Source organism: Mercenaria mercenaria, unplaced genomic scaffold (genome assembly GCF_021730395.1).
Source record: "Mercenaria mercenaria strain notata unplaced genomic scaffold, MADL_Memer_1 contig_3162, whole genome shotgun sequence".
NCBI lineage: Eukaryota > Metazoa > Mollusca > Bivalvia > Venerida > Veneridae > Mercenaria > Mercenaria mercenaria.
The window spans coordinates 1-67,662 of record NW_026461277.1 but is presented as its reverse complement, the minus strand read 5'-3'; the positions used below and the strand labels follow the sequence as shown (position 1 = coordinate 67,662).

Here is a 67,662-nt window from a genome sequence, read left to right as displayed (position 1 = left end):
CTAGGTAATATTTAGAAATTGAAACATAAAATTTTCAGTTAGAAATCGCACCAAAGGCTGTATCAAGGGTCTACATTTTCAAAATTTCCTTGTGGTGATTAACCCCAACCCTACTTGCAGGAGGGGGTATCCTCCACACACCTCCCCCCATATTGCCACTTTACAGTTTGATACATTTGCCCTTTTACCACTGCCACAATGGCCCATTTCAAAATCTGACTGCAGTTCAAAGCGGGAAGGAACACCCCTCCCCACACCCACCCTGCTACCGACCACGTAAAATGGCTCAAACATTTTTTCAGCCCAGTCTGGGCCTGTCTGTCTACATGAATCAAAACGGATAATTGAAAGTACATAGACTTGGGGACTACTGACATGGTTTGAAGGGGTTAACAGGTCTGAAATAGAATAAATGATGGTTTTAAATAAAAAAAACTGCATTTATTAATAGTGGTTATTCTTTTCCGAAATTGGTAGCTAGTCCGAGTAACTTCTCTTAGTTTCCAATTTTCCTGTCAGTGTAAACATTCATGACACTATATATTGACACTCAGCAACATTTACATATCTTTAAACGCAAAAGTAAGTATACTTTAAATTCACATCCCTTATAATATGATTGAACAATACCTAGCGTGTGACACGGTTATTGCCAGGCCCCTTATCTGTAAAATACTGACAGTCTTTCGTCCATCCGTTACAATTGTATGTGGCAATCCGCGCTATAAATTTCAATATATAAATTTTCATATTCAAATTTTATCATGTGCAAATATATACCAGCCGATAATTGCCTGTTTTGGTAATGCCGGAGGCAAATGTTTACTGGAAAAATACTTATAGTCATGGGCAGTATCTTAGTGTCACCTGTCAAATTGTAGTTTGTACTTTCAACATTTTTATTTTTGCGAACCACTCTTCAATTTTAGAGAAATATATTGAGTTTAAATACTTGTATAATGTCAATCAAAGTTTTACTAGGCATCGATTGAATGTCCATTTCATCTATTGTAACAAAATCTCTGTTCAGTTGGGGAAAAAAAACTAAAACCAAACTGAAACTGGTAGACTATACTACCAGTACATCAATCATTAGCCGACTCTCAGGCCCTTCAGGCCTTTGATTTAAACATACGTTTTCAACTGTATTTCAGGTTATATTAAGATAGTGGACCCGTAACGGTAATGTTTAACAAATGCATTAATTGATACAGTCCTGAAGTTAACATTGTTTCGCATTGTGTTGCATCTTTAAACGACTCTTACCGTGTCGTTGTTGTTTGATTGTTTTTTATTTGTTAATCTTGTATAGATTATGTTTTTTCCTCCAGCTGAAATAGAGACAAATTTCAAAGTGATAGCCATTGCGCAAAACGATCGCAGAGAAGTCATTTTACCTCATATTTTTCTAAATGAAACCTCAAAGTATTGCGTAACAATTATAAAACACAAAATAAAATTGTCGGTAACAATTTTTCTTGGGAGTCTCGAGTAAGAGAATTTAATCGGACAGAAATTAAGCTCCAACTCCTAAGAATTATAGCCTTGCTGTCTGCATTCAAAAAGAACCATAGGGCAGAAGTAAAACCTACCTACTTTTCTTCCAAACTTTGTAAACTAAAAAAAAAGAAATGCAAAATCAAGAACTTTTACAAAATGTAACCAAGTATTTTCAAAGATGTCTAAACATTCACCCTTCAGGTTAGATTCATTTTAAACAGCAAGAAATGGCTAATCAAATGAAAAATTTCCGCTTTTGTACGACAAATCAATGATAATAAATATTGAAAAAAACAACGGTTAATCTTACTTGAAAATAGAAATATATGAACAAAGTTTGATCCTAGTGGGGCTTGAACCTACGCCTTACTGAAAAATTAGTTAAAGAAGTCTTATGGTAGGAATGGAATACTCTTCAAAAAATGGAGGTACACTATTACGGTTCCGTCAATTTTCCTAATCATCGTATTTAGGAAGGACTAGACCATAATCATTAACAGTCCGGTTTGTAGCGGGTTTCCCTCATACCGACAAGAAAATCACGATCGAAAAACTAGAATTAACAATCGATAAAGTAGGTTTTTCGAACGTAAAACCAAGTTTTTCGAATACTTACCCATATTTTCGAGCGAAACATAAGATAACGGGCGTTGACCATAGTTTACGCCAGTGAATCCAGGTTTAAACTGGTTTTTATTTCAGCTGAACTATGAATTTCGGTCGTTAATCTAAGTTCACGAGTGTGAACCTATGTTTACGGGCGTAATCCAGGGTTCACGAGTGTAAACCATAGTTTACGAACGTGAAACATATGTTAACGATCGAGAACTAAAGTTTACGACCGTGAAAATGGGTTTACGACCGTAAACATAGGTTCACGCTCGTGAACATAGGATTACGACCAAAAATCATAGTTTTGTTCGAGGAACCAATCTTATTGAACGTAAACCTAGGTTCACGTTCGTAAACTATGGTTCATATCGTAAACCAAAGTTCATGGTCGTAAACATAGGTTCACGCCCGTAAACAATGGTTCGCGGCAATCCAATAATCCAGTAATTACATTCTTGGTCGAAAAACTAGGATTATCGAATACTAACATATATTTTCGAGCGAAACGTAGGACAACGGGCGTAAACCATAGTTTACGCTCTTGAACCCATGTTTACGTTCGATAATCTAGGTTTCTCGATTGAACTTTAACTTGGGCTTACAAACATGGACCTATGTTTACGAGTGTGAACTATGGTTTACGACGTTATCCCTTGTTTTCACTCGAAAGAATAGGTTTACATGCTTTTTATTTTGAAAAACCTAGTTTATCCGTCGTTAATCCTAGTTTTTCGACTTTGAACCTGGATTCATGTAATTATTGGGCGATTTCCATACATGTCATGTCTGTAAACTATGGTTCAAGATATAGACCTAGGCTCACGTTCGTATACAGGGGTTCAAGATTCGTAAACGCAGGTTCACACCTGAAATTCATGGTTGATTAATAATATCTGTCATGTGTTTACGAATCGGATAGAAATATCCGTCCCGAGGGCACCTGCGCATTTGGCGGTAATGAGGCTTGCCGAATTACCGCCCATGCGCAGGTGGCCGAGGGACGGATATTTCCATCCGATTCGTAAACACATGACTGATATTTTTTCTTGCATATCGTCTACATGTTAGCATTTTATTCTGGCAGATTATTTTTCTTGCATACCGTATTTTACAAATAACAGGTAGAAATATTTTCTTTGTAGCACTCTTTCTTATAGTAGAGCGCGGGAAAATAACGTCCCTAAGCAGAAGTGACGTCATGATGTTTTGCGTTACGCACAATAACAAAGTTCCACTTAAGTTTTATCGTTTGTAGCGTAACGTTATGTTCTTATGGTAAACTAACGTATTTTGAATCGAGAAATATACTATAAGGAACGGAGAGAAACTATCAAGGTACATGCTTTTTTTCTTATTTTTACATAAACAATATATTATCAGTGCATGAACCACTAGTTGTCATTAACAGCACGAGTGTCATCTGGCATGGGGGTGCCAGATAGGTTTTGCCGGCATGGGTAAAATCACCGGAAACGCCAGTCCGGTGTGCAAGAATTTTTAATCCTAATATATCGACCGTAAACCATTGTTTACATTTGATAAACTACGTTTCTCGAATAAACTATGAATTTCGTTCATTATCCTATGTGGTGTGATTGGATTACGTTCTCAGAACCTGACTTTTTTGTAAGATATTAATTTTTGTGGTTCCAGATTCCCAAGTGAGCATTATGTGCTGTTTGTCTCACTAATTATATTATTCCCAGTGAAGCAAACACAATGTATTTTTTTCACCATCTGTAGTCTGTAATATCCTTATACTACCTTCACAACTTTATCAAGATGGTTCATCACATCAATACCCTATGCTTGCTTTAGTTTGATATGGAAAACCTATAATATCTAAGATTTTGCAAACATCTTTCCCGCATAGATTTCATCCAGTGTTTTGTGGTAGCCAACCTTTCTGTACTTTTAGTACTTTGATTGATAATATATGTCATTGATTTAAAAAGTTGGCCTCATTTATGTGTCTTCTGTGTACATAGAATTTCGGAGTTAAATAAGTAAGGCAGATAAACATTTTGCCAACATTTTATCATCTACATTTAAAAAGGTAATCGGTTGCCCTTTTTGTACAGTCTTTCACGCTTACCGTCTTATACTTTATTGTGAATGACAATGCTTTTTCTTTCGAAAATTTTGTCCACAAGTGCAAGTTCTTTAAAATTGTATTTAATTATAAACCAAAATGACTTGTACTATTCTGCCGGAAGATCGACTGTATCGTTGTTAAGTTCAAAAGTAGCATTTTCTGATGTTTTATCTAAAGTAAGTAGTGTACTTTATTTGGAAAGGTTATCTATATATGATTGTTAAACAGAGACAGAGGCACAGCAAGTTTTCAACTAACTGCAACAAAAATAAAAATATAGTTTTTTGTTAATTTTGTATATTTTTCACAGTCTGAAGCAGAGGTTACGCCAACTCCTGCTTCATCAAACGTAGTGGAGACAATCCCCTGATATTGGCATGTTCTTACTCAGGCAGTCGAACTGTGAAGACTTAAACAATGATTGTATCGTCCGCTCGGACTTCAGTGGGATACTTGTTAGCAGACTACTCTGTATTTGCTTAACAACCAGATCCTACACTGTATGATTATGCAAGCTCTACAAACAAACATCTAGCATCGACTATCAAGAAAGTGTCCAGAGCTAATGAAGGTGATACTTGGTGATGCTTTTTTTTACTATAAACGTACAAGTCCAACAGAAAGTGTCATAACAGTACAAGAGAACACAGAGACTGTATTTGTATGCCGTACATGAGGTGGTCTACAAGCAGCTACTGTACGATGGTATAGGGATCAAACAACTTCAAATATCACAGACGACAGAGAAATAACGACCTAAGACCTAAGATACAAGATGGGACATTTAATAAGAATACATATTTTTTATTATCCACAGGTAACGTTTTAAGTTTCAGTCTTGCAAAATTTCATACTTTTCTATGACAAACTTTGTTCTATCACACGTACATCAATAATGGACAGTCGTTAGAAAATCGGAGCTGGAATCGGCTTGCAGGTTTTGAGTCAGGCTTGATTGATTTACTTAGTCATTTGGACAGGATTTTAAAGTTTTACTTCGGAACAAAGGTCAGACTTTGTATTTACAAAAGATAAAGGTTACATTCATGAATGAAGCAATTCGTGCTCACTTTCCAGTCACCATAGTGTTACAAATGAATGTATTTGAAACGCAAGAACTTACTAGGGTTTAAGACAGTTAGACCAGTTAAACCTTTGTAAATTGAATGAAATCATACTTGTTTAAATGACCTATTGAAGCTAAAGTATATAAGTCGATTCAAGGATAATACTTTTGTTTCAAAGAGAAGATATATCTAAATATGTAACTGATATCTTTCACTTGAAGTCAGATTATGATATCATCGTTCAAACTGAATTTGGATTGGTGTGTAAGATATGATAATTATTGAAATAGTTAATGCGATCAAGGTAAGACTAGGTTATTTATTTACTACTGAATGTCAAATCTGTATCATACTAGAGTTTGCTCTTAAACTGAACGATATTTCGCCTGATACAAACAGGTGTTCGCCTTTTGACGCCTTTTAACCATAAATTAAAGAAATTTAGCGACCAGAGGAGACATATATTAGCCGTCAACATTTTTAAGTTAAATACAAGTCTTTTAAACACTGACTTTGGCTTAAAGGTGTTTTTCACAATTATTTCTAGCGGACAGAATTTTTTGTTACTTTGCATATTTATAGATTGATGTATGACAAGTTAAAATAAAAAATAAAACTAATAGGTACCCGTGCTTCTTTTTTCAATATTCAAAGTTTATTAAGAACACCAAATCGGTATTTTTGTCTGAAGAAACAGTACATACATGTTATAATAAAACTACTGCAAACAATTATCTATTCGAAGTTTCATTCTGATGTTACTTTTTATGCATCCGAATTAATAACACCACTATAACTATGCATAAAATGTCAACATATAGATATAATAACTCAGAAAAATTACTCTTGACAGATGTCGAAAGTATCTGAAACTGAGAAAAACACGAAGTATTTCTTAATGATATGAAAAATCTAGCGGACAGATTTTTTCCAAATTTTATATTATGTAAGCTAGAACTAAGACAAAAAAATCTAAACCAAAAAAATAATATCAACCCGTGCTTGTTTTCAAGAAAAATTAAAAAATATTCACTCCACCCACAAAAGTATTTTTTCATTACCCCACCCACCTAAAAATTATAAACATTTTTTTTTCTTACAAAACAAATTGCACAATGTTATTACCAGTTCCTTAACCAGTATTCTTACTCACATGCGGAATAATGCTCCTTTAAGGTTGCAAGCCTCTAGATCAAATACTTTTTGAGATACGTGCTACACAAGCTTTCACATCCCATTTACGTATATATTTGACCACGTCAAGGGACATAAATCTGTTTTTATTGAGTGAAACCTCAAATAAAAGCACTGGTGCACAATTTCGCATTCTGAATTTAATTCTTGTGTGGTTTCATGACTCTTGGCGCATATAATTTTGAGGTACATGCGACACAAATGTTTATACCCTTTATGTACAATTTGACTATCAGGGGCCATAAACTCTGGTCTTACTACGTGAAATTCGGGATGGGCACAAAAAGTATAACAACATTTTTAGGAAGTCACATTTGAACTTGAAGGAGATATATCTACTTTAAGATTTTCTGGAATTTTATTTGACTTGGAGTCGGCTGCATCATTACTGGACGAAATAGTTTACTTTCAAATTGGCTGTCCACAATGTATTCGATTCGAGCACTTCCTACAACTACTCCTCCAATAAAACACCATCACTTTTAAAGGTAAAATATGGATGCACGACCTATATTGTCAGTACATACGATATATTTTGCGCGAGTGCCCTCATATCCGACAATTATGCACTTTCGGCGGCGAATTCTGAACTTTACAGTGGATATCGCTTGCTGCGCGATTGAGCTGCGCACAAAATATTGTGATGAACTCCTTTAAACTGCGCCCTTATTTCTGAAAGAGGTTTATTTTGTTGAATTTTAGATACCCTGTACCAAGGAAACATTACGTAGTGCGGTACATAAAGTAAAACTGGGTACACTGGGTACACTGGGTGTCCGTGCAGCGGCAAAAAATTACGTCGTACCAATGATGACTTTGCCCGACAACACGTCGGGTAAAGTTCAGTTAGGGACTTAGTGGGGTAAGGCAACATTGCTACATGTAGCAAAGGAAATAGAGTTCATAGAGTATGCTATAAAGAGAGCTGAACTTAGAATTGGCTTTCCAAAACAGTTTTTCTTGCGTTTTGCTGGTAAATTTATTTACAGAGTCAGAAGGCGTGTCTTTAAAGGTGGTGTTGCGACGGAAAAGTGGTGGAGAGGTCTGAAGAGCAGACATCCAGAATTTTGTTTGAGGACACCGGAAAAAACTGCTTCAGGAAGGCATTTGGCCATGACAAGGATTGCCATCATTTGGTAATTAAAAAAACTTGGCCGTTATAGCGCTTTTGTGTGACAATCAAATAAATTCTGTATTTCACTGTTAAAATAAAGACAGTAAACGAAATAGAGATATTAATAAAGTGGCTTGTTCCTAGATTTTGTATTCGTATTGAGAGGATTTTGCTGGGTCAGTAATTTACTTAGGCATTGAAAGCAATGAAGCTTGGGAAATCTACGAAAACCGAATGCGATATCCAGGAACACGCTAAGTACTATGATATATCCAGTACTTACTGTCTAAATCACGCGTTTCTGAATCTAAAAACATAAAGAAATTGGCGTCGCACACATCTCTTAACATTCATTCCAGATTAATGTTGGTTTGATGAACTATCGGCTCTTATATATAAACACTGTTGAAAGACCTTAAAGTAAATGTGCCACATTTCGAGTCCATTATCATTACATGTATTGCTTTCCTATTAGAATCCTTTACTTATTTTTATATGTTTAGATATTTTGTTGAAACTGAAAATGAATAATTTTTATACAATGATATATTCAATGCCGTTGTATATAATAATAATAGTTATTATAACAATATTAATAATGACAATAATAATAATAGCGGCCTTATTGTAATAAACAGTCATGACTGCACCCCTCCCCTTGAGGTCATATTTTACCCCTATTGCTAATACCAGTGCTTAAAGCAACTGGTACACCCAGACAAACTGCATATAGAGGTTCAACACCCCCGCCCCCGTTAATGGTGCCATCATATACTATTTAAGAAAGAAATACTACACACTACCCTACACATAGAGACCTACCAACAAGTGCGTTTATTAAACAAAACATGGAGATATAAATGTTGAAATGTAAAACCTTTTACAAAATCTTAAGAACTATCACATCACCTGCTGTATTCGCATGATAAACAGTTATCAAAAATTTAAAACAATGCCGTGAAATCTCTGAAATAAAGTGTCTTTTAAAGATTTTTTTTTGAATGTGTCAATTGATTTACTTTTGCGTAGTTCTAACGGCAGTTCATTCCAAAGTTTTGGACCAATAGTACAGAAACTTCTATCATTGAATGTTTAGCACTTGTTGTATGGAACAATATAACGCCATACAGAATTTTCAGACGACCTCAAACCTTGTCTGCTAGGAATGTACACTGTAAGCAATTCTGTTAAGTACAGAGGTGCAAAGAAGGGAAGCAAAATGGTAAATGCGAACTCCTGCAATAGAAGAGAAACATTTACACTTATAGCATGCAGAAATGCTGCAGGGACTGTAATACCATCCCACGTCAATGTACCAAGAAAAACTAAAAGATCTTTAAATGACTACTGAAAATGCCTCTTGAGGTAAGATTTGCTGAAAACATACGTTATTTATAAATGTCCGAAGCTAGTGTGGTTGAAGAAGTGAGTTCGTTTAGTCTTCTTTTATAAGAGTTAGAAAACAGTGAACGACCTACATGGCATGAAAATGACTGAACATTTTACCATTGGTAATCGTGTTTAATAATAATAATAATTATAATATTTTATTTTATGTTTTTCGGTGGTTTATCGAAATATAATGGTGAATTATATCCTGATAAACTCACTGGCCACTCAGACAGCGGTTGGACAAAGAAAGGAATCAGTGAGCTGTGGTTTGTCGAAACATTACTTGCAAACATTGGCCGGGACAGACCACAGTTCCTGATAATGGATGGACATGACCCATCATGTGGAAATGATTGATATTGCAAGACGTGAAACATCATATTTGTAGAACTTCCCAGTAAAACGTCTGCCTTTTGACAGGTTGGATCCGTTTTTCAGTTAAACAACAGGGTACGTAAAGACACAGCAATTCGTATCGTTTAACTTTTATACAAAACCCTTCGAATATATAAATGTTGTTTAAGACACAAATGGCTGTTACTCGGTAGAAGAGTCGTGTTTTAGGTCAATGAAACAAGCATGGGAAAGAGCAATGACTAAATAACATAAAGGCTGGTTTGGAGGCCAGCGGGCTTTGTCCATACAAACCAGGACTAATCCCAGACGAAGCTTACGCCCCGGCTGAGTTGTACGCTGCAACTGCCACTTCCTCTGTAGCGCGTGATTCAGATTATACAGCAGTGCCTGTAGGTCATACGTCATCAATGCCCACCTGTAGTTCAGTAGATGCTGAAATGTCATGTATTAACGTACTATCTTCTGAGTGTGTAGATGCTGACCTGGAATCTGTCGGTGCAATTATTGTTGATAAGCTCGATATACATGGCGACGACGGGGTTGTGGACCTAGCTGAACAAGGTATGCTTAAACTGCTAGAAGAACAGGTTGGCCCACAAGCTGTGCCTGAGCCATTTGTATCTGGTGATAACAACACCGCAAATAACCAGAACAGCATAGTCACAGAGTTAAATTTTACTTCGGCACTGTCTGTATTAGAAACAGCTATTACGGACGTACAAAAAACGCCTATTTAATGAAGCCTATACAAATGGTACACCTCTTATATATAACTGGTCGTTGTACTAGAGCCAAACCCAAAATAAAGTCTCTGTTAGCACCACCCCATCCCTTTCTTGTATTGTCTAGAAAATAGTTCACAAAGTTAAAAAAATGCTTTTAGGGTGAAAATGCAACAAAAGGCGGGCAAGCGAAAGAAAATTGCTGAGGCCGAGCAGAAAAAAAAGCAGAAAGAGGAGAAAAGGGAACAGAAGACGAGAGCTTTGCAAGAAAAAGTAGACAAAAGAAAGGCTAAATGTACTAAAAATAGATAATTGAATATAGAAAAAAAAGTACAATATAGTAGTTTGAACTTTATTACATTTGTTAAGTACATGTGCAAGTGGTAAATAAAATCTGTAAAAAGATCCTTTGAAAGCAAAGAATGCAACCAAAAAGAATAATAGCAGACTCGGTTTGATTGAGTCTGTTCATGAGAGGTAATGAAATGTGCAACACCTCTCACGCCCCCTAGCACCGGCTTAAGCGGAACTCTATTACACATATGTTGAATGGACTCCATGATCCCAAAGGACCAGAAAATATAACAACACTGAATCCAAGTACGGGGAGACCTTTTACAGCCGCCACACGGCACTTAAAGATTGCTGATTAAAGTATCTTAAACAATTTGTTTAGTGTTTTACATACATGTATGTAGTGTTGCATGTTAATTCGTGTTTGTCTTATTTCATCAACAAGCATGTTTAGTTGATCTAGTTCACTGTTGCTCAGATGTCCACTCAAAGTTTTAACAAGAAACACATGACTGGAAGGGACAGTCTTTCCAGTCTCAAATTCTTCCATTTTCCAATTGTATATCTGATCAATTATAGAAGTTCTGATTTTGGGACATTTTGCAGCCAAAGTTTTGATGCAAATTGTACATCTAATCGTGGTCAAAACCCCGTTGATGATCAAAAATTTCTTCCAGCATGCGATATGCCATCCATGTACTTTCCTTCCCGTACTTGTACCCATGTTACTCTAGGTTGGAAATCATCTTAGTGATATTGCCCATGCCTACGTCCTGTATTAAGGATACATAAATACTGAACAATACTAAAGGTAAGTAAGAATGAAAGGTCCCAAAACCATCCTTAAGTTCACTTTTATATGAAATGAATGGCTTTTCTTTTGTTTGTTTGTTTTGGGTTTAACGGCGTTTTTCAACAGTATTTTAGTCATGTAACGAAGGGCAGTTAACCTAACCAGTGTTCCTGGATTCTGTACAAACCTGTTTTCCGCAAGTAACTGCCAACTTCCCCACATGAATTATCAAAGGCGGAGGACGAATGATTTCAGACACAATGTCTTTTTTCAAATCGCCACGGGGAACATACGCGCCGCTTTGGGATCGAACTCGCGATTCGTTCCGTATACCAACGCTCTCCCTACTGAGCTAAGTTGGCAGGCGAAATGATTGTCTTTACAGGCTTTGGTAGTGTATTGATTTAGATGCCGGCCTATAGATATATATCTGATAAAATGTTCCAAAATAATTTGTTTAATCACATTTTGTACAACCATTATTCATACACTTGCATTCGTATGTCATGAATACGATATTATATGTTAAAAATTTCGAGCGTAGACAGTTTCCCGCAAATGTGATGCTTCTTTTGCGCAGGTGTAATGAAGTATTTCGACCCCCATAGAATAATGACCCCCCGGTCATTATTCTATAGAAAAAGTGACCCCCCGGTCATAGTATTATGACCTCCAGATCATAGTACTATGACTCCCCCACGTGAAGTAAACTGAACCTCACGAAGAATATTGACTCCCATAAAAAAAACGACCCCCGGTCATTTGGTCAAATTTAGTGATAACTCATGTATCTAAGGCCTAATTGCTGCATTTTATGCCCCCACTCGGGGGAGGGGGGCATATAGATTTGCCCTTGTCCGTCCGTCCGTCCTTCCGTTTGACCATTAGCCCCAGATACCATCACTTGACACAGAAATCAGAGCATTCCGCAACGGGAAAAGGGATTCTATTTCTAGACGCTGTATCTTGGTGTATACATTTTTTTCAGGAAAATAACAATTCACAATACGTTCACAAAACACACCAGTGTCAATAATTCCTGCAAACTTCGGTATGAAGTAATTCTTCAGAAGAAAACTGCACAAGAAACTGCTAGCATAGAACTTAGTATTAATAGAAGTTGCAATACTTATCAGTGGCAGTAAAGTACGGTAGCGGCAACAATAGAAAGTAGTAGCAGCAGCAGCAGAGGAATAAGTGACAGCAACAACAGCAGCAGGAGAAGAAGAGGTAGATGTACCAGACGTATTAGTGGAAGCAGGTATAGTAGTATCAGTAGTAGCAGTTATAGAAGTAGTAGCAGAAGTAGTAGTAGTAGTAGAAGAAGAAGAAGAAGAAGAAGTACATGTAGTAATAGCAATAGAAGTAGCGGCACCAGTAGTAGTAGTACAATCAAAATGTTAACTATTGGCAATGGTGGGTATTAGAGTTGTAGATCTAGTAAAATTGTCCGTTAGGTTTGGTGGGGATCACTTTTTAATAGATATTATCGTCGAAAGTCTTTTTAGGAGCCGGTGTTTTACACGGAAAGAGTAACTTTTTTAAATAGAATAATGTCCGGGAATCGATATAGTATGAGAGTTCGAATGTAGTAATTTCGGCAGTGAGTATTTTACATGGAAGGAGTCACTTTTTCTATAGAATAATAACCGGGGTCGTTATTCTATGAGATTCGAAGGGAGTCATCTTTAGGGAGTCAGTATTTTACTTGGAGGGGTCAGTTTTTCTATAGAATAAGGACCGGGGGGTCGTTATTCTATAGAGTTTTCAAAGGGTGTCAGTTTTTTATAAGGGGAGTCAATATTTTACAGGAAAGGAGTCACATTTTCTATAGAATAATGACCGGGGGTCGTTATTCTATGGGGGTCGAAATACTTCATTACACCTGCCCTACATGCACCCGTTCAATAATATAAAATCCAAAACAAACAAATAATGCAAACTTCTATGTATATATACTCACATTTATTAACACACATATAATAAATCACGCTGTTCTCAGTTAGGATCAAGCGGCAACGAATATTTTCTGTTAAAATCCTCATTCGATATTTGCTGTAGTTTGTTTAGACTTTCAAACATACAGAATAATACTCACCAAGTAATAGGAAAAAAGCTTTACTTTGTTTTACTTTCAACAAAGAAGAAGAATCTATACTGAGAGCGAAATCAATCAAACGAACTCCAAACAACTTATTTTTCAACAAACCTATATAGTAAATGAATTAGACTGAATGGGAAAATCAGTGCCCATTTCTCTGTCATCAAATAAAATCTATTTGCACAAACTAGTATGCATTTTCTATGGAATGTGTATCTTATTTTATAAAAGGGACTCAACATAGGGTTATGCTTTGTTAAAGTAACCGAAATACAACTATATCAGCTTTCATCACTTGTCTAATCAAGCTGGTGCGACTGTCATTTACTGCCTGTAATAACTTTGGTACAAAACTATCGTGAATGTATTTATTTTCCACCTGTCATTTCCGAACGCAGTTTCAAATTTTCGTATGTCTGGTTAACATTTTTGATCTGTTTGCCTGTAATAAAAATTATGTTTGTATGAAGTTTTCTCAGTTTGTCAGCTTCGAATCTCATTTCATTCTAATTGCAATCTTTTGCCAAATTAAGAAAAGGTTGACAAGATCATGATATATGGAAAAAAGCTCTCAACTACATGAAATCTGAAGATTTATGAAACATAATGCTAAATACCTGTTGAAATGTTTATATATTGAGGAGATGTAGAAACTGTCTGTGGAAGGTTTGCATATTGGTTCTTGCTGAAATAGAAAGTTGTCACTTTTAAATATGAATGCTGAATGATGTTGATTAACATTAAGAAAGCCATTTCGGCATACATGTACAGCTAATGATTATGTAATTGAAAGCAAATGTAATATTGTATAGTCTTAGACATCTTATTAGTTTCAGTTTTAGCTGCTTAGAAAGATATGGTATGCTGCAACTAACCTGATTCCTGTGGCTTCGACTGAAAATAATACAGTAAATATATAGCTTATTAAGAATGTATCTTTAACATTTGCTATATAAAATATTGTTTACCTATAAACATAATTTATTTATCACAAGGAACACAGCACAATATACATTGTATTTATCACAAACAACACATGCGTTTACTGTCTGTATACATTTTAGGCCTAATTGTGAATAGTGTACTGTATAGCAGATAGAATGATTTCTTAAAATTGGCGAAAATTTCGTAAAATTGAAGATGATTTCCTAAAATTGGCATTATGCCGTATCATACCTTTCAAAGCATCATACACATTCGTCGTCCGTCTATCTTGGGTAGATTGTAGATGTTCATACATCCTTCTACAACAATTTAAGTTTCATACATTACTTAGTCTACTGCAATATATTATCTATTTATTAACGTTATTATCAAATAGATATGATATCAACTAATTTGATATCGAATGCATTGTTATTATGTAGATAACATTCAAATAGACCATTACTATGATATCGTTGCGTTATATAAAGAAATATCATTTAAATGAAACATTTGTTCATTTTATGTGTTGATCTTATTTAAACAGTTTATACCCAAAACTGTTTAAGTTAGCAATTGTTCTACTTACATGGAGTTATCTTGACCATCTGTTTCCCCCACTGTCGGCTCCTTTTGCTTTTTCCCAACACATCTGTGTTATCAAATGAAAAACATTGAATACAAAAATAGTTTTTTCTATCTTCATGAGATCTGATTAGCACCGTTTTTGAATGAAGAACCTTATAAATATCACAGGGTGTGTCGACTTTTTCAGGACGTCATGTTCTATATTTTAAATACAAGATATTTCACTGGGTCTGACATGATTGACAATTTATATGTTTTGCACATCTTTACTACACGTAGAGTGTAACTTGAAGTTATCTCAGCTTATTGTGAGAATTTCACTTATGTTTTAAGCGTTCGCCTTAGCTATGTATACATCGTAAAATTGAAGAAGGAATTTATTGTTTGGTAAAAAGCAATATATGGCATAGTATATAAATCTTGTATTATACATTTACCTGAATGCGCTGTATATCCTTGTTCTGAGGCTGTCTTAAAACGGAAAACAGAACATTAAGGATTTAATTCTTTATTTTAACTAACAATTTGAATAAACGTGCTTACGTAATTTGACTTTTAGTACATAATAGATTAGTCATTACCAATTTACATTTATTTTAATTGATATAAATTGTTAACATACTTTGATAGTAACGATTGACTATAACTGACCATAAATGATATACCATTTCTCAATAATGATAATCAACAAGTGAAATTTTGGAAAAAAATGTATATCAAAAGTCGTTTAGAGGTTAAATGAAATAATTTACGATAAGGAATATGTGAATGTACGGTTAGCAGAAGAAAGACGCAACACCTGCCAATGCAAACGGAGGTAAAACAAACAGGATACAGACAAACTTACCTTTTGTTATAGCACCCTTTCGGATTAGGACTACTACAACTACTATTACCGCTATAACGATCACAGCCGAAATGGCTCCGCCTACAACACCTGGTGTAACTGCTGAACTGTTGTCTTGAACTTCTGCAATACATGTACGTCAGCAAATGTTACATATCGTCGCCTGATTCTTATAGTGCTCTATCTCCATTTTTTGAAAAAAATGAGATTTTTATATCATTTTGTTTGTCTCGTCGAGCTCTATCATTCTGGAGCAAGAAAACGTAACTTTTGACGTCATAGAGGAAGATCCTGTGTAATACTTTGCTCCATGTCCTCTGTTTGAATGTAACAGTAACAATTAAAGTACTCTATCTCCAGGACTTAAAGCACTGTAATGTTTAAAATTATTCTGACCACTCATACACATAAACTTACATCAGGTGATCATCATTAGACTTTGTAAAGGAGTGTTCTATCTCCAGGTAACTTAATCCAGAATTGCTCTAACTCCATTTTAACCGATAGAATGCACAGTTACATGCATGTGATCACAACAAAATATGGCGGATAGGCATAGTTGTAGCATGTTTGAAATACACTTAGAATGCCTATCTACACGACATGCATAGGTTAAATTGCTTACATAGATTAATTATTTTATAATTTTATTACTTATGCAAACACATAGCTTTGTCAAGCAATAGGCAAGAAAATACAAGCAAGATTTGCAACAAACCTTTAGTGATGTGTATTTCGGATAGAAACTATTTTCGTCATTCTGAAGCTGTATCTTAAGAAATACCACTGAATATAACAGCGGTATTTGCAAACATGTTTCCGTGAAGCAAATTTGTGATAGTAAGTTACTGTCTATTAAGAGCAGTAGAAATAAAACCAAAACAGAACATACATTACTTTACAAAGTTACAATAAGGCGCCAACTAATTTTGTTGTTGATCACTTTTTTAGCTAATTAGCTATGGCAATTTTGCTGAATGCAGCATTTGTAGGACAACAAGAACTGGCAGTACAGTATCCCTACTACCAAACGCAATATCCTATTGTTAAACTTGCAACCCTTGTCACCAGAGAAAATGAAATGTACTTAAAAACAAAGACAAATATCAAATACGGAATGCAATGGTGAAATTCAAACGGAGGCTAAATGAAAGTACGTACATGACGAAACTGCGAGGAATATAAATAACGGTTGTGTTTGTGAGAGAGAATAGATGTTTCTTAGAATTTCAAGTAGTCAGTACTTAGTACAAATGGTTAGTGTGAATCAAAATCAATGCCACAAAACTGTTAAAGTATCACATGATGTAACTGTACTGAATATGAAACATATCTGCTGTGACTGCAAATGGTTAGTTGTAAAATTAATGCTATGAATTCTTGTTATGATACTCAGTATTAAGTTGAAATGTATACCACCAGTTTTGAGTACGACATGCAGAAACTAAAATGAATATATACAATAAGATTAGTATGAAAGGTATGACCGGGACATATTATTTGCGATGTAATATCTTTGAGCCTTGATTTAATTATCAGAATTATGTGAAAAGTTAACAAGAGGCCTAATTTATGGGTCTAAATCATTCAACTGAAGGAAACCTTAACCATCTGACTTTGCTTCTAACTAGGGTTGGTGAAAATCTTTTAAGCTGGTCATTATTTTTTATCATCATTTTGCTGTCACGCACCAAAACACATAACCATCGGAAGAAATCATTTAAAGTTATTTCTTTTTCAACTCTAGTGGTCCCTAAAAGGGACAAAGTGTCCCTATTTGACTATAAGACATAACAATGTAAAGGACCTTATAATGATGCTTCAGACAAGGTTTTATGAAGACCCATTCAGGAGTTTGAGAGGAACTTAGTAAAATATATCTCTATTTTTAACTCTGGCAGCCTAAAGGCCACACTAATTGAATAAATTTGTTAAAGGACCTAATAAAAGTTTGATAAAGATCCATCAAGCGGTTAAGAAGTAGTCATTTAAGGGCAATTGTAGCTTTAGGTCTAGTGGCCCTTTAGAGGGCCAAGCGCCCCCACCCCAACCCACAATTAAAAAAAAATGGAGGGACCTTATAATGATGCTACGGACCAAGAATAATGACAATCAACTGAGTGGTTCATTAGAAGCAGAGTAGTCATTAAAGGTATTTTCATTTTAGCCCTAGAATAAGCAAACAGCCTCCGTTTGAATAAAATTGGAAGAGAGCCCTCCAATGATGCCACTGGCCATCTCTGATGAAGATCCGTCAAGCGGTTTTATGACAAAGTATTTCTATTTGTAGCTCTAGTTGCCTCTAAGAGGGACAAAGTGCTCTTAATCAAACAAATTTGAGAAAGGAACTTATACTGATCTCTAGACCAAGTTTGGTGAATATCCATCAAGTGGTTCATGAGAAGTCGTTTAAAGGTATTTCTATTTTGAAATCTAGCAGCCCCTGAAAGGGACCAAATGCCCCCAACAGAACAATTTTGGTGAAGATTCTTATAATGATGCTACAAATCAAGTTTGAAGAAGATCAATCGACTGGTTCATGAGAAGAAATCATTTAAAGGCATTTCTAATTTTAGCTCTGTTAACCCCTCAAAGGGGCCAATCGTTCCCATTTGAAAAAATTGGGAGAGGATATTAAAATGATGCTACAGACTCTGTTTGATGAAGATCCACCAAGCGGTTCATGAGAAGTTCTTTAAATGTCTTTCCTATTTTTTCTGCTCTGGTGGCCCTTAAAGGAGCGAAGATTAACCATTTGATCAAACTTGATAGAGATGTATCTCAAAATTCTACTGACCAAGTTTTGGTATAAATATAACCAGTAGTTTCAGAGGAGAAATTTTAAGTACATTGTTGACGCAGGAAGACGGACGATGGACGCCATACAATCCACCTATACTAATAGCTAAAAAGAGACACGAATAACACATTGTGTTACATGCAGAAATTGAACATAATATAAAAACTGTTGTTTTGTGAAAGAATACAGTTATTACTGAGAATATCTAATTGCAAAGACAATGTTATTAGGTATTGTTATAATGCTTAGTAGTATGCCAAACTTAATGCCAACTGATAACAAAACATGGAAAATCTTACACAGCGTAATGAAAAGCTAGTTGTATTTGGCAAATACATGTAGAATAGTTACGACTAAAAAAGATTTTAAATATGTTGTTCATTGTTGATAATAATTATTGCGGTCACTGAGTAATTAAACTTCAAAATCTTTTTGTTGTTGTTTAACACAATACTACGATAGGGTTTTACGAATACCCATCTGCAAATAATTTCGACCAATATGCCTAGTTTAATAGTCAATTATGTCTGTAGCGTAGTAGTTCAGTTAACTCTGAACAATTTGGACTGCATGGTAAAAAATTGGCAAATCAGTCCAAATCGTCTGATTTTTGAACACCTGCCCCTAACCACTGTTTGAAACATTGCTTTTGCATGTGAGGAAGCCATCAAGCTGACACGAAGGAAGTTGTGTACCCAGGTATCCGCCCGTGCCAAAAATAATGCAGCTAGAGTCCTCCTCCACAATGAAAATCTTAAAAGTTGCAATATAGCCTAAAATTTTGTGTCAGTTTGACGATACTAAAACCAAAACCAATCCTCCTTTAATTTCAAAGTGAGTACAGCGACTGTAATTACTGTTTAAGAGCTCTTGCCCCATTTTCAATATACAATTGTAATAAATATTATCTTGCTCTATGTCCAATTTTGTAAATATAGATAGAGCAATACACCTTTAACATTTCTTTTTATTTTTTTCAAATTTGCCAATTTCTCCAAAGTGAAAAATTTATAATTGCAGAAAAGTAAAAACGAAATGCATTTGCAAGCATTTACAGTCTGAAAGAACTAAACGCAAGGAACAAATAGATATATTTATCATCTTTTTCGCCCAGAAATAAAGAAACTAGACGAGAGTTAAACTTTGGAAGCGATTTTCGCCACGTTTAAAAAATGGTAGATAGAGCATCGTTCCACTCACGCGACGATATGACATTCAACCTGTATCATCTTAAGATATGTACTGTTTTCAAATTCCAATATCAGCACAATTAGATCAATAGATTGTTCATGGCATAAAAGTTGATTGTATTAGGAGTTAATTCACTATGAAATAATCTAGTAATACAGTATAGTGTAATAAAGTAGTAAGAACTTTACATTTAAATGATAAATTAATATCAAAACAAGGAAATATTCTTAAGTTGGTTGTATATCACAACTGTCTGTGCAAATCCTCCAAAGAAACTCCGAATCCAGGTCACACGTGTTTTATTTTGTTATAATCGTCCCCTTGGAGGCCCTAAGATATAACTTTTTTTACATTAACACCGCCATTTTTTATCATTTTCTTAAACATTTTGATATACAAATAATTTGAAACAAATCAATGTCTCTGAACCAGTACTATTCGTTCTCTGTAAGTAACTGTCAACTTCTTCACATGAATCAGAGGTGGAGGACGAATGATTTCAGACACAATGTATTTTATCAAATCATCATAGGGAGCATACGCTTCACTCGTGGACTGATCTCATAACTACACGAATCGTAGATCTGCGTTCTTCCAATTGAACTAAGCTGGCGGGCAAGGAAATTATGTATATGTTACGCATTTTAGTGATGCATTTTAAAAGAATGGTTGAGTCCTCTCTTGTTTTCTTGTTCAATTCCTTTTCAAGTAAGGTCAATATCTGACAACAAAAATACTTATCCCAGTGTGTTTTTGAATATTTTGCACAAAGTGCGTTTGATCAAATGTGCCTTGATTTTGCGTTAATTTAAACATGATCTGATATCTCACAGTCAAATCCCGCTCACTGAATTTGACTATTGGTATCATGGTCCTACGTGGTAGTGTGTTCTTGCAAATAATAACAAAGGTCTTTCCGCAAAACACTAACAGATATGATTAACATCGGTAGCTGAAACTTTACAAACAACACATAGCCAAAAAATGTTAAGTACAGTTTGTATAAAAACTATTAGAATGCCTTGCGGAATCATAGAACGTAACCCTGCAAAAATAAAATTCTACCAGACTACAGTATATTTGTGTTTTGGCATGACGTTTCATGAAACGAGCAACATCCTTCACAAATCCTAGCACCAGCTTAAACGGGATTTTGCTACAAAATAATATTGAATAGTCTCGATGATTCCAGATAACCAGACAAAATACCAATATCGAGTCCAGGTGCAGGGTGAAACACATTATTCTATTAACAAAAAGTCTACTTACCTATCGGAACTATTTCAAATGTCCGAGTGGAAGAATCTATTTCGTTTGACACAACAACATCATAAAACCCTAAGTCTTCCTTCGTCTGTATCTTTATCAAGATTCGAGCTTTAGTTCCATCTGTTTTGATGGTATGTGAAAACACTGGTAGGTGAACTTCTACACTAGTATCTGAAACACTGTATATAGTTCCTGCTTGTCTGGTACCTTTTAAATTTCTATAGATTTTCACTTCAGATCCTGCTGTATTGGAGTAATAGTAAACTTCCACAGTCGCATTTTCTCTTAATCTGGCTGGAATTTTCTCACTAAACTGAGTTATTATTGGATGTGCTGTAATAAAAATGAAAGAAATATCAGATATTTCATACTGGCGTTTTACTACACTGTGGTTTTCTTATTGTACCCCCCGACAACAAAGTTGTAAGGGGGTGTATACTGGTTTCAGGTTGTCTGTCTGTCTGTCTGTCTGTCCGTAGACACAATCTTGTGCGCACCATCTCTCCTCATCCCCTTGACACAATTTAATGAAACTTCACACAAGTGATCAGTAACAACAGTAGTTGTGCATGGGGCATGTTAGGTTCTTTCAGAAAAAAAAATTGCAGAGTTACAGGACTTTTTTTTTGTTACTATACTATATACATAGGCACAATCTTGTGCGCACCATCTCTCCTCATCCTTCTGACACAATTTAATGAAACTTCACACAAGTGATCAGTAACAACAGTAGTTGTGCATGTGGCATGTTAGGTTCTTTCAGAAACAAATATTGCAGAGTTACGGGACTTTGTTTTTTGTTACTCTACTATATACATAGACACAATTTTGTGCGCACCATTTCTCCTCATCCCCTTGACACAATTTAATGAAACTTCACACAAGTGATCAGTAACAACAGTAGTTGTGCATGGGGCATGTTAGGTTCTTTCAGAAAAAAATGCAGAGAACAGGACTTTGTTTTTTGTTACTATACTATATACATATACACAATCTTGTGCGCACCATCTCTCCTCATCCCCTTGACACAATTTAATGAAACTTCACATAAGTGATCAGTAACAACAGTAGCTGTGCATGGGGCATGTTAGGTTCTTTCAACAACAAAAATTGCAGAGTTATGGGACTTTGTTTCTTGTTAACATACTATGTACATACAGTCTGCATATGCAATCTTGTGCGCGCCTAATCTTCCCAACCCTTGCACACAATTTAATGAAACTTCACACAAGTGATCAGTACCAACCCTAGTTGTGCATGGTGCATGTTACGTTCTTTTAGATAAATATTCTGCATAGTTATGGGACTTAGTTTTTTGTTACTATACTGTATACATACAGTCCATATACATACAGTCCACATAATTATGCAATCTTGTGTGCGTCAAATTGCAATGTACTGTGTCAGTGCATAGGGGGGTGGGGGGGGGGGGGGGGGGGGGGGGAGGGGAGGTACATTCATCATCTTTAGTGATAGCTCTAGTTTAATCCACTCATAAAAGGAACTGTAGAATTTTTTTTAAATTATTTTTTAACGGGCATGGAAGCCTCCGACCCATATACACAATATTACATTTATTTAGAGATAGTACCTATTTTTTCAAATCATAGGTATGAAGTTAAAAAGCTTCGAAATGAAGGCAAATGTCCATATATTTCTAATAATTAGAGATATTGATAATCAGAAGCGCAGAATTATGAGCATTTAATATCATCATATAAAAGAAAATTTTGTGATCATAGGAAATATAATTCTTCTTGAAAATGGACAGCCGAAAAATCGTTACATAACGGCAATTTTCGTGTAAAATTATAATACAAGTTTTCCAACATTTTAATCGGTCAAAACTGCCCAAATTTGTCCGACGTGTTTCTTAGAGTATGGACTTACTAACTGGTAGTATCAGTGAAATATAACCTATACTGAATCTTTTATATTTGCTCTATTTGCGTGAACGGCAAAGACAGCGAGCTTTGTCTAGTTTAAGCATACACTTTACAAGTTTCGAGAGGATTTTAATTGATAGGAAATTACAGTTACAAACTAAATACATTTCTGCAACACACAAAGTCATTAGCATTCACTATCAATCAGTATTACGACTAAGATCGACTGTCATTCATTCATTCCAATTATTCGTAGATAGAGTCCGTTGTTTACATTTTCAAGTTTCAAGTTTTATTTCAAATCTTGGCCCTTTAAGGGCATCAGCATTACAGATAAATGCATATACATATACAAATTAACAGCCAAAACAGTTCAGCAAACAAATATCACGAACCATCTAAACATTAGTAACATTTACTAACAACAGGAATGTGATCAACATAAACTCAAAGTAGCATGCATGAGCCCTGTCACAAGAAAACCGACCCAACGACCCACAAACAAGGCGAATCAAAACCAGACCATGCATCCGCGCAGATCCAGTAGAGCCCAGAAAACACCCGCACTCACTGCAGAAATTTAAAGACGTCTTAACTGACAGATTAAGCTCCACCAAAACCCCACAGATACACAGACGGGCCAAGACCCAACCAAACAACGAATCCCTGAGACGGCCCAAAAGTAACAGAGCCCATACAAAAACTTTCTTACTCAGATACAAAAATTCTTTGAATTAATATGGGATGGTATAAAAATTGAGCATTTAAGTATGTGAAGTTTGTTGACCCGGAAGGTGGTATACCATTAATCAAATGCAGACATAATCTTTTGCACAAGAATAGCTAATTTAAGTAAAATTGTCCTATCTCTATTTGCAAACAGTTGTTCAAAATTATACATGTTTGGTCTTCTAAAATGCACTGATAAATATTTTCTACGAAGAACATTAAAATGGGAACATTCAAAAATATAATGAAATTCATCACCTAAGGAGTGGTTATTACACAAATGGCAAGTTCTTAAGTTATGAGCTAGGTTAATAAAACGACCTTCCTCAATCGGTAGTTTGTGACTGCTGCATCTAAAACGACAAAGAGACTGAGCCAGGTTTTTTGGTAAAAGTTTAAGATAGTTTTCCAGTTCAAAAACAGACTTAAATATTCTATAGGTACAACATTTACTAGATCTATTTAACTGCTCATTCCAAGATTGGATATATTGGTCCTTAATTCTATTCTTAACAATATGTTTAAAATACAGTGGAGATACAACAGATTGGCTTAACCAATAATCAGCAAAACCCAACTCTTGCAAAGAGTTTTTAACATAATTTATCCAAAGCGAATGGTAAATATTTTTCTTATCCAACTCATACATAAGTCTATACATAATGCTACAAATTTTATCTTTTTTAGCATTAATTATTTTGCACCAAAAGTTAAGAATTCTACCTTTTATCATTAAATCTATAGGCAGAGTGCCAAGTTCACCAAAAACCATAACATTAGGTGTACACTTTTTAACACTCAGTAACATTTTTAAGTATTTCAACTGAAATTGTTTTATAATTTCAACATTACCAACACCCCATGTTTCCACACCATACAATAGTATTGGGCTCACCATTGTATCAAACAATTGTAATTGTAAGTCTATATCAAGAAATAATACTCTTGATTTCTTTAGCACTGCAAACATTGCTTTCCTTGCCTGATCACACAAGTACTTTGTAGTTTTATTAAATGAACCATTATAATTGAATTTCACACCAAGATAACTAAAGTCCTCTACAACTTCTAATTGACTGTTGTTGAAATAGAAAGCAGGGACATGTTTACGTTTACCCCTTGAGAATATAACAACTTTTGTTTTAGCAGTGTTTACTTGTAGTTTCCATAACTCACAATACGAGTGCATAGCATCTAAAGCAATCTGAAAATCTTGCTCAGATTCTGCGAACACCACAGTGTCATCAGCATATAGTAAGAGAAACAACTTCAAGAATACTTCAACTGTATCATCACTTAGTAAATCTTGTACAGACTGTGATAAAACTTTTAAACCCTGAGAATTACTGGAAACATGCTCTACCAGATCATTAAGAAAAATTGAAAACAATATCGGGGAAAGATTCTCTCCCTGACGTACCCCAGTAGAACTTGTGAAAAAGCTGGAAAGACCTTGGCTACTTTTGACACATGACTTCGCTTTATCATAAATATTATATATGACTCTAAAAACTTTACCGTCTATAGAATGTCTTAACAATTTACCCCAAAGACAAGTTCTATTTACAGAATCGAACGCCTTTCGGTAGTCAATAAATGCACAAAAAAGCTTACGGCCTTTACTAAAATAAAAATCAATTAACATTTTCAATGTAAATATGTGATCTGTTGTACCATAATCTTTGCGAAAACCAGCTTGTTCTTCGCATAATATACCAGAGCTTTCGAGGAATAGATTCAATCTACGATTTAAAATACAAGTAAAAAGCTTTCCAAAGCAACTCAAAATAGTTATCCCTCTGTAATTATCTGGGTTGTTGATATCTCCCTTCTTCTTGTAAATTGGAAAAATGACCCCTTTACACCAGCATTCAGGGATACATGCCGAATTTAGAATAATATTAAATAATCTACTCAAAACTGGTAACATGATACCCTTTGAGTGTTTAATATACTCATTTAAAATATTATCAAATTGTGAACAAGCTTTGTTATTACTTAAACTACTAATCGCATACAAAATCTCATTTTCTGTAATCTCGGAGTTCAATTCAGAATTATAATCTGAAACACAGTTAATATCAAAACCTGTATCATCATCATCAATATTTTCATTCAACTTACTAAAGTGTTCAAAGAAAGCTTCAGATGATATTTTGGACAAAACCTTGTTTCTTTCGCCAGAGTATTTATTCAACATAGACCAGTAAGCTTTAGGGTCCGAGTGGCGCAGATTTTTTAGCTTGCTGTTAACAGACTTATTATACATACGAAATTTTTTATTTATTTCTCTTTTATACACTTTACTAGACCGTTTTAAAATTTGAAAATTCTGAAGAGAATTCAAACGTCTGAAATTCTTTTTGGCATGCATATACTCAGTTCTTCTAACATTACACTCCTCATCATACCATGGTTTTCTATAAACACGGCTACTTCCAAGATCCTGCTTCTTAAATTTAACCCTTTTGATCAGGTTAGCCTTATTAGCTGCTTTAGTTAGAAGCTCAGAAATATCTGAAACAATGTTATCAATATTTTCGGACACTACTTCCTTAGGTTGTTCCGAAAAGCTATCTAAACTGTCTATAATTTTTTGGACACTATCTAAATCAAAAGAATTTATAAATTCAGCTTTACAATTGGTATCCCATATGGGCTTTTCAAAAGAATCAGTATCATAGTTATTTCCAGTGTTCCCAGATGTGTTTCTAACAAATACATTACACTTACAAACTAATGAAAATTCAATAGGTATATGTAAATCTGATAAAATAGGATCAAAAGAAAGAACCTCAAATTTTGCAATACAAGGAAATAGTTCAGGTGACATCAAAACATAATCTAATACACTTCTTTTGGTAGTAGTACATTTTCCAATACCCTTATCTTTTCCACACCTTCCATTCACAATGTGAATATCAAAAGATTTACAAAAATCCAGTAATCTGTAACCATAGTTATTGTATGTCAGATCCTTTGAAAAACGTTCTGTAGGAATACCCAAAATATCTAAATTACATTTGTTAAATTGATGTTGAGCTTCAAAGTCAAAATTAACATCACTAATATTCTCATCAAAATAAATGAAGTCTGAATTTACTCCAGTTTTTGAGTTAAAATCTCCAAGCAAACAAAAATGACAATTCTGATCAGAAAACTGAACAATATCATTTTCAATATCATCAAAAATGTCAATTGATGAGTATTGGGAACCTTCTGGTGGAATATATATAACACCAAATACAATATTTACCTCAAACACATTGTCAATTCTAAACCAAAGACAGTTGACATTTTTTGAATTTAAAAGATGTACCTTTTCATACAAATGATCTTTAATTAGTAAACCAATTCCACCGGATTTACGTTTATACACTTTACGGTTAAGACCAATGAATTTATATCCATTACAAATAATACTATCAAAGTTATCGAGTTTAGTTTCGACTAAACCAACAATGTCGTACTGCTGTACAAAGTCATGAAATTCTTTAAACTTAAGTTTACTATACAAATCACAAACATTTAAAAACCCAAACTTTAACTGTGAAACAGAACTAAGAGAGTACATATGATCATGAACTATTTGTTCATGATTGTCATGACTAGAAAAACTAGTTTCATGATCAAGTGAAACGTCTGAATTCAATTGTAACCGGTGCACTTGTAAAAACAACTGTATTTTGAAAAATCAAAGTTTGTGAAGAGCTTTAGCACGGTCTCTAATTTATAAGCTATGCAAAATGATACATTTTGTACTTGTGCAATACCTAGCTGACAGTTGGACAAAAGAATTTCTCAGATAATAAGATTGTGCAACTAACCATTTGCTAAAATTATAACATGCTGTCAAAATACTATGCTCACATAACCTAAGTGCATTGTACATTTATACGTACAGAACAGAACACCATGATATGAAATTTATTGAAACTTGCGTGAACATAATATGTCGACTGTAAATATTTTTATCATATATTTTCATAAATTGAACAAATGAATATAAAATGATACACGTCTTCGACGAAACCATTACAACTAAAACAAATTCTTTCATTTCTAGGGATTTTTAAATGTTTTTTTTTCTTTAATTAACGGTTGGCAGGAGGTTTGGGGATCTTAGAGAGATTTGACTTTATTTTAACTTTACAACATCAATAGCATCTACATATGATTCAACATCAAAATCAGTTTTAAAATGATACGTAGATTTAAAGTAGGAATATTACATAAAAATTATTCATTGAACACCAGACTAATTATTAAAATATGCACTTGCATTTCACTAACAGGTAGTCTGATCCTTCCAGGTATTCCTTATTTGTTCCAAAGACTTGAACTCCATTACTTGCAGAACACGTGTATACACCAGAATGTTCATATGTTAAGTTTGTTAATACAAGTTTCTCACTTCCGGGTCTTTCTGATACAGGAACATTATAATCAGGCCAGGTCTGTATCCATTTTCCATATTTATAGTCCCTGTTCGGTACACCTCTAGCGTTACATTTTATTAAGGCAGTTGAAGATTTAACAGTTGTGTTTGTTGTCACTGCAGTGACATCTGGGGGATCTGAAACATACATTAAGTCATATGGCTATCATGGAACATAAATTATAATATTTAAGGCAGAAAACATGTTGAGAATTTCGAGCTCTCAAATTGCTTTGTTTAATCTAATCTTATATTATTGCTATTTGTTCAAATAAACACGTTAAGGTCAGAATAAGAATTATTTCATCTCCTCTCGCTTTCTGTTCAAGCCATCATGTCATTAAGTCAAATTAAATTGCTTTCATGAAAACTAAGATTTACTATATCAAATATTCAAACATACATATGAAAATATAGATATACGTTTACTAGAAAACGATAGTATTCTGATTTCTATCCCATGTACATATACTTACAATATACAGTAAGAAGAACATTTGCATTATCAGCCGCTTCAATACCATTTTTGGCGTTACATCTGTATTTTGCAGCATCTGTTCTCCTCACATTACTTATTATGTACGTCAATTTATTATTGTCCAGTGTTCCAGTTCTTTGATGGAGAATTCCACTCTGTCCTTCTCGGTACCATTTGAATGTAGATGCAGGTTTACTAGAAGCAACACACGTGAGAACAGTAGTGTTTCCTTCTACAGCAATAATCTCTGACATGGGTGCAATCAAAGGACGATCTGAAGCATGTATCTAAAAATGTCAAGAACCTGGTACGGGAGACATTAGTAAAAGTTCAAATACACATGATTCTGTTTTAGAAATGTAAATAAATGTTAAGTTGCTGTCAAATACGACGACGAATAGCTCTAGGCTAATTAGACAACTGATATACAAATTTATCTTGCCTCCTACAAGATTTTTGCATTTCTATTGGTCAATAGACGTCATGTGGAGACAGGATATATTCTTTATCCTGCTAGTACATTTCAGATATGAATTTTGATTAAAAACAAAATGGCTGCTGCATCGCTAGCGTAATTGAATCAAGTCAGATTATAAGCTCCAGCTATAGATATCGTTTCCGAGATAAAAAATTTAGTGTTTTTTTGCTGTTCTATTTTTTCCCTATCTAAATTAGGTTCGTGAAGTTAGTGGCAATAGAAGAACAGTAACTCTGTATGGGACGGCCGCGATTGCCAGGTTGAAATGTAATTTTAGTTAAATCATCGTAAAGCAAAGAAATTAATACATTTGTAAGACATTAGTTGCTGTAGGATCATTTAATCTACCTGCAAGATAAAGGAATTAACAGGAAACGGACGAAAGCCGAAGTTTTAAGACATTTCTGACATCATGTAATCGGATGATTTTTCGAAAGGATGGAATATAAAAGGTTTTTTCAAAACCTGTTCATAACCTGTATAAAGAGCTTCTGTGTTTTGTGATTCAGTCAAAATACAGTTCATTTTACATTTTATGGCTAGTGTTAATCAACTAATTCAACTATAATCAAAGCATGATTACCAGAGAAGATTGCAGGATTCCAGTCTGCACTGTAACTGTAAGAATCTTTATTAATATAAAAATCATGTCAATTACAGCGAGGATGTAAAAGGTAGTCGGCAAGATAAAATCGTTACACTGCTTGTTGGTGACAGGATACGGGGAATTACGCTGTCGAGGAAATCCATATCAGGCGAAAGCTCTCTCCCGATATGGATTTCCTCGACAGCGTATATCCCCGTATCCTGTCACCAACAAGCAGTGTAACTAATAATATCTGCATGAATAGACAGAGAAAACAAACAAAATATCTTCGTAAAATGATATTCTAACACGACCAGCACATAACCCACATACATGTAGAGCAAAATCTATCTCGGGTTATTCTGCAATAAATCTCTCGCATGCAATGACGTCATCTGATCCAGGTGCGTAGCACGGTCGTAAAAAGTAGTTACCTTTTTTTCTAACACTGTTGATACTAGTACGTCGTGTTAGAATCGAAATAATAAGTTCCCAAATGAGATTTATCGTAGAATAACCCGAGTATTTGGTTCTTATGCGAAACAATATATTACTCAGGACTACGGCCTTCGTGATATATTCTTACGCATAAGAACTCAAAACTCGGGTTATTTTACGATAAACCACGTTTGGCAACTTATTATTTCTTAAACAAAAATTACTTTACATGGGGAAATAATATCAATAACTATTGGAAATCAGTAGACGGCAATGGTTTTAGCCAACATTTCTTTCAAATCTGAGCACCATACACTATGAACCTGTTCACGTTTAAAATGGATTTTTTAAAAAAAAATCCTGTTTTTCTTGTGTATAAATAATTGTAATGTGAACATAAAAATGGCTAAAAATGTATGGGTCATCAGGCTAAATTTTATGTTAAGACCGCTGGAATAACACACCTGTTCGGACGAAAAATAACGCGAACCTGGCCAAATTGATTACATGTATATGTGCTAGAAGTCATTTTTTTTTATAAATCTTAATTCTTTCTATCATTGAAAACTAACTAATCTGAAAGGAGATATTATCTTATCAATACAAAGTCAATTGTCAAACATTATATGAACAACACGGTCTTTATACTAAAATGCGCTGTCAAAACACAGCCACAAAAATGGCAAGATACATGTCAGGCATGATACATGTCAATACAACATAAACTAATAAACATTTGATTACTGGTAAAACTTATTGAAACGTTATTTTATTCACGATTCCTCATATTTAAGATTGTCTGTCACATGTTTCAACAAACGTTGACTTCACTTCAATTTTCCATAGAGAGTGTCGGCTGCGCAGAAAGATGCGCATAGAAATCTATAGGAATTTCCTTTAATTAAAGGATGATGGTCAGCAGATGGTGCTAATGGTTTTTTTTTAGATTAATCGTTCAACGGTCAATATTACAATAACCTAGAGAATGTTACAGTGACCTCGAGACTGAAAATGGTTTCCAGTCAATAGCTACAGAACTCTTCGGCCTACTGCCTTCAAATGTCATAGGACGTTTGCCTATGGTCAATTTTCATTACAAAGTAGGTCATAGGCAAAAGTCACATTTACCACAAGTCTGAAACACATCTCACTTAGTAACTAAAGAGCACTTTTGTCTACGTTTGTTAAGTTCATACAGGGTATTACAAGAGTGTCTTTTATCAGTGAATTACAATTCAGTTGCAGTGTAGATGTTTGTGACTGGTCACTGGAATACAATGTAAGATACTGAATAATAAAACAACTTACATTTCAAATTGAGTGTTATAGTATCTTCCACATTAGACTGTGACCCCTTGTTAGACACTAAACACAAAATATCATTACCGTCCATATACCGTGTTGGGTACAACACCAATTGTTGTGATCTCACCACTCCATTATTATCTCCCACAGATTCCGTAAAGTGACGACTATTAGTTAGTGTAATAGAGCCGTTTTTCCATCTAATATCGGAGGCAGGATTAGAGGATCCTGTGGTACATGTCAATTTTAATGTTGTTTTACCTGTTGCAATTAATTCTTTGTTGCCAGTAATATGTGTTGTAGAGGGTCCAGCTGAAACTGTTAAACGTAGAGTATGTATGCTGATATATGTAAACATTCTGTATTTAATATGTCTTCATGACTTTTATGTATGTTTCTCCTCTAATTGTTAATGAATGAAAACAACAGATATAGAGTGGGAAAATGGAATCAAGCGGAGTGATTAACATCAGGTTTTCACTTAAAGTTTTATTTCTGTTGGTAGCATATTCGGAAAAAAATATTCAAAATGCACAACAAAAAATAACTTACAGCTTATATTAAGATTAACTGATGCTGTTTTCTCTGACGGACTGATCAAGGCTTGATGAGTAACTATACATTGTACGGTTTGCCCATTGTCTGCTGCTGTCACCTTTTGTCTGAATACTGACATGACTGTATATGTTTCTGTTGTTTTTTCAAGTGCGACAGTCACTTCACCTGTTGTTGTCGATCCCTTATATGACCAAGAAATATTTGCAGCAGGTCTACATCCAGTTGTTCTACAACCCACCTCTACCGTATCTCCAGTAAATGTCACTGCTCTCTGTCTGACTGTTGGTTGGTTTGGCTTTACTAATAAAGCGTATAAAAATGCAAACAATTGGGTGGTTATTACTGTGTATGCGTTTCGACCATGTGGCAATTTAAAAAGTCTACAACTCACTTGCGTAAATATTCTTGATTCAACAAAATTTTAGCTATGTTTTAATATATCATTTCAGAGCAAACCAAATAATCATAGACCTTGAATTAGCTTTTTAAACAAAATATGGCCATTCTGGTTAAACCTTTACATAAAAATGAATATCTGATATTAGGCAATTCTGTTCTGTAACTGCCCTACTGATTTTCAGAGCCGGAACAAAATGAATTATATATGAATGCCATGATTGCACTTTCCTGACTTTGTTTAGATACTCACATGTAAGATAAAGAATAACCGATTTAGTTTTTGACCCCGTGTATACACTATCAGCTTGTGGGTAATATGATCTACATATGAATGGTTTCCTGTCATCTAATGTTGTCAATGTGAATGTGTGTTTAAGTGTGACAGTGTAAGTGCCATCACCCTGTAAGATCTCAGTATTTGTAGAAGGTAGTTGATTAGAACTAGAGATACGGTCCTTATACCAGACAACAGAAGGTGCTGGATATCCTCCACTTGATGTACACTGTATTGTCAGCGATTGTCCTTCATTACCGAAAACAACTTCCTTATTATCCTCTATGTTTACAACGTTCAATATAGCAGGTGTTTGTGGAGATACTGAAAATAAGGTAAAACTGTTAAGTTTATAAGTTCATAGATTGTGTTGCTCGTAGTGTGCCTAAGTTGGAGCAGAATATCTGTTATTGTACATTCGACGTTAACATTACGATTGTTTTAAGTCTGAGTATGTTTGAAATATTTATTTATTTATTTTGTTGGGATTAACCTCGCACCGACACAATTATAGGTCATACGGCGACTTTTCAGCTCTGATGGTGGAGGAAAACCCCAGGTGCCCCTCCAAGCATTATTTCATCAGACGCGGGAACCTGGGTAGAACCATCGATCTTCCGTATGCCAGCTGGATGGCTTCCTCACATGAAGAATTCAACGCCCCCAGTGAGGATCGAACCCAGATCGGTGAGGAGGCAAGTATTTTGATGTCAGCGACCTTAACCACTCGGCCACGGAAGGCCTCGTTTGAAATAGTAAGTGTTGATGGAGAGACCAAACTTAAATAAAATGTGAAAGATTAAGGTAATACAAGAATGGAAGAAACAAACAAGGTTAAAGATCAAATAGTTATTTAAACTTTTCCTGTTTCATTATTATGGCAGCGTTATTTGTGCCATGTGGCGGCCGTACAAAGGCTCCTCATACATTCAGACAGAGCTGTTATATATCGATCTCTTCAGATCGTGCAACACAACATTTATAAATGTTAAGTGTTCTGTTTAATTTGCAAGCTTGAACATTTCGGCTTAGGTGGTTCTAATATCACCCCACTTAAATAAAACAGAGTTATTACAGTAGCTCGATCTGTGATGATGTATTCGGCTCGAGTGGAGTTTTGCCAGATCAGATCTTACGAGGCGCGCAAGCGGCGAGTGTGATCCGGCCTTGCGAAATTCAACGAGCGCCGAATACAAAATCCCAGATCTGGCTACTGTTATACGTCAGGGCGACATGTACTTAGAGTATGGCGTCATTCCGACGTGGGAAACGGAAGAAGACAACGTTTGAACTAAGTGAGTATTACTGTTTATAATGCATATAATGTCGTCATCGACAAACATGGATGATAAGACAGTTGCTTAGTTATGGCGAACAGCAACAACAAATCATAATTCAATGAAGCAGACTCAACAACAATGTTCAGTCATCTGTGTCTTTACCATTAAGTGGTATAAACGAATCTCAAATGGTCCAGAATTGCTTAAAAACAGCGGAGATCGAGGGAGAAAACGGAAAAACAGCGAATGGACGTTAACGCCAATGTATGACGCCGTAGATAAAGACCAAGAACTCACGTTGAGTACCCTGTCTTAGATGCGTGTCGTAAGTGTTCCTACATATTTAGTATTCTAACCAAACAACTTGTTTTGACTTAAGTATTGCTCATGAAAATTTATAAAATAAATTTATAAATATGAATTAATGCAAACTTAATGAAAGCATCACAATAAAGGCACGACGTCGTTAACGTCGTTGAAATATGATCGCCGTGCGCCGGGTCCGTGTAAGTGACTGTTTTCGAGGAAGCGTAACTCCTGAATGCATGATCATAATCACGTCAAATTTGCAGTGCAGTTAGTAGAAAGACTGCAAATCATAATGGTATATTTCTTGTTTTGCTTCATTAAACTATATAAAAGCCAGAGAAAAGGTCTACGTTATTTTTGAAGAGCCCTCGTAATGACCCTTTTATAATATACCTCCATCTTTTTGTTTGTTGTTTTGTTTTTGAACGAAAGCTTTGTTAAAATGGATCTTAGTGAAGTTTTTATGTGCGCTATTTATTGAAGTGTCAGGGCATGCATATTAATGAAATTAGTCCGGCAAAATACAAAACAAAAGGTACAATACGGATTTTTTTCTGCCTGTTCATATTTACTTGCGAAATACAAGCCAATTTTTAAACAGAATTTATATAGGTAAATAATAACTTTGGCTATTGTTTAATCACCCCTTGGATATGGCACCTACCTTTGGCACTCGAAGCGGGCGCTCTACCACTAGACTAGCGATGCAATAGTAGTAAATGTAGAATATAAACCAGTTAAATTCATATAAAATAATTTTATTAAGCCTACACATATTGTTTCAGGAGAAATGAATTGTATTGTTATCTTATATAAACAAATCTCAAACTTGATATGTAGTTTACAATTCTTGCAAATCTTTTTGATAAATCATATCGGCAAAAATCTGTTATATTAAATTGTTACATGTACACCTTACTATAAAATGAAACAAAAACGCCCTTTGAAACGGTCATAACGGCCACCATGTGCGGATTGATGATGCATAGCCTTGCCAAATGCAGCTTGTGCTTAATAACGTCGACGTCATATAGCAACGTTAATATGGCCGTTGTAAAGTACCTGATTCATTATCAAACAAATATACATCCGGATGGCATTATCAATTGCAATGCAATAAATTTCATATTAAAGAAAATAAAATTACTACGTACATTTGTTGTTATGTGCCTCCTGAAAGTAATTTCACATCTAGCTTCGCAAATGAACTCGGGTATGATGACACTAGGTGTGACATCAAGGCCAGAAGGAACTATGCCCCCTTTAGACGCTGTAATACAGTTTCGCATAATAAATGCATTAGTATATTGATTGATACACATTTACATAAACACGTAAAATCACCATACCTATTTTAAAATCCCCTGACAATGGATTAGATTTTGTTATAGTTGTTACAACAAGACTGTACGTATACGACCCATCAGCTAGAGAGTTACTGGAAGTCCACACACATTTAAAATAGCCTGTGTATTTTGTACTGCTGGAACATTTCTTGGATCCTGATACGGTGATAGCCCTAGTCTGTAAAAGGAGAGTACGTAGGTTTGAAGACTAGATGCATTTATAGCTGAAACATATGCACTGGCAGCTCTTTTATTTATTGAAGTATGAAGTTTAACCTAGTGCGAAATTTATGTCATTCAGATCATAAATGTAACTTCTCTAGGTGTGTATAAAGTGAGTTATATCCCCTTGTTTTATCATATTTCAATAAATATTTTTAGTCCAAAAGTGCCTAAGCATAATTTCTGACCAGTTCATTTGTAGCATTTCACATCATTTATTTATTCTGATTTCAAAGAAAACTATTAGTTTGATATGTGTGTATAATATCCAAACTTATAACCAGGGATTGGCTACAATGTAAATTTACTTCCAAAGAAACAAAAGAGGGGTTTAAACGGATAACATTGAAAATGATGTTACAGTTCCTGCGTTAGGCTTTTTCTTCAATTCTACTAATCGACAAGTTAGGTTTCGGCTGTTAGCTTTAGCTTTCCAATATGCAAAATTATTGTCAAAGTCAAAAAGATTAAGTACACGATATAAAGTAGCACTAAAATAAATATAAATAGTTGTTCCACACATAACTGTAGTTCTTAGGCACTGCACATTCTCTTATTTTCGTCTATCGTTATTTCATGTTACATAAGAGATATGAACAGTTGTACAAAGGTAGTTTAATCGAAATTTGTTCAAACCAGGTTTATGGCTCTGAAATACTATTTTTTCCTCATTTCAAGTTTGCATTTCGTAAACGAGTACAAATATCTTCTTAAGGACAAGTTATTAAAATATATGTTTCCGTCTAGAAAATTTGCCTACACAAAATACTCCCTCATCCAATTTAGCCCTTGAGTAGATTTTGCATATGGGGTGAACATTCATGCCAAACTTTATCCAAATCATTTTATAAACTGACACGAAAGGGAAGGCAAAAATGTGGGCGACAACAAACTGTCATACAAACTGAAAAATCCAAACTACCCGCTTTCACTTCGCGGCGGAGGACTTATGCAGATTTTATTCGACTATAAATTGTGACCATTACGTAAGGTGAGATCTGGCTATCTGTTGCGTTGATTCCTAAAAGCTGAAAACAGATTATTTTAAATTCCAAACAATCGTGCTGTTTTATAATTACCAAATGAAATCTGACGAATTTTACAGTTTTCGAAAGAAATCATATTGACTTGTATTTGTTCATATTATGTTAAAAATACTTAATTGAATTCGACTGTATTTTAGCATAAATTATTTAAAGTCTGAAAAAGGAAAGGAAACCCTATGTCCTATTCGGTATCTTTTTACGTTTTTGGGCATTGGTAGAAGCATCCAGTTTTGCAATATTTCAATCCGAGTACAATTCATAGTATAAGTGATTCGATATCAGAAACCTTTAACTATCCGGGCATGTGTGCCTTAATATAAATAATATCATAAAGTATAAAGCTCATATTAGTTCAAGAAAAAGTACAAGATGACAATTTCATGTTATATTCTAAAATGTAGCGTACATATGTTTCTACGTATAGTACGGATAGTACGGTCACAATCTAACGAAAGCATGAGACTGTAGTTTAACAGGTTGCGGCTGTATATTCTCTATCAATTTTGACAGAAAACTGGGTGTGTAGTAATTCATCCTCGATCTTTGATGTTTGGAAGTTGTCAATCACTAGTGGAGATCAAGTTAATATCTATACGGAATATAGTGATGAGAATTAGGTAAGATAACCGTAGTTACTCAATTTGCAAACTGATAGATAAAACGGTGTACAGCAAATATCTAACAAACAAATACAATATCTCATACATTTTTACAGATTTTAGATTTTATAGTTTATTAACCACGGGGGAGGAAGTGTTACACGAAGGATGGAGTTCTTATGATAACCTGTCATGTTTTCTTCTGATAACTGTTACGGAGTTCCTGGAAAACGTTACAGAGTTCTTCTGATGTCTGAGTGACAAGCCAAGGATTCGGTGGATAAAATAGTAATTATTTACCTTTAAAGAGAGAGAATGGGGTGTAAAACTAAAGTTTGATGATCAAAGTTGCCTGATGTCTTGTGCTATGCGTCAGAAAAAAACTGTTTAGTTTAATAATCAGCACCACTTCTTTGAAATGAGACATTTTGAGTAAAATATCGAAATTGTTTGCTTATTCATACATATTATTCTTCTTATTCACATTCTTCATCATCACCACATATAATAGAATAATTGTAGCGCAACGTTGCAAACATAAACCACTTTCTAACAATTTTATGCCCAATTTTTCAAATGTTACGGAATTCAGGTGATAACTCTAAAGATGTCACAGAGTTCTAATGATAATTTTTATTACTGCCAGGGTGTTTTTTGAGCTATGTTAAGATACTTTTTAGCTAATTTAATCATTTACAAAGGTGTTAATGATGCTCTAACGTAATATATTTATCCAAGGCACAGTATTGTGGTTATATAATGTACGATATGAGTCTTTTGTAAAGTTTAAAACTATGTGCAGTATAATGACATACCGTATATAGTAAAATGCGAACAGATAATAAATGCAGTAAATTGTAATTTTTAGTTCTATCAATGGATGTGCCAGTAGACAACGGTTTATTGGTTTCCGTTTTGATTGATCACTGAATTGAAATCAAACATCTATTTGCTGTATTTGCAGAGGCTGTCTTTTTCTGAAGCAGTTTATTGGATTATTATGTATGACTGCTGTTGGCATCGCATGCAGTTCAATTGCTTGTCTAGTGATGCATATTCATATTATGACCTATACGTTGAGTTAATATGTGGTAGGTTGAAAAGGTCAATATGCTAGGTAAAGCTTAAAGATAATTGTCCTTTGTTTCAGGATGCGACAGTCAGATGTAAATACTGTCACAAAAGATTTCTGACGTCTGAAGCAGTTGCTCATGTTGTAAATATTCATCCTGAAAGGAAAGTCGCAATGATATTGAGGCCATGTGGCAAATTTAAAACAACTGTTTATGCACAGTCTTGTTTGGTGTATTTATTCTTTTTAATTTTTGTACAGGACTTTCTGTAGTATCTTTCGTCAAAACTTGTATCAAACCACTTTCTTCATCATATGATATCTTTTATTCGTCCTGTCCAATATCTTCCCCAAATAAATCAAACGACCGTGTTTTAAATTTGCCACAGTCATACATATTAATCCGATAAACCGCTTCAGAAAAAGACACCCTCTGCAAATGCAGCAAATAGATGTACCCTATAATGAATTTGATTTCAATTCAGTGTTCAATCAAAACGGAAACCAATAAACCGTTGTTAATGAACACTGGCACATCCATTGATAGAACGAAAACATACAATTTACTGAATTGTTATCTATTCGTATTTTACTATATATTCATTATACTGCACATAGTTTTAAACTTTACAAAAGACTCATACCGTGTATTATATAACCACAATACTGTGCCTTGGATAAATATATTACGTTAGAGCATCATTAACACCCTTTGTAAATGATTAAATTAGCTAAAAAGTATCTTAACATAGCTCAAGAAACACCCTGGCAATAACAAAAGTTATCATAAGAACTCTTTGACATCTTCAGAGTTATCACCTGAATTCCGTAACATTTGAAAAATTGGGCATAAAATTGTTAGAAAGTGGTTTATGTTTGCAACTTTGCGCTAAAATTATTCTATTGCATGTGGTGAGGATGAAGAATGTGAATAAGAAGAATAATATGTATGAATAAGCAAACAATTTCGATATTTTACACAAAATGTCTTTATTTCAAAGAAGTGGCGCTGATTATTAGGCTAAACAGTTTTTCTGACGCATAGCACAAGATATCAGGCAACCTTGATCATCCAACGTTAGTTTTACACCCCATTTTCTCTATTTAAAGATAAATAATTACCATTTTATCAATCGATTCCTTGGCTCGTCATTCAGACATCAGAAGAACTCTGTAACGTTTTCCAGGAACTCCGTAACAGTTATCAGAAGAAAACATGACAGGTTATCATAAGAACTCCATCCTACGTGTAACACTTCCTCCCCCGTGTTAACGTCGCGTTCATTTACAAATATATAAATTTGCATAAAATATAAAACAAATGTAAATGACCGTTCTAACCAGAACTACAAGAGACAACATATTATCTTATTATATATACACACACCATTTAACTTACAGATCCATAATAATTATTTATAGCTTGATTCGATCATGAACAAGGGCATCGATCCAACTGCGCCCCAGCAAACATAAGTGAAACAACTCAAGATATTCAGTATCATTTATGAATAAAAACATCTGTGATATGAAACTACATAAAAGTTGACAGTTGCAGGTAAAATATATAAAGTTCCAATCATATACATGTATAACCTTACATAAACTAAAATCTTCTATAAAAACGTAGTAATTAAGAATATATTTAATACACAACAAAACTCATTTTAAGCAGTTAAGAATCAAATGTGTTTTTATATACAATACATATGAATAAAATCTCTGTTCAAGCTGAAACTAGCTAAAAATTGAGAGTTACAAATAAAATGGGCGAGTTGAGTGAGTACATGAGTGTGTGAATGTTGAGTAACTAACCAAGTAAGTACATGACTACCTGTACGGATGCTGAATGAGTAAATGAATGCAAGAATGTTGGGGAACTGACCACGTGAGTATATGAATGTAAAAAAATTGAGTATGTGACCACGTAAATACACGATAGTTCGAATGTTGCGTAAGTGATCAAATGAGTACATGCTATTGAATAAATGTACAGATGCAGAGTAAGTGACCAAGTAAGTACATGAGTGTACAATGCTGAGTAAGTGATGGAGTGGGTACACAATACATGTACAAATGTTGAGTAAGAGACCGCGTGACTACATTAATATAAGTATATTGAGTAAGTAACTGAGTGGGTACATAAATACATGTTTGTATGCTGAGTAATTGACCTAGTGAGTACATGAGTGCATAAACAGATGGTGAGTAAATGAGTACAGAATACCCTATTATCTATTTAGCTGTGTTTTACTATACAAAGTATTATTTCTTTGCTTAAGTATGTTGAAGCAGGTTTTTGCTACAATTCTTATCAAATCTGAGTGAGTAAATAACAGTGTAAGTTGTTCTTCTTTATTTAGGCTCGCAAAATTTTCAACAACAGATGTGATTTTTTGTAACAGCAAATTTCTCTCGACTGTATATAGTGGACAGTCCAGAATGACATGTATTTCTGACTCTACAGCATTACATCCAAAGGGACATATACGTTGGTTCTCAGGCAACCCTTCATATCGGCCAGTCTCTAGTCTTATGGGTGCAACACCACTTCGGAATTTAGCCAATGCAGCTCTGTGAGCGAATGGTAAATGCATTTTACAATACTGCTCTACAGAATAGTCATTCTTGAACATTCTATATGTTCGTAATTTATTTAGACCTGAGCCATTTACACCAGTTACACGTGCAATATCAATTGACCATTATTCAATATGAGCATCTAACAATACAGTAGATATAGTATCAATCAAATGTTTTCTTGAAAAAGGTAATTGTACAAAATCATTTAACCCTAAGCATCTAAATTTATCTCTGACAATAAAAGACCAGTTCTTACATCTACATCCACCTTTATTACAAGCCCAGTTAAATATCTTTTTATTAATACATGTATCATCATAGCTCAGACACCGATGCCAATGACTGCATACTGATATCCATTGATCTAAAAATATTGGCTTCCAAGCCATTTCACCATAGATAGCCGCATTTGGAGTGTATTTACCAGTGCCAAGGTAGAATCTCATTGCACGGTGATGGATTGCATTTATACAGGAACAAGATTTAGTACCCCAAACGGAGGAGCCATATGTTATGATAGGAACAACAAGCGAGTAATACAATTTTGTGTAAACATCATACGGCAAACCTCCATTATTTTTGAACCGTGCAATGAGAAGCCCCAAGGCACGCCCAGCACTTTGGGCTAAACTTTTGCTGAAATATTATAATTAAGGTGCTCAGACAAAATAATACCGAGATACAAATACTTATTTATTAATGGATCGCGATAATTTTATTTTAACGGTACTTGGTTAAATTCAAAAACAGACAAAGCAGGTGTATTTTCGGATAAGTGGTGTTAATTTGTATGTTGTAGTATTTATATTCTAAATACGATGCATTATTCCGTAACAGATTTGTAGTCAAGTGGATAGTGTGTTGGACCTCTATTCTTTTTGTTTGTATGGTGTTGGTTCAAGCCCTTCTTTTTTTAAATGGTTTTACTTATTCTATTTTAGCAGGTGCTTTTTATATCGTCCTTTGTACTTATAAATTTGTTTTACCCCAGTCATTCAATAAGTTCAACATAAACTGCAGTTCAGATTCGTTTCCTGCAATCAGGACAATATCGTCCGCACACAGAAGGATACACACTTTTTCATTATCAATGTCAATACCTTTTTGTGTATTTTTTAATAATAATGCAAGATCATTAATGAAGATATTGAAAAGAACAGTAGATAACGAACAGCATGTCTATGTCTACATGTCGTTTTTAAGGGTTAGGTCGCGAGTAAAGAAAACTTGCCTGAAAGGTATAACAGGTAAGCGATAACTTGATAAATATTTAGAAATGTAATGAAATGTTAGAAAATAATTACCCATCTTTAAACAAGTTAGTATATAATTCTAGAAATGCATACTGACCATGTTTAAAATTAAGACTAAGAATCTGCTACTTGATGGGTACAGTTTATCAACTATAAGCTGAAATTGTTTTCCTCTTGTTACTTCTCTTTCTGTTGAAGACGCTTTACCTGAAATGATGACATTCAGACAAACAAATATTAATGATAAGTTATTCTGAACTGAGACTCACTTTAAGAAAGCGTTTAAAATATCGCTAATTGTGATAGAGTCACTAGTGCGGACGAAAGTGTTGGAATTAATCTAGAAATTAAAAGTCGACTTTCTAACACACGCTTTAAACCCGATATTGATACAAAAATACAGAATTTGTTTCTTTTCTAATACTTCCTTAACGCTTTTCTTGAAAAGAAAAGGCTATATTGTTTGTTTTTTCTTTAATATCTTATGAATGTTAAATTCGAAACAAGTGTATCCTATATGTTTTGCAAGTTATCTTGTTTCACCTGTATCATTTTTTAATCTAAATTATCTGAAATTCCAAACATGTAAATCTCCTTCATGCGTAAATTACAGACTTACAGATGGCTATTTCACATATATTTTTAATATAAGCTCAAAATAAACTGGACTATGATTTATAATTCTTATTAAGAAATGATACAGATTTTTTTGAAATAAGAACAGCAACATTTTGAAACTGATTAGAAAAAAGTGAATGAAACCAAATTTAAATAAAAATTATGATGCAACAAGTTGGCATAATGCATGCATACAGTGAAAATGAAATAGCTTCAAATAGTTCAACTTAAGTATGTCAAACCATAGCTATTTTGATCAATCAGTTAGATTTTATTATTAGATTTATTTATTATTTATACATTTAGAGGAAGTTAACAAAATCACGGTACTAACATTCAAAGTTGAGATATTTGTCACGATCTTCCGGGTAGGCAGTTTGGTCAAAACCAATGCTACATCCATACTTCACTTCATCCGATCTGGCTGTATTATGTATGACTAAAGTTACAAAACCTTGGTCTATCTGATCTCTTTTCTCAGTGTACTTTCCTGCATCTTCAGGCCTTACAACACCACCATTATGCATCATTTTTCGACCACCCACAGTCCATCCTACAGGTGTTCCCAGCTGTCCAGTAAAATGACATTCGAGTAATGTGTCATCCCCGCAGTTCCCGGCAACAGGTACTTCTATTCGGATTTCTCCTGATACATTGAAAATGCAGGCGATGTATGAGACATACCACAATAACGGCAATTAATTTAAGGAAATTCAAACTTAAAATTAGTTAACTGCAGTTTTCATATCAAACCAAGGTTCCGCGTTTGAAAATTATACAACATATATACCCGTTCTAATTGGGAACTGCTTTAAATGGTAATAGGTAAGGGTAGATTTCTCGGAAGCACAGAGCACCACAAACACAGTCTCAGAGCCACGCATTTGCAAAGTAGGCCGACAACAAAAAAGATGCTGTAACGGAAAAATAATACAGACGGGTTGCTTCAAAAATCCAACAAGTACATTTAAATTTTATGCAAAATATAGATAGAGTGGGAAGAAGGGGTAAGGTGTAGAAAGGTAGATGGGGGAGGGGGTTGAAGGGGAAAGTAGAACAAGGATGAATATACAAAAGGAATGCTACGTTCTTTAATCACAGTTACACTACAAAGTAAACCTAAATAGCGCAGACATTCATATACCAAAGACAAACACACACACCCACACACAACTTACTAGATAAACAGACAAGTAAGATATAACAACACTGAAGGGCACCGCGCAAGACACACACGCGCACAAGCACACAAACTCACACATATAAGTAGGAAAAAACAACAATCGGGCACCACCTTAGGATTCCGGCAGCCAAAATTAAGGTAGTTCTGCACGTTTAATTCGAAAATATTTCTGCAATGTAGTATTTGATTTAACACTGATTTTTCAAAACTTCAGAACAGACCTAGAAAAATAAGCAAATAAAAAAGATAGGGTCGTGTGTTGCACAATAAGATTTTACAAAATATATAAGATTATCCTGACGTGTCGTAATCGTTGCTTGAAAAGCCATATTTTTAATATTTGCAACAGACATACCCTTTAAATTCTTTTTAAAACCGGCACTAGTATTTATGAGAACATTGTAATATCAATTCTTTTGATTTTCAAAATATCATTTTACTAGACAAAATTTATAGTTCAGTAACCCTTGCTTCGGGCGTACATACCGCCTGACAACACGTCAGTCAATGCCCGAAGACTAGGAGGCCAATAAAAATTATAAAGCAGATCACGTATTAATTGTTTCCTTATGTATAACTGCCACAGGACCAGTTACCCGAACGTAGTAAACTACAGAAGTCGGTGGGAAACATGATGAATTTCAGAGCAGCTATACACCCTGCTATATTTCTATGTTGTAATAACTAAAGACCACGGAGAATAAAATCCTAGCAAAAATAAAATATTCAATTGAAAAATGATTATAATTTGTTTGCTGATTTTCGGGGCGTGTATCAATAGCATACATAATAACATAATGTTTAGTTACCTATGTAGATACGTTATTTATTGATTATATAATTTTATGCCCCAGGTGTCGAATACCTGATAGGCGTTAACACGAGTACTAAACAGTGCCTGCAGTACCGCCTGTGCCGACGAGGAGTGAAGACACTTCGCTTCCGGTACCGCAGGTACTTCGCTAATGTTTATAAAACGAGCGAGATCGATGAGTCACTTTTGTCATTTTGTTACTGCGTGGAGCATTTTTTCAAAAAATCGGGGAACGTAGCGGTATGTAGATATATATTACGTACATATCCATGCTAAATGTTGTGGCAAATGATCAATTTCCTAGAAACGCAAGGACAAATAAGTTGGGAATGAAACGTGCATTTTTTCATATCAGTGACAGTTTAGACAAATTTCTTTTCGCTGACCCAAACGATGTCGTCCCTGCCGTCTTTAATTATATTTATAAATGACATGTGATCTGCCAAAACATAAAATGTGTCTAGAAAATTCCGAATTTGAGCGATATGCCAATTTTTTAAAAGTGCCGCAGGCATTTCGACGATGTTTTGGCAGATCACATGTCATTTATAAATATAATTTACGACGGCAGAGACGATATGGTTTGGGTCAGCGAAAAGAAACACTGATATGAAAAAGTCCACGTTTCATTCCAAACTTATTTGTCCTTGCGTTTCTAGGAAATTGATCATTTGCCACAAAATTTAACATGGATATGTACATAAGATACATTTACAGCCCACTACATTCCCCGATTTTTGAAAAAAATGCTCCATGCAGTAACAAAATGACACAAATGACAAAAATCACTCACCGATCTCGCTTGATTTGTAAATATTGGCGGAGTACCTGCGGTACCGGAAGCGAAGTGCCTTCATTCCTCGTCGGCACAGGTGGTACCACAGGCACTGTTTAGTACCCGGGGTTAAGAGTTTAAGTCCACTCGTCTATATTTTGTCTGTCAGTCTGTCATAATTTTTGTGTGTACTCAACTCCTACAGTTTTTATCAAATTCAGAAAAAAAAGAAAAAAAAAGAAAAAAAAGAAAACAAACTTGGCATGCAGCCTCAGCGGTACCCCCTTTTCGGCTTAACATAATTGTAACTACATCTTTAACATTCAGCTTCTCATACAGTATTCTTCCAATTCAAAGTAAACATTTTATACATCATCAACATGAAGTAGACATGCACGTATTATCGAGGGCTTCCTGTTCGATTTTTTCTTCAGTGTTTTTAGTGTGGACTTTTATAATATTATTCTATCAGGAGACATGTGCCATACAATATGACATCATCCACAAAGTACAAATACCTGGCCCTGAATATCATTCACAATTTTAATCATACACCTTTACACAATCATTAAGTGCTAGTAATACATGTTAGTGAGATGTATGGGAATGGCCATTTTGCTTGACTACTTCAAATGCTATTTTTTATATTTCTTTTCTGATGTCTCCAAATAGTACATTAGATATGTGTCAAAAAAAAAATTGCTCTCTATGATGGAAGCATCTGGGTACGTGGTTATTTTCTTAAAATCAAAACTGCACGTAATCTATAGCAAATAATCACATCTTTTTATAAACTAAACCAAAAACATAACTTTCCAATTCAACTGTGTTCTATAGACATTATCGTGTGAAGGGTATTTAATGGAATGACATTTTTGTTTACCCTTGATAGAATTTACCGACCTAGATCTACTACTCGATTTCGTTGCTTACGAATAAAATTCTTTTCTTTCTAAAATATTTCTTCTTAACTCAGACAGGTCTATCCGAGATCGTGAAAAGGCTTGGCTAGAATTATGAAAGACTCTTTAACATGGACTGATAATCCTTCTCACGAGATTTATATTGTTCAAAATTGGTCTTTCTTAAATATATAGAACCCAAACAAACAAAAGAAGCAGGTATGCACTAAGTAAAATAGACTTATTCAACGCACCTGTATTTAGCCGGTTGTGATTATAAAACATGTATAGTTATTATAATACCCGTAGATACACCAGAAATAATAAAAAAATTAACTGCTGACTTATAAGCCGGAAATGATCTTACCTTTTGTGTATACAAGAAAAAATCCTAAAATGTTAATTATTAGCTTGTTCCAAATTTTAGCGTCCATTTCAAACTGGTTAAGTTTTAAAAGTTACATGACTTCCGGGTTTGTTATTTAAACTGTACTTAAAACTTGTGTGAAAACAAACATGCACATTGATTTGAAGTACATAATGAATAAATGAAAATAGGTCAGATCTTAACTTAAATGTAAAAATAACAATACAGTTATAAGGGGATATAACATGCGTGTATAATCAATTTATCAAACGCGTCAAATGCTTTTCTGAGCATTTCATCATTTTCTCTATTCAACGATTTAAATAAACTCAATGCAGAAAGGCACACATGTAATACTCCTTTATCACATGTAATCATTAATATAATTGTAGATAAATTGCTACGATACAGTTATTCTCGTGTGTGTAAAGAGAGAGAGAGAGAGAGAGAGAGAGAGAGAGAGAGAGAGAGAGAGAGAGAGAGAGAGAGAGAGGTGGGTGGGGGAGAGGCTGGGTGTACAAAGGCGGGGTATATTTTATGCTATTATTTTATACTATACTATAAGACGGAGTTTCGGCAGGATGAAGTACAAGGAAGCGATACAGTGCTGCTTAGACTGGAACTGAACTGTAGGCAATACTTATATATATATATTGTATATATATATTAACTGAATTGAGGTACGTTTCCAATAAAAATGAATGAAAATAGACAGAGAAGAATACTGCGACGCTCCTATGTTACTGCATTTTGCATTCGCTGTTCCCTTAGATCTAACGATCCATTTTCAGGAACTTAAAAGAAGCAAAGTGCTTTTTAGACTGGAATATTAACCGGAGGCAATACTTATCACTGTTCTGATACATAAATTAAGTGAAAAAGGTGCATTTTGTTTTGAAAATGGATGCAAAAAGACTCAGATCCTTTAGGTCCTACTTTACCGATAGTTCGGTCATCAATCGCTGTATATCAGTTTTCAATCTTCCAAGAAATCTAATTCATCATTTCTGACACAAACATAATATAGAAATGTATTAGGGATATCATGGAAATGGTAATATAGTATTTTTTCATAGAACGTCAGGATTTCTTTTCTCAACCACGATAGTGTTTACCTTCGAAGGTTTTACGAAGTAACTGAGAAATGTGCTTAGATCTGCTAGGAAATGAATAGCAACAGAGTATTCCACAATGTCGAGAGCACATCTTGTGCTGTATGTTATTTCTGAATAACAGAATAATCATTTTTCTTACCCAAAGTCACTATCAACCGCTGGATTTGGCCGGAGATCATACGTTACTGATCTGACTTCTAAAAGTAACGACTGGACGTGGTGTACCTAGTATAATGTTTAACATTTGTTATACATTGATAGACATTGTAAAGAATGCCGTTTTTAAACGAATATATAAAGTCAGTGTTTAAGTTTAATTACGGCCCATCCGCCCTTTAAGACACATTCTAATACGCTTGTTTCTGTTAAAACACGCTTACTCAAGAATGACGTTACGTTAACGTGCGATGACGTCAATGTTTTTGTTGCAACCAAGAATGAGCGCTACTATATTTTATCTACTGTTTTAGATTGAGAGCATATTAGTGTAGCAAAACCGTGTTTTAACACTATTTATACACTAGGACGGTAATAGGTTGTACAAATAATTTCACTCGGGCTGAGCCCTCGCGAATTATTTCGCCCGACGTATAATCGCCCATCGTGCACTAAAGGACGCTCGCTACAGTTTCGTAATTTTTTTCTCAATAATAGATTTTGATGAAATGTTTTGTATTAAAAGATCACGTTATGATGTATTGAAAAATGAAATAAAAATACTAGGTCACCAGCTTTGTTTCAATTTAATTTGCCCCTAGATATGGTGCTATTTTAAACATTTTTCAAAATTTCTGTAATCCTAAAATATACTTCAGTAAAGTATAATAATCAGCATAAATTTGATTATCTAAGCATTTTTGTAACGGAAAACAACTTATCTATTTGAAACATGCTCAGAGAAATCAAAAGAACATGATTTTGTAAAGAAAGGAATACTTGTTCAGCAGACCCAAGGGCTATTTTTGCATATTTTTGTCAGTTTTAAGTTGGTACTTCTGCTATTTTATCGAGTTTCACATAATAGAATTTAATCAAACTCTGCACATACCTTTGGTTATGTCTACCTAATCTAAAACAAAAAGAAAATTGATAGGTCACCATATTAGATTTCGCTTAAATCAAATTACAACGAGGTGGGGTGTAGCGGGCATTTATACAACGCAGGTTGGTACGAAATACTCTTTCAGTGTTTGAGCAAATGACTTAGAAATATATATATAAAATTATCAAACGGCAGATTTCTTAATAAGCGGATGAAAGTTTCCGCCCTTTTTGTTAACAAAACCTATAGTTTACGAATGTACGGTACGGGTACGGTACGGGATTAGAAACAGCTGTGACTCAATGCCGAGTTTGGGCGCTGGTATAAATAACAGACTCCAGTATATGTCGGATTGAAGCAATTTTAACTAAAAGTACTTTAAATGTATATATTTTGTAACCATGGTGAGACTTACCCCAACCTTTAGTCAGTATATTATACATTTTGTACGTTAAATGCATACGAACATACAATAATTTGCGAACTTTTGCCGTAAGCGACATTAGATAATCACATGCGCAGAAGACCGTACCAGCTCTGCAGTGAGTTACATTGATTAGAAACACAACCAAATTGGCACGGTGTTGGGGTAAATATCGACCCGTCCGGAAAAACTGTAGCGAGTGCCTTTAATTGAGGCATAAATGCTACGTAGAGTATAGACCGCGAACATATACAGTGAAGTGCGGGCAAATACATGAATTTTCATGTATTTAACATTGGATGAGGTTGAAATAACTTCCTCATACACAAGATGTATTTGATAAAACTATGCATTTTCAACCTATAATACTAGCTAGTAAAAGGATATCTTTAAGTTTGACATTTGTTTCCATTACATTTGGAATACTGACATAAGGGAAGTTTTATTTAAAAAAAAAACAACATTGAAATTGTTTTACTTTATCTGATTGGATGATTTCCTGAAATACGCGACATTTGTAAAAGATAGATTCGTAAAAGTTAGCATATACTTTTTAATATTATGCAAATACACACTTTACAGAGGGTGTGGACGGTAGCATGCATTTCCACTTCCGTCCATGAACAGTATGAATCAAACCGAGCCTGCAACATTTTCGTTTTTGTCGTGTTGAGCGACCTGTGGAGTTTCCACTTTTTCTATTTTACAATCTATAGTCTTCTTAAATTATTGAACAACATCAACTTTTCTCATTTTTATATGAAATATATTTCAGAAATGTTCATGACTGGGAAATGGTGGATAGGGAATTTACTATGACAATTTTGACTGTACGAGGGATGTTTCATAAACAATGCAACTCATCGTGTAATAATGCGTTATATTCAATGATTTACAATAAAATTCATTTCATTTCTTCAAAGTATTCTCTTTTCGACTTCAAACACAGGTTTAGTCTTTTTATCCAGTTATGAAAGCAATTTTGATAGTCTTCAATAAGATAAGTCTTAAATACTGGCAAATGGCTGATCCAAAGGCTTTCCACGAGGCATAGCGTGACCTAGCAAGCATTGATTTCAAATTTGGGAACAGAAATAGTCACATGGTGCCAAGTCTGGCGAGTAGACTGGATGTTCCAAAACTCGAACCTGTTCTTTGCTCAAATAATCCCTTACAATCTGAGCCTTATGTGAGGATGCGTGGTATGAATAAGTGAAATGTACTTCATACCATTTTGTGGTGGACTCCTTGAGAACAACGGTTTTGTAAATTTGGCAGTTACATTCCAACCCTTGGTAACAGGTACTTGAATTGCAGGTCCGTGAATTGAGCAGAAAATGCAGTACAGCGTCTCCTTTGCTGTTTCCATACGTTTGGCAATAAATGGCTTCTTAGCATGTTTCGTTGCCCGTTTGGGCTCAAAGAAATGAACCCATGTCTCATCACCTTAAATTAATTCTGAAACACGTTTTTTCTAATTCAGGGTATAACGTTAGCACTTTGTTGGCATTTCGAACACGCTCCTGTTTTTGTTCGGCTATCAAAAGGTGGGGTATCCATCGTGCACATTTCCTTTCCACGAGCAGGAATTTGCGAAGACTGAAATGAACTCGTGCCGATGATATCCCAAACCGACGAGCTAGATCACGCACAGTTAATCGATCATCTTGAAGTAACAAGTCTTTAATTAACTGAACGTTTTTTCTTGATCGTTGCTGTCTTTGGTCGTTCAGAATGTCGAAGGTCTTCTAGCTGCTCCCATTCCGATTTGAATCGAGATATCCATCACGTCACTGTGCCATATAAAGCTTTAGTGTCCATTTATATTACAAATTTCATTAAAAATAACGTTTGCACTTATTCCAATTATATGACTGGCTTGAATGTATGACCGAATTTGTAGCCACTTTTCTAAACGTTTTGCAACCATTTTAATATGTAGTAGCATGAAGTAACCTAATTAGAAACTACTTTCTAAATGGTTTTATCCAAATTTTGTGAAAAAACGGAGACGAATAATTGCTCAAGCATAAAATATTAGGTTGGTGGTGGTAGTGCACGTGATTTTCGAGATTTTGTAACAGTTGCATGATTTATGAAACGTCCCCCGTAGAATAAGAGCGATTACAGTTTTAATGTTTGAAATATTTCTATTGAATCCCTAGATACTTCGCAATGATGTAAACCCTATATCTGGTTCTTGTAAAAACAAAATCAGATTTCTCTCTGTAAAAAAAAAAAGATACAGTGATGGCATATAACAAATAAACTGTGAAATAAGAAAATCATTTAATTTATAGTTACATTATTGTTACGTCTTAAATCACATTGCATGTCTGGTGAATAGCCCTTCAAATGTTAATCAATACGGTTTTACTATATGAGTAATGGATTATTACCCAAGTGCTAGATTCCATGACCTTTTTCTCATACATTTTACGCATAACAGATCGATAGGGTGGTGATTTGTTTTGCAATTGCCTTGTGATCCGACTTCAGACATTGAAAGAGTACATTGCTGAACTGATTGAAACATTGGATTAACAAGTTTAGTTATGCAGAGAATAAGTGAAAATTAATTTGTTGGAATCAGTAACAACGAGACAAAAGCGTTATTTCATAAACATATAAGAGAAAGAAAATTCAGAAACAATTTTATTTTGAAACCTGTCGATTTGTTTGATGATGCTTGTCGTGCTTAAAGTCTGAATATCAAGACTCTTTGCGGGCATTTTATGCGATGCAAACGGACGCTAATAGATGCAATCTAAATAAAAAGAAGAAAAAAACATTACAAAACGTTCACTAAAATTAAACGAAGACGGTATAAAATAGATACAATAAAAAAGATTGAATCGCCGAAACATAAAAAGCCACGTGATTTTTGGAATCATTTTTCCAGGAAAAAGAGTAATAAAGGTGACAGTGTTGTTTTAATACATTTTTTTTCGAATACTTTAAAAAGTCAAATGATAATAATATCACAGTAGACAAAGAAAGCAAGCACTTCTGAGATGAGGCTATGCAAATTGATGATCTTATTTATTCGGACCTAGATGATACGATTTCGTCAGTGGAAATTCGACAAGCAATAAAATGTTTAAAGAAAGGAAAGGCTATTGGTAGTGACTCACTCATTAACGAATATTTCATTGAACATGGCGATATCATCATATTCAACATTTTGGTATTATCTGGTCACTTTCCTTCTACATGGGCAGAAGGATTGGTAATTCAAGTTTACAGGAAAGAGGATGATACTGATATGCAGAATTACCAAGGTATTACTCTTGTTAGGGTGTTGGCAAAATTATTCACGTCAATTCTAAATAGAGACTTACGAACTGGAGTAATAAGCATAACATTATATCTGACTCGCAGTTTGGTTTCAAAGCACAGACGCAATATTTTAGTATAGTGTTATCAATAAAATGATTAGTAATGGGATAGGCTTATATTCTACATTTTTAGATATGCGCAAATGTATTGATAGTGTGTACAGAAATGCTCTAATGTTAGGAATTAATGGTAATATGTACAGGATTATGAGGTCAATGTACGATCATGTAAAGTGTAAGGTGTGATAATTGAACAATACTTCAGATTATATAGAAATAGCTGTTTGGATTAAAACAGGGTGAAAACTGTTCACCGATATTATGGTCTATGTTTATTGAAGACTTGGAATTATAGCGTATGTCTAATTCTGATAGTGGCATTAATTGTAATGTTTTGACACTGATATTATTCATGTATGCTGATGATATGGTGCTGTTCTCTGATAATGTTCAAGGTTTACAAAGAAGTATAAATGATCTGCACACTTTTGTAAGCGTTGTGTCTACACAGTGAACACTGAAAAGGCTAAAGTAATTGTTTTCAGGAAAGGTGGTCGTGTGCGTAATAACGAAAGATGGACTTATAATAGAACTTTACATGATACTGTTAACAATTTTAATTATCTTACTGTTAAGTTTTATTCAAATGGTAAATTTAGTCACAATGCTAAAATGCTAATAGGTAAAGCATAAAAAGCAATGAATTGTTTGTTAGAAAATACAAAGGAATTTAACTTTAAAACAACAAAAATTGTTATGTTTATTTGATTCTTTTCTTTCGTCTATTCTTCGTTATTCAGCAGAAGTATGGGTTTATTCTAAGAATACAGATATTGAAAGAATTCAATTGAAGTTCTGTAAAAGAATTTTGAATATAAAACTTTCAACGAGTTCTGTTGCAATATATGGCGAATTGTGTCGCTACCCTTTGTATATAAATAGATACTACGTGAGAATATTGAAATACTGATTTAAAGTAAGTAAAGCATATAACTGCATTATAAGCACTGTATATGAACTGTTGAAAACCGATATGTATAATAAGAAAGTAAACTGGTGTTTTTATGTAAAGGTTATGCTATACATTAATGGGTTTTGTTATGTATGGGAAATGCCTGCTGTAATAAATGTTAAACAATTCATACAATTGTTTAGGCAAAGGCTTATTTGGCAATTTCCTAGAAACCAGGAGAAACAGTATACATGGTAATCAGGTACTAATTGTATATTAGCATTTGAAACAAGACTATGAAATGCAAGTTACCTAAGTATTGTAAGTGATAAAAGAGAAGCTGAAACTGGACGTTATCGTCAGAACAGAACTTGTGATGATTTTATTACTGTGAACGACCAAATATATGGACATTTATTACACTTTTGTCATGTACAAACGAAGAAGCACTAAATAATTCAGCCTGACTTATTAACTGTGCTTTGAAAGTAAGAAGAAATACGTTTGAAAATTAAATATGTATTTCAAATTGTCTATGTCCAAGAAGATATGATTTACATGCATGACCTTGCGTTAATATGTATATGTTGTATGGATGAGGAGCTCATTGTTCAAATCTAAATAAAGCTTTCTGTATTTTTATTCTGTATTCTGCACATATTCAACAAATATTAACTTGAAATGTAATTTTGATGACGATTATAACCATATGATAGGAATGGAGCTCGAGCACATAAAGGCTATGGCCTCATCTCGAAACATCCAGGAAGCTTCTATGACAGAACTGAAGAAGGCAATGGCATCTATCAACAAAGGTAAAGTTGCAGATATATATTGGCTAACTATTGAAAGGTTACTCAACGGTAGTGATGGTCTTCACAGAGCAATACTCACCCTGTTCAATTTGGTAATTGAAACTGGAGTAGTTCCAAAGTCACTTAAGGTCGGCTTACTGACACGAATATTTAAGAACAAAGGTGATTCCCACTCAGCACTAAACTACAGAGGCATTACAGCTCTGCCGGTGCTGGAAAAATCATAGAAACCATTGTAAAAATCAAAGTGTCTTCAACTTTGCAAGAAAATCAGCACCCCTACCAGCATGGCTTCATCGCAAATACTTCATCCCTTCACGCCTCATTGGAACTTGGGGAGTTGATCACGAAAAGCAAAGACCAGTCTGAAGATATTCTTAGGACGGCCAGCACATATTTATGCAATCTCGCAGGGCATATGTATGTTTTTGACAACACAGAAAATGACGTCACTCGACCTTCAGCTATTTCCGGAAGTAAATAAATAAAATGAAAGTAGAAATGCTAAACTTGAAAACGAAACCCGCATTTTGATTCGTAGATAGTCAGGAGTCACGCGCAGGGGTCACCCCGTCTAAATGTATGCGCGTGGACTTCTTTTTTTTTTGCTATTGGGGAGCACTTTCAGCACTTTATTACGAATTGAAATTACCTGGGCTTTAGTACAGCATGTCAGCTTTTAATCTATGAAAAAATATTTGAGCTCTGGATAAACAGAAATCCCACAGGGGTCCGTAACGGACCAAGGGTACATTGATAATTTTGGAACTTCATCAAATCGCTCAAAATGTCATTTTTGATGTTGTCTGAGAGTGCAATGAGCCAATAGTATGGAGGGCAGTTGATGCACTGGCTTTCCAAACATTAGAAAACCGCATACCATTTTGCTATTAAAAATCGATCAGTGACTAGATTTGAAATACTGTTCTAGGACTCTACAGTGTCCGTTATTAGGTAATTCTACATTTTTTCTGCCGCTTTTCATGAAATTACACGCTAGTGTATCATAGAAGGTTCCATGTGCACCGCCGTATGAATACATCTGCGGATGTTTCTAAATTGATTTTTGCACTTGTAGCATGTGTAAATGTTGAGTTCTGCTCAGGAGCTAGAGTGCGCGGATGGTACCATGCATTTCCACTACCGTCCATGAGCAGGCTCAATCAAATCGAGCCTGCAACATGTTCGTTTTTGTCGTGTTGAGCGACCTGTTGAATTTCCACTTTTTCTATTTTACTATAAAGTTTGTGTAAAGACTAACAATACCAAAGTTAACGCTTAGCCTTACGTTTTGAGAAAAAAATCAAACAACACCAAATCATAGAAAGAAAGAGTTGTTTCACATGAAAATTGAACTGCATGTATAGCATGTACATTACTCTACGAAACAAGTGTCAGCATACTGATATAAACATTGAATTCCGGAAAAGGACTGCCTAAAGGGACCCCACTTCCAGACAGTTAAACGCCTTCAAAAACTCACCATTTAAAGAACTGTTACATATGTTTGTTTTGATGCATTTGCAATAGCGTACGAGTGTTGAAATTTCACATAACTAGGTGGAACACAGTTTTCAGCAATCGTTTATTTATATTTCTTTACACATGGCTTTCATTTTCAAAGGGGGGCAAATTTTTCAGAATATTTTAAGTATCCGTTGTACGGGACAGTACGGCAGAACATGTAATGGTCAGGTAAAGATGTTGTTCGTTTATCAAGTATTTCTGTGTTTTGATGATATACTCCTAAACCTTTAAAAGGAAGTTAGAACAAATGTCCCGAGTCAATATTTATATATTGATTCCGGACATTTGTTCTAACTCCCTTTTTATAAATTATATATTGCCCTAGATAGCAGTTGCAGTAAACACATAATGTTAGAGGATTCATACTTTTCACTGGAAGACTTCCTATTTTTATTCATGCACTAGATCAGAAGAAATGAAAACAAACAGCTACAATTTACCTTTTTTTCATGCTACATTGTACAGAATGGGCAATGTTTGTTAAATTTCTTTTTGAGTCACTTTAAAATTTAGCAACACAAATGTGATGCAACATGTTTTACATTCATTTTGTTTCCATATATAAGTTGTTCTGAATTTGTATTTCGCATGCATTTATTTAAGTTAAGAGCTGTCAGAAAACTTTAAGCTTTGCGTACAATACCAAGTGTGTTTCCAAGCTAGTAATCATTCTCAGTGAGAACATTTTTTTTTACCCTTTACATATAAAGATGATACTTATTACAGGTGTTCCCGGGCCCGCCCGCTTAGCTCAGTAGGTAAGAGCGTTGGTCTACGGATCGCGGGGTCGCGAGTTCGATCCTCGGGCGGGGCGTATGTTCTCCGTGACTATTTGATAAACGACATTGTGTCTGAAATCATAAGTCCTCCACCTCTGATAATTCATGTGGGGAAGTTGGCAGTTACTTGCGGAGAACAGGTTTGTACTGGTACAGAACCCAGGAACACTGGTTAGGTTAACTGCCCGCCGTTACATGACTGAAATACTGTTGAAAAACGGCGTTAAACCCAAAACAAACAAAACAAAACAGGTGTTCCCGGACATATCCAGAGCTGTTTTGCCGAACATCTTCGCTATAGCATTGTTGGCATTGGCCTCAATGCTAATGATGTTAAGATACTTTTGGACGATAAAACATATTCATCGCTTCAACCTAACAATGTTTGATTTAGATAGAATCCTTTAAAGATACTAATTCTAATTTGATATGAAAACTAAACATTTGAAGCTATATGTCCTAGTGGCAAATGTAAAATTTGAGTTTATTTTACGATTCTACGTCTGTATCGTTATTGAAGTATAATTTGCAAAGAATTTTCAATTATTATACACAGATGTAGATAAATACCTACACGAACAAAAAGATATACGATCTTACAACTATTTGACAAATTTTTAACATAGATATTTTGATGTCATGACAATGTGACATCAAGACAAAATGCACAATGATCTTGCACGGATAAAATGAGCTTAAACCATTTTGAAAATCATAAAGGAATTTTGTTTTAAATGCAAGATGTATATGTAGCATATCTCACTAATGAAGATACATATGGTGTTTACTCGGTGAATAACATATATTGATCATACACTGAAACAAAAACAAATTTAAACAAGTGACTTCAAGCTATTAAATATGTCTTTGCTTTGACGAAAATTCTTTCAGAAGGATACTGTAATGATTACTTGATTGCTATTAGTTCTTGCATCAATTGATATGCAGATTATACGTACTGATAAACGTATTTCTGATAAAGGGAGAATTTTTGTTACAATGTAGTACTAAGTCATGTTGTCCCTTTGAAATTTTCCTTTTGTTATCACATTTTTGTCAGTGTCCACAATACAGTTTTCAAACAATTCTTTGGATTCATGACAGGGCCTCTCAGGACAAGTTATTTAAATTGTGTCAGAGTAATTTGTATGTTACTAATGTAACAAATAAGCACATATAGTAGAGACTTACACTAAGCCCTCTTTACACAAGGGAAACAATCTGTTTATAGAGTGAAATTTGTCAGAATAATTATTTGTTGCTTGTTGCAAAAGGGCGTTTAACCATAAGTTGTAAATATATACTGTATGCGAGCTATACGCTATACTGTACGGCTTGTTAAACCTCGCTGATTAAATGATCACTGCAGTATTGAGAGAGTGCGGTGTTGGCAGGTACAATGGAATTTTACACAATTGTTTATGAGAGTTTCAGTTTTGGTCACGCTTTAGGTCAGACACTGCTATTATATTTCCATAGGCTTACATTATACATGATGACCCCATAATGTATCTTAAATTCGAAAAATTACCCCCAAACCACGATTTTTTTTCAATAGAATGATATGCCAGACACCAAAAAATCCCCTCGTGATATAGGCGTATCCAATCAATTTTTTTGCAATTTTCCTTCAAACATCCCTACCCGCCACCATGTGTAAAATTTAGTGTTGAAATACCGTCTAGCATATACCTTTAAAGTAAAGCATTCAGCTAGACACTTGTCTAACATCCAAATTTCACACAAAACATTGTATTGCTTGATTTTGACAACATTTTTATGATTGTAAACAATACCTTTTTATCCAATCAGCTAATGTCTCATTGAATCTTACGGGTTTCCCTATACTTTTTTCAACCAATCCGATGCCACCTTTTAATAGCATTATCTGACCTTTCGCGAGAGAAAGTCGCATGTTATACATGCAGTTTTTCCAACGTTATTTAGAGTCAATTGGTGGCACGATTTTTGAAGGAAAGATTTGTTTCTTGATTTATTTGTTAGAGATTGGTGGCGTACATTTCATTGTACATAATTGTTGATTAATTCGGCGAATATTTTGGTTCTTTGGCTGTTTAATTGTGGTTTTGTATTGAAGTTGATACTTCGGTTGTTGGCTGTTGGAATTGTTGGTTCTTTTGTGAATTTGAAGTTTATAATTTGGTTGGTTGTTTGAATTTGTGTGTTGATGGGTTCGTTTGAGGTTTATAGGTGTATAAATTGATTTTTTGCAGTTTGGTTGTGTGTTGTTTTGAGTTTTGCAGATTATTTGTTTGGTTTTGAATGTTTCTTGGTTAAAGCTTGTGCTGGCCGAGTGATATTTTGTTCATCTCATGCTAAGTATACCTGCATATATGTAATAATGCTTGATGAAAAGCGTTGCAAATTTAGTTATGTTTGTGGACAGAATGTTTGTGGAGTGTGTTTGAGTTAGGTGAATAGTACGTCACCATGCTTAGGTATATTATGTATATACAGTGGGAAAGAAATACAGAAAAACTACAAAAAATTTACAATAAAACAATAAAAGTGCTAGTTTCTAAGGTAAAAATTAGCCATAGTAAGGCGGTGCACACTACCTCCCTAACCGTTGAACGCCTTGCACCGACCACCAAAAATCCTGACAAACTGAGGGCTCATCCGGGATCTTTATCAAACTGGCAAATAACTAGCAAAATATTGTTTGAATGCATGTTGAAATATTGTGTTATTTTACGATGATTTGAAGTACTGAAAAAGTGTTTAAACGGCGTTCAACGTTGTGTTTTTCAATTTAACCGTATTTGTTGAATACTGAAATTTTAATGATGAATTATGATAAATGGGTTACATTTGGCGAAAGATTAGGCTTAAAGGAAGATGCCCTACTTGAATACGTGCAGAAGAAAGAAGCTGAATGTCTCGAGAGGGACGAACGTAGGGAACGGCGCGACCAGGAACATCAGCGCATAGATGCTGAAATGGAGGAAAAGAAACGTTTATTCGAGCTTGAAAAATGCAAGTACATGGCTGAAGAGGTCGAGAAGCAGAAGCATATAGAGCTCAAACTGAGAGAGCATGAAACTGAACTTTTGCGACTGAAAATTGAAGCAGGGGCGTCAGCCGATATCAAACCTCTTGATGAGGCACCGCACAGCAGAGGTTTTTGGCCAAAGCTTCAAAATTTGAAGAGAAAAAAAAACAACACATGGATGCTTATCTTGAACGGTTTGAAAGGTGTGCACGTAGCCAAGAGTGGAACGAAGCCATAAGCCTGAGTTCTTTGTTAACCGGGAAGGGTCTTGAAGTGTACACTAGTATGCCCCCAGAACAAGCTTCATAGTGTGCCAATATCTTAGAAAAATGAATATATATATATCTGGGAAAAGAGGCATGCGATGGCAAATTGTGTTATACTTGACATGTTTGCTAACTTTATATGTGGATCAACTGCAGAAATGTTTTGGTAATGTCGTATCCAAACTGGTTTTTGATATCATTTCAAGGTCACAGACATGTTAAGGTCAAAACTGTACTTTAGAAAACGTATTTCTAACGTATTAAAGATAGCAAAATGGTGCGTATATTAATAATACACTCAACAATTTTTCTAACTCCACGCCTGTTTTTTTTTTCCTTTTATCTCTATCAATTTTTGATTATTTCATTATTATAATAAAACATAACAACAATCATAGCCTGAATTAAATCCATGTAACCGTAAGGATACAATAAGGTAACCCTGAAATTAAAAGTCACATAATTAGTAAATTCCAAATCACAGCAGTACAGATCCTATGAATTTGATGAAATTCAAATTAGTATATACTGAATGTTCAACTATGTTTAGTTGAAATGGAACATCCGTCAATATTTTCAAAATGAACATGTTAATTTTACATCAGGTTTGTGACATCATTAATGACACCACATTACTGGTTAACGTGGAATCAAGAAGTACATTTACCTCAATAATTTTCAAATTTTCTCAGGCAAACAAGCAAAATATTTATGATTTCATAAGTAAAAATGAATATGCAACAAAATGATGATACGCTTTGCATCAAGAAATATGCACTCGTGTTTTCGCTGAATAATATTGCGCCGCATATGTAGCGCAAAATCTCAACTGTATTTCTCAATACAAATCCGATATTGTATTAATACACACTTGCAGAATATTACCCTATGTCAGGACAAGATCATATTAATAATCCCTTGGAGATTGAAATATTGGCCGCAAAATTATTTAATCCCGCAGATGGCAGTACTTGCCGCATAGCGAGCAGCACCAAGTTGCATTCATTTCGTGACTTTTTATTTTTGGGCTACCTTATTTGAACTGTCATGGCTCAGTTAATGTACTTACAATTGATATCACTGTTATGTTTATTTAACTGAACTTGTCATTAAACAAGGTGTCCAATTTTCATTCAAATCTGTCGAAATTTGGCAGAGATAAAAACAAAAGCCAGGTGTTGAGTTAGAAGAGTTGTTGAGTATATGTTTAATAAAATGACACTGCAAATGCATTTTTTGCACTTCAGGCAGCAATAAAATTTGAATTAAGGTTTGCACTGACTATAAAAAGAATAATTACCTATTGTACACTTTTTGAGAAATGTGTGCGAAGGGAAAATATGGTATGTTTTGAGGAAGAAGAGTATAAAAATTTTCATATCAAAAGTTAAAATCACTTTACTGTCATGTATACAACCAACTATTTTTAGCTCAATAAGAATAGCGCTGATCTGAAAATCGCGGAGTCGTGAGTTCGATCCCCGAGAGAAGTGTATGTTCTCCATGACGATTTGATAACAGACATTGTCATAAGTAATTTCGTCCTCCACTTCTGACTCATATGGAGAAGTTGGCAGTTACTTGCCTGGGAAAAGGCTAGTACTTGTAGAGAACCCAGAAACACTGATTAGGTTAATTGACCACCGTTACATGACTGAAATACTGTTAAAAGTAACATTTACATACACCTAAAGCACATAAAGAAATTATTTCAATACTGGTGATGATTCATTATATGATATATATTTATGTTAATTTGTCCAAGCGGTGATAGTTAAATAAGACCATTTAGAGACATAACTGAAAGATTGGTCACATTATACGTGTACAAAGTACATGTACTAAACAAAACAGAACAGATCTGTAAGATTTCAACTAGTTAATCTGTACACTATTTCTTTGATTTGCTACAACTTTTTTCTTTTATTTTACTATTGGTTAGACAGTTATAATCATATTTTATGTATTTTTAATTAAGTAGCAAATTTCAAGCACTATCATCGAAGCTATTAATGCACTATTTAGCTTTGTATTTTTAAAATTCAGCATGCTATTTCTGCTTCGACCCTTATTATTTTTGGCTTTGATTCTACACTTTCTCTTCGTGTTCAAAACAAAAGTTGGAAACAAATGATTTCCCTTTGTTTCAGACAGGCTGTCCTTGGTAACATTGTGAAAACAAAGTTATTATCTTTACACTGAAACATTAGTCATTCAGATGTTTTACAAATAAAAATGTAAAATAAAAATATAAAAACATCAGAAAGTTTGCTTCAGAATGTTTATAATAGTAACACTTAGGCACATTCAGTGAAATATAGAAGTCATACCTTCCGATATTTTCCTGATTACTGACATGATGATTCAACTAATCAAAATGATGAAATATGTGGTTCAGTAGTAACTCAAAGATGTACAATGCGTAAAGATAACTTCCTGTCCGATGAGAAGAGCATGAAGAAGAGATTTGAAATTCAAAACGATGGGTCTATAATAAACAAATACTGCCGATTGAATATGTAAGGCTAAGACATCTATGGCTTGCGAAGTGGGACTATTATGGGGTTTATTTATTTTCTATATAAGGGTAAGAAGCCATTATAGTTCATTCTGGCATGCCGCTCTGAATTTAATGGACAATATATTTATTTTTACACGTTTAGGTTACAATAGCATTAGCGCACATTTGTTTCATTTGATAACATCAGTAGATTCCTTCGCGATACATCAATACGTTCGCTATACCAGGTTCTGTCAACAACCAATCACTCGGAATTCTGGAAATGTTATAACAGGAAATCAAACATGCGTTACCGCTATATTCACAGTCATAAAGATTATGCTAACAAAGTTCGATATACTATAAAATTCACAGCTATCAAGCCTTTTTGAAATTATGACATCCACAGAACCATCATACACAATTAGTTACAAAATTGTAGATGTTAAAAGCACTTGAAGGACGGTAACCAGTCCTTATAATAGCCTAATGTTAATGTGAAAGAAATTTGTTTAGTTGATTCAAAAATATGAAGAGTATCATTTTCATGCTAATGGAATTAAACAATACATAACATTTGCAGTTATCTATTATCTATATTTAAACTTTGATATTGCTTGATTTTTGTACATAGATAGTATTTCTAAACGCCCCCACATTCCTGAAATTACAACAGCACATGTGTATACCACTGTAACAGATATTTAATTGACAGCATAGGCCATTTTAGATAATGCTTGAGATAATTTGCACATTTCATACTATCTCACGAACAGACTTAATCAAACAGAGTTTACTACTTTTACGTCATTTCGTTCTATGCTTCCAAAGAATATCTTTAGATCTGTAAACAGTTAGTACAGTCGAACTATGTTCGCTAGAACCCGACGGGACAAGCAAAATTTGTTCGAGATGTCAGTAGTACGAGCAAACATAAAATGTACATTATATAGATATTGTGCCGGGACCTGACGATGAGTTCGAGCCAATAGTAGTGAGCGAATAATCCGAGTTCGACCAAGCGAAGTTTGACTGTACTAGTCTTTATAAAATACACGCCATAGATTTTTTTTCACCCGGTACTGTTCATACAGAGAAAAACCAACATTGTTAGCCTGAAAACGGAAGTTTTAGAAACATGAAAAAGATAGATTTCGTAAATGCACAAAATATCAGAGCTTTAGCTCATTCTATAGAAATAACTTTAGTATTTTTGAACTTTGCCAGTCTCAAAATTATTAAATCTATACGATGTAATTTATTTTACTTCTAAAATTCATAATGATCACCAAAAATTACAATTTTATATTAAAAGGTAGCAAAAAACGTTGATAACAAAAATGCACTTATTGACCTTTGACCTTGTGCTGTGACTTTACTACGACCTTTAGAAGGCGACAGCCCCCCTGAAACTTTTCCAATTTTTATTAAGTTAACAATGAACATGGCTGTCGGGAATTAACAAAAAATGCCATCAAAGGCAATTTTTAGGCCTCTTTTTCGGTTATATATGCAGACTACCAGGCATTAAAAACAGCCATTCTAAAAAGATACCAGCTTACGGAAGAAAGTTTTCGGGCTACATTAAGAGAAAGGAAGCCAGAGCAAGGGGAGACAGTATTTCAATTCATGGCTCGTCTTGATAGATACTTCAGCAAATGGCGGATGCCACAGATACTTACGACAAGTTGAAAGACTTAATTATTAAAGAGCAGTTTACTAGAACCTGTTCATCTGACTTAGCGCTTCTCCTTAAAGAGAGGAAACCTAAAACCCGCAATGACGTCATTACTCTGGCAGAACAGTACACAGAAGCTCATGGAGGTACAATTAGGTACAGTAAGAATTCCAAATCTAACAATAACCCAAATAAATTCACACCACGCCCAGTTCAGAACCAACACCAAAAGCCCCCGTCCAATGATAAGACGGTGCATAAGAAAGTCACATGTTTTATTTGCAATAGAGAGGGTCACATTGCGAAAGACTGCCAAGATCAAAACAGGAAGCGATATGGGGCAGCTGCGATGATGTACAGAGAGCAAAATGGTCGTAGTCACCGCGATAGGCATGGTCCGTCACCAAAGAATTGGCGCACAGGGCCGGCAGAAAATAAGCGAGATGGTAGACCAGGTGATGAGAAAATATCGGGCATGTGCATGTCACTTCCTCCGGAAAGCTCATACGAAGGTTGCATAGAAAAGGGAAAGCTCAAGCTTGCTAATGGGAATTCAGTTCCAGTAACTACTAGTAGTTGTACTATTGAATCCTTAGAAGGTGAAAGGCAGTTAGACTTGAAGCAGGGTTAAATCGGAGACCAAGAAGTTAAAGAAAAACGGCGTGATGATAGCAATAGATGGACTTGCCAGATTAGTCCCTATGGCAAAAATTAGAATTGACACACCATACTTCAATGGTGAAATAGAGGCCATGTTTTAGAAACCGTAATTTGTGATTTGGTTTTAGGCAACATCAGTGGCGTGCTAGATAAACCAGATGAAATATGGTTCCGTCGTGATGCTAGTAAGGTAGAAGCAACGGACACAAATATAGCTGCTGTAGTCACAAGGGCTCAAGCAGAGAAGGGTAAGAAGCCTATGAAGCCACTTAAAGTACCTGTAGTTAAAGAAGATGAGATACCGGTTGAGTTGCTTCAAAGAGCACAGTCAGATAGTAAGGCTATGAACAGACTATGGAGATACGCCAAAGAGAAAAAGATAATGCCGACAAAAGGTGGCAATAAGTACAGATACGAGGTAAACAAAGACGTATTGTACAGAATCTTTGAGACAGTGAAGGTACCCCTTGGAGAGATGCCAATCATCGATTCTCCATTTCAACGTGTTGCTGTTGATTTGATCGGGCCAATTACGCCTGTGTCAGATAAAGGAAACCGTTATATATTGGCCGTAGTTGATTATGCTACACGTTATCCAGAAGTAGTTGCTTTACCAAGAATAGAGACAGAAAATGTTACGGAAGCATTGTTAGACATTTCTCGATAGTTGGTTTTCCTTCTGAAATCTTGAGTGATAGAGGTAGTCAATTTTCATAGCAACTTATGGAAGAAGTATGCAGGCTCGTGTCCCTTAAACAGTTGTTTACAACAGCTTACAACCCGAAATGTAACGGCCTTTGTGACAGAATGAAGGGAATTCTCAAAATTATGCTAAAGAAAATGTGCCAGGAGAGACCCAAAGACTGGGAAAGATATATATCTGCTGTATTGTTCGCATACAGGGAAGTTCCACAAGCCAGTACAGGACTTTCGCCATTTGAATTGCTATATGGTAGAACAGTGAGAGGTCTAATGCAGGCACTGAAGGAACTTTGGACAGAAAGCAAAGTTCCAGAAACAAGGACCATATATGAATACGTGCTAGATCTACGGAACAGATTAGAAGAAACGTGCATAATTGCAAGGGAAAGCCTCAGCAATACACAAGTAGAATACAAGCATCACTATGACAAAAAGACAAGTCCACGAAGTCTCGAGCAAGGAGACAAAGTTTTAGTTCTCTTGCCTACTTCTCACAACAAACTCATGTTGCAGTGGAAGGGTCCATTTGAAGCAGCTGAAGTTGTGACCAAATTTGATAATAAAGTGAAAATAGGCGATAGAGTAGGTGTTCACCACCTAAACCTTTTGAAGAAATACGAAGAGAGAGAAGATAAGGTCTGTGCAAGTGTATTAGTTATAGAAGCAGAGAATGAAAGTAAAACTGGTGTATTTGACGATGAGACTTTACTGAACTTAGTAAATACTAGTGGTACAGAGACGTATTAAGATGTCTGTGTAAATGAGCAGTTGTCGAGAGAGGAGAAAGCAGAAGTGTATGCTCTGCTTAAAGAATTTAAAGATATATTCACAGGTATAACTGACCTTGAGAAACATATATTGAATTGACTGATGGGGCACCCATACGTGTTGGACAGTACACTATACCTTATGCCAAACGAAAAGACGTTGAAGACGAAGTTAAGAATATGCTAGAGGCTAGAGTTATTGAACCAGCAAATTCAGATTACAACTCCCCGATTGTTCTTGTGAAGAAGAAAGATAATACAAACCGCTTTTGCATAGACTTCAGACGCCTAAAGTCTATCACGAGGTTCGACGCGGAACCTATGGGTAACGTAGAGGATATTATGGCGAAGTTGCAAGAAGACAAGTACTTCACAAAGATCGACCTGACCAAAGGTAATTGGCAGATAAGTCGAGGCATTTGACAGCATTCTCTACTTCAGAGGGAAGTTACCAGTTTAGAAAAATGCCATTTGGAATGATATATTTTGGGGCAACGTTCAATCGGATGATGAGAAAGTTGTTGGCTGGCATCAAAGATGCAGATAACTATGTGGACGATGTCCTTGGACACACCATAACCTGGGAGAGACACGAAATGATGTTGAGAAATGTATTCACTAGAATACGGGACGCAAGATTGACAGTAAAGCCATCAAAATGTATAATTGGATTTGGTAGTATTTCGTTTTCTGGCCACGTTGTAGGTGACGGCATGATGCAAATGGAAGAAGATCAGTTGGACAAGATACGTAGTGCTGAGAGACCAGAAACTAAGAAGCAACTAAGGTCATTCCTTGGTTTTGCGCAATACTATAGGAAATTCATCGGGTCCTTCGCAGAGATCGCCGCCCCTTTGACAGACCTTACAAACAAAGGTCAACCAAACAAAATAGTCTGGAGGCCAGACCATGAAACCGTCTTCAAGACACTGAAGCAGTTATTGACTCGTGTGTCGATATAACGTTTGTCAGACTTCTCCAAACCGTTTGTCTTGCAGTGCGATGCTTCGGATAGTGGGGTTGGAGCAGCGCTTCTACATAGGTTCGATGATGGATTGTTTTCTATTGCATATGCAAGCAAGGAGCTTTTGAAAAGGGAGAAGAACTACTCAGTAATAGAGAGGAAATGCCTAGCTATGGTTTTCGAAATTAAGAAATTCCACACGTACTTGTATGGACAACAGTTTGAACTGCAAACTAATCACGCACCTTTGGCCTTCATTTAAATTTGAGAGCAGTTGCATTATGAGATGGGCATTGATCTTGCAGAACTACAAGTTCCGATT

General features: G+C 34.8%; 1 protein-coding gene across 1 annotated transcript; it reads right to left on the bottom strand.

Annotated features, from left to right (window-relative positions):
- Nucleotides 1–27,587: 27,587 nt before the first annotated feature.
- Nucleotides 27,588–46,931, bottom strand: LOC128552796 (hemicentin-2-like). Its single transcript, XM_053533863.1, has 9 exons — nucleotides 46,799–46,931; nucleotides 43,092–43,403; nucleotides 42,237–42,346; nucleotides 35,368–35,542; nucleotides 32,406–32,753; nucleotides 31,751–32,056; nucleotides 31,202–31,516; nucleotides 28,390–28,665; nucleotides 27,588–28,051 (listed from the first exon to the last, which is right to left on the bottom strand). Exons 1-9 carry the CDS (start codon nucleotides 46,863–46,865, stop codon nucleotides 27,741–27,743), a joined length of 2,220 nt encoding a protein of 739 aa, XP_053389838.1. The 5' UTR covers nucleotides 46,866–46,931; the 3' UTR covers nucleotides 27,588–27,740.
- Between the last annotated feature and the right edge of the window lie 20,731 nt (nucleotides 46,932–67,662).

Bases quoted from the DNA above. Each gene is read 5' to 3' on its own strand.
- LOC128552796 (XM_053533863.1), bottom strand. From the start codon at position 46,865: ATGGACGCTAAAATTTGGAACAAGCTAATAATTAACATTTTAGGATTT. The intron at 35,543-42,236 runs GTCAGTATGCAT...CTCCTTTTACAG, and splicing joins TAGTCTTAATTTTAAACATG to ACTAGGGCTATCACCGTATC. The intron at 32,057-32,405 runs GTGAGTATCTAA...ACGCTTTATTAG, and splicing joins GGTTATTCTTTATCTTACAT to TAAAGCCAAACCAACCAACA.